At 29.2% G+C, this 72,089-nt stretch overlaps 5 protein-coding genes and 1 long non-coding RNA gene across 11 annotated transcripts in view; 2 read left to right on the plus strand and 4 right to left on the minus strand.

Moving 5' to 3' along the window:
* The first annotated feature begins 21,535 nt into the window (after nucleotides 1–21,535).
* On the plus strand, nucleotides 21,536–23,714 carry LOC114164753. Of its 5 annotated transcripts, none has more exons than XR_003599595.1 (9): nucleotides 21,536–21,719; nucleotides 21,917–21,998; nucleotides 22,174–22,239; nucleotides 22,335–22,445; nucleotides 22,548–22,640; nucleotides 22,737–22,816; nucleotides 23,038–23,124; nucleotides 23,282–23,367; nucleotides 23,441–23,714. It is a non-coding gene; the product is annotated as an uncharacterized LOC114164753 (long non-coding RNA). The 5 variants fall into 5 exon arrangements; XR_003599596.1 differs by having other exon boundaries at nucleotides 22,598–22,640; XR_003599593.1 differs by having other exon boundaries at nucleotides 22,380–22,445.
* A 9,327-nt stretch (nucleotides 23,715–33,041) lies between these two features.
* Nucleotides 33,042–36,439, minus strand: LOC114196306 (beta-galactosidase 7-like). Its single transcript, XM_028086908.1, has 13 exons — nucleotides 36,371–36,439; nucleotides 36,172–36,260; nucleotides 35,992–36,097; nucleotides 35,500–35,587; nucleotides 35,271–35,392; nucleotides 35,019–35,180; nucleotides 34,740–34,933; nucleotides 34,536–34,639; nucleotides 34,326–34,435; nucleotides 33,997–34,230; nucleotides 33,677–33,891; nucleotides 33,235–33,511; nucleotides 33,042–33,149 (listed from the first exon to the last, which is right to left on the minus strand). The coding sequence occupies exons 1-13, from the start codon at nucleotides 36,437–36,439 to the stop codon at nucleotides 33,042–33,044; spliced, it is 1,878 nt and encodes a 625-aa protein (XP_027942709.1).
* On the minus strand, nucleotides 36,440–37,537 carry LOC114162705 (beta-galactosidase 15; the record flags this gene model as incomplete). The annotated part of the gene is given in 6 exon segments (XM_028046664.1): nucleotides 36,440–36,514; nucleotides 36,689–36,757; nucleotides 36,760–36,783; nucleotides 36,884–36,950; nucleotides 37,058–37,266; nucleotides 37,376–37,537. Coding segments are annotated over 6 exon segments (606 nt in total), but the record flags the coding sequence as incomplete, so codon positions are not given.
* Nucleotides 37,538–43,671: 6,134 nt separating this feature from the next.
* On the minus strand, nucleotides 43,672–44,717 carry LOC114196308 (ethylene-responsive transcription factor ERF017). The gene has a single exon (XM_028086909.1). It carries the CDS (start codon nucleotides 44,552–44,554, stop codon nucleotides 43,928–43,930), a length of 627 nt encoding a protein of 208 aa, XP_027942710.1. The 5' UTR covers nucleotides 44,555–44,717; the 3' UTR covers nucleotides 43,672–43,927.
* Nucleotides 44,718–68,123: 23,406 nt separating this feature from the next.
* LOC114164703 (20 kDa chaperonin, chloroplastic-like) lies at nucleotides 68,124–71,029 on the plus strand. Its single transcript, XM_028049448.1, has 6 exons — nucleotides 68,124–68,288; nucleotides 68,383–68,566; nucleotides 69,220–69,399; nucleotides 69,517–69,672; nucleotides 70,471–70,548; nucleotides 70,713–71,029. Exons 2-6 carry the CDS (start codon nucleotides 68,402–68,404, stop codon nucleotides 70,881–70,883), a joined length of 750 nt encoding a protein of 249 aa, XP_027905249.1. The 5' UTR covers nucleotides 68,124–68,288; nucleotides 68,383–68,401; the 3' UTR covers nucleotides 70,884–71,029.
* A 962-nt stretch (nucleotides 71,030–71,991) lies between these two features.
* LOC114162980 (auxin response factor 19-like) overlaps nucleotides 71,992–72,089 on the minus strand; it is a 7,739-nt gene continuing 7,641 nt past the window's right edge. For both annotated transcript variants that reach the window (XM_028047012.1, XM_028047011.1), the window contains exon 14: nucleotides 71,992–72,089. This exon is cut by the window's right edge and continues 665 nt beyond it. The gene's annotated coding sequence lies outside the window, so the exon portion shown is untranslated.

Genomic DNA, 72,089 nt, shown 5'->3' on the forward strand with positions numbered 1-72,089 from the left:
AACTTGTTTCAAAGAACGATGCGTGAAATTTTGAGTCTACTATATGACAAATATGTAGTAAGAGCTATGTGATTTTTCAAAACAAGTTGACTAAGGTAAGATAGTGAGAAATAATGTTGAAATTTATGCTTTTATTGGTAGATTGTAGGCAATACAAATTTTACCTTTATTTATTGTTTATAATAATATGAAATTGCATCATGTAAAAAATGCATTTCTAAATAATCTTATCAAATAAAAAGTTTAAATAGAACAATCTTACGAATTTGAGAGTGTTATTTTTCCAAACCATATTTTCAAATTTAACAAATCTTTTTATGATCTAAAACAAACTCCATGAATTTGGTATAAAGGATTAAGCTCCTTCCTAATATGCAATGACTTTATTAGAAGAAAAGTTGCCATTACATTTTTTTTTTCATAAACACTAATCCTCTTATTTATAATTACAAGCTAATATAGATATAACATAATTGGTGTTCTTAATGTTATGTGGGATGAATTCAAAAAGAGCATGTAGATTGGATATTATATATGTTTAATAATTATTTATCTATTTGCTCATTATTTTTACTGGGAACCCTTTAAATATATTCTAAATGAAAATTGAACACACTGAAAAATATGAGATGAACCAATATTAAATTCTTGTATTTTTATTATTGTTGTAGACTACCAAATATTAATTTTATGAAACTCTCAAATTCTACCCAATTCTCCTCTTCTGATTTCAGTATGCTATTTAATATATTTTCCTGCTGTACTTTACTTTAGATTTAATTACTTGGTTTTAGTTTACTTTAACTTAAATTTAGTTAATTTTTTGAATTATTTATTTTTCAACCATTTTGATTATTACGTTTATGCCTTTTACATTTGTTTTCAATCTCCTTTACATTATTATAAATTTATTTGCATTACATTACAAGTATTTTTCTAGGCTAAGTCACTTTCATTAATCTTTATTATTTCCTATTGTTATTCAAATTCTAAAGTCTTTTGTCATAAAATTTCAAAATAATAAAAGATACGAAGTTTTGATTGCATCTCTATAATTTATGTATAATTTATGTGACGTCCCATTTTAATAGATTACTCTACCAAATAAAGCATCACAAAATTTTGATAACGAGAACCAATCAGATCAACATGAGACGTACGAAAAGTAACTATTGCAGTCATCCATAGGAGTACTTAGAGGAAAACCTGGACATACCACCATGCCATAAGAAAACACAAATCTAAAAGTTTAACAGTCTTGCAAAAGGGTTGCCCTCAAGGCAACTAATACAAAAAGGCCTCATGGCCACGAACTACTCCTAAGACATCCAAGCAAGGAAATCTAGGCCGCACCGCTGCGTCTCCCGGATCCATCTCGAACCTCCCTCTCATCTGCTCCCACCAGAAGGTGATCATCGCAAAAGAGAAAACATAACAGAAACAACACAAAATACAAGGGTAAGCTAGTGCAATTTAATCTTATCATGGTATAAAGGAACCAGTGCGTAAACATTTCCAGACATACAACACAGAGGCACATAATTCATGCTATGACAAACAAGCAAAACACTATGACTCGATTATCCGGATACATATATTAAGATCGGATTCACTGGACGCTTGCACTTGTGGTGGCCTCTACTGCTCTACAGAGCCATTGCCAATGGCTTTCACCCTACCACGCACAAGGTTAACCTTCAAGCATCTAAGGCCATTATCCTGCCAAAGACTAAGGTCTCCCGCCACTCTCACCACTTGGGTCAGATTGCTCTACCTGAGACTCACTGACCCTTTAAAGTTTCGGGATGCGATCCTTACTTGAATCCATTTCTTAATATATACACTACACGCCACCATGAGGTCTCCCCACGAGACCCATGGAATTACGCCTATCACACCAAATTTATGTTTCATACCATAACCACCACCTTTCTCTTGAACATCCAATTCTCATGCAAGTTCTCAACCAACCAACCAAACAAAATCCATGTGTTATTCATGCCAACATACCAACTTTTAGTTCATAAGATTCAAACAACCACATATATATATATATATATATATATATATATATATTCACATGCTTTAGGTTTTGAAAGAAAGGGGTAAATAAATAAATCACACAATTCACCCATCAAACAAAGAGGAAAACAGAATTGGAACCACCCGCTGCAGTAGCCTCGCTCAAGCTAGGAGTCGTCGCCCAGGCGAGAGAAGTTGTCTCGTTCAGGCGACTGACTCTCGCTTAGGCGAGCCTACAACAGTGGGTCACTGGAAGATTCACGATCTCTCGCTCAGGCGACGCTGTCTCGCTTGAGCGAGCTGGCCTGTCGCTCAAAACGCGGTCCCTCGCCTGAGCGAGTGCTCGAGGCAGAACCAGGGTGAGCATTCTGATACTCTCGCCTAGGCGAGACGAGCTCGCTTGGGCGAGAATAGCAGAGTTCACCACTGTCAACCCACATGCAGTGGCGGAAACAGCTCAGATCCACTCCCAAATACACATGCAACTCCATTTCATTCAACAAAAGCACACTATGCATGCATATAAACATAAAAACGACCAAAACAGCCAAGAATAGTTCGAGATCGATGAATCTAGCTTCCCTTACCTTGCTTAGATGATAACAACACGACACTGACTCGCAACAGAAAATACCACAGCTCCAAGGACTATATTAGAGAGCTGAAACAGAAAGATTCGTACAAAACGAAGTTAAGAGACTTAGCCCTAACTTAACCAACGTGCTTAAACAGTGAAAGGAGGGGAAGAAAGTAGACCAAAGGCTCTAGAGTTCGACTTACCAGGGAGTACAAGGTCGATTTTGCTAACTCGGGATGGAAGAAGACTGTGCCCTAGCAGAGCCTTGCTGAAGGATAGAGTGTTTTGAGGGAGGGAACCTGCTTCTGTAAGGGAGACAAGAGCCAAATGAGACAACTGAATGGGTATAGGGTCCTACTGAAGGGCTGGCCTTGGGCCTCCGAAAAGGCCAGACCCAAAACTCTAAAGCACAGAAAAGGGGCTTACAATATCTCCCCAACAATAAAATTTTTCGTCCTCGAAAAATTAGACTTACCAGAACAGATGTGGGTATGAACTCCTCATGTCCTCCTCAAGCTCCCAAGTTGAGTCACCTGTCCTCTGGTCCCAGATGACCTTCACAAGACTAGTGGCTCTTCCCCTGCGTTCCTTCACTTGGCGATCCTCTATAGCCACAGGCTGTACCACTACCTGGAGATTCTCCCTGACTTCCACATCCTCCGCCTCCAACACATGTGATGGGTCAAAAACATACTTCCGTAGCTGTGAGACATGAAAGACTGGGTGTAGATTAGCCAACTGGGGTGGTAATGCGATCTCATAAGCCACGGGCCCTATCCTCCTCAAGATCTGATATTTTTGACCCAGAAACTTAGGAGACAGCTTCCTTGAGCGGATAGCCCTCCCCACACCAGTGGTTCGGATCACCCTCAAGAACACATGTTCCCCAGCCTCAAACTCTAGGGGTCTTCTCCTTCGGTCTGCATAGGCTTTCTGCCGACTCTGAGATGCTCGCAACCTGTCTCTCACTAACTGCACCTTCTCTGTGGTTTGTTGCAACAACTCAGGTCCTACCAAAACTGACTCACCGTCCTGGTACCAACATAAAGGAGTCCTACACCTCCTCCCGTATAAAGCCTCATAAGGCGCCATCCCTATACTCGCTTGGTAACTGTTGTTGTAGGTAAACTCCACCAGCGGTAACACCTCGTCCCAACTGCCAAGATGATCCAAGATACATGTCCTCAACAAGTCCTCCAAGGACTGAATCACCCTCTCCGACCGGCCATCCGTCTGAGGATGATAAGCAGAACTCATCCTCAACCTGCTACCCATAGCCTCCTGCAGTGCCTGCCAGAACCTGGAAGTGAACCGGGGGTCTCTGTCAGACACTATGCTACTAGGCACTCCATGAAGTCTCACTATCTCTCGGATGTAGAGCTGGGCCAACCTGGCCATAGACATTCTGAGATTTACCGCCAAAAAGTGAGCACTCTTCGTCAAACGATCCACCACCACCCATATAGCATCATGTCCTCTCACGGTGCGAGGCAAGTGGGTAACAAAATCCATGGCTATGCTATCCCACTTCCACACCGGAATATCCAAGGGTTGAAGCGTTCCACCGGGTTTCTGATGCTCCACCTTCGCCTTTTGACACGTCAAGCAAGCGGATACAAACTGTGCAACTTCCTTTTTCATGCCCTACCACCAAAAGTTCTCCTTGAGGTCTTGGTACATCTTAGTCATGCCAGGGTGCAGACTAAGACGACTCTTGTGTCCCTCCTCAAGGATCAACTTCCTCAACTCAACATCCTCCGGTACACAAACCCTGCCTCTGAACCTCAACACACCATCACTACCCAAGGCAAACTCCTTGGCCTGATCCGATCCCAGTAACTCTTTTACCTTCTGTAGACTAACATCCCTTGCTTGCCTCTCCCTGATTAAGCCCAAGAAGTCACTAGATATAACCAAGGTACTACACCTAATGAATTCTGACTCCAACTCAAACTGTAGCTTCATGTCTCTGAAGCTCTCTAGCAACTCCATCTCTTTTATCATCAAGTGCGCCACATGCATTGTCTTCCTACTCAATGCGTCTGCCACCACATTCGCTTTCCCTGGATGATAGAGAAGCTCGAAGTCGTAGTCCTTCAAAAACTCTATCCACCGCCTTTGCCTCATATTCAGCTCTTTTTGGTCGAAGAGATACTTCAAGCTCTTGTGGTCACTAAACACACGAAACTGTGCACCATACAAGTAGTGTCTCCATATCTTCAAAGCAAAAACCACCGCTGCTAACTCTAGGTCATGAGTGGGGTAGTTCTTCTCATGAACCTTCAACTGCCTTGAAGCATAAGCCACCACCTTCCTCTCCTGCATCAAGACACACCCAAGGCCCTGATGAGAGGCATCACAGTAAACCTCAAAGGGTTTACTCACATCTGGGATTACCAACACTGGAGCACTCGTCAACCTCTGCTTAAGCTCCCTGAAGCTCTCTTCACATCTATCAGTCCATACAAACGGTTGATCTTTCCTGGTTAGCTGTGTCAAGGGTGCCACTATCTTGGAGAACCCCTCTATAAATCTCCTGTAGTAGCCAGCTAAACCCACGAAGCTCCGAATCTCAGTCACTGACTTGGGACATTCCCATTGTATCACGTCCTCTACCTTAGCTGGATCCACAGCTATACCCTGAGCTGATATCACGTGCCCCAAGAACTGCACCTCTCTCATCCAGAAGTTACACTTTGACAACTTGGCAAACAGTTGTTTCTCCCTCAAGATACTAAGCACTATCCTCAGATGCTCGGCATGCTCCTCATGCGTCCTGGAATAGATGAGAATGTCGTCTATGAAGACTACGACAAACTTATCTAGAAACGGACGGAAGATCCGGTTCATGTAGTCCATGAACAAAGCCGGGGCATTAGTCACACCGAATGGCATGACAACATACTCGTAATGCCCGTATCTGGATCTGAAAGCAGTCTTCTCCACATCTTCTGCTTTTACCAGAATCTGATGATAACCTGACCGGAGATCAATCTTGGAGAACACCGATGCCCCATGTAGCTGATCCATCAAATCATCTATTCTCGGCAAAGGATACTTGTTTTTAATAGTCAGCTTGTTCAGCTGCCTATAATCCACACACAACCTCGAGCCGCCATCCTTCTTCTTTACCAACAAGACAGGCGCTCACCACGGCGAAGCACTCGGCCGTATAAACTGTTTCTCAAGCAATTCCTCTATCTGCTTCTTTAACTCTACCAACTCTGCTGGCGCCATGCGGTAAGGAGCTATTGATACAAGACTGGCCCCTGGTACCAAGTCTATGGAGAACTCCATTTCTCTCCTCGGAGGCAAACCCGGTACCGCTTCAGGGAACACATCCTCAAATTCTCTGACCACTGGTATCACTGTTATCTTTTCCTCTTTCTCAACCTCTGTCCTGGCAAAGATCATATAACACTGTGCGCCGTCCCGGATTTCCTTCATAACCCCATGGGAAGATATTAGCTCAGGCTCCTCCGAGCTGTGGAACAACAACTTCTTCTCCCGACAGTCTATGAGAACATGATTGGCGGAGAGCCAATCCATTACCAAGATCACATCAAGCCCTTGCAGAGGGAGGCATATAAGATTGACTTTGTATACGCGCCCCTCTACCTCAACTGGACATCTAGAACACACTGAAGAAGTCCTAACCAACCCAGACGCCGGAGTCGATACCACTAGATCAAACTGTAGTTCACACACCAGCAGACTTAACTCTCGCACACAAGACTCTGACACAAAAGAGTGTGTCGCTCCAGAATCAAAAAGAACACAACAGGACTTGCCAGATATCAAACAACAACCAATCATAAGGTTACCTGAACCTGCTGCCTCTGACCCGGTCATAGCAAAAACCCTGCCTGTAGCCTGAGGCCTGCTGCCTCCCCTCCTCTGCTGAGTCTGACCCGAAGTCTGGCTCGGAGTCTGCGGTGAAGGTCGCGCTACTGCCCTCCTCAAAGTAGGACAATCCCTACCAAAGTGGCCCTCTCTGCCACAATGGTTGCACCTGCGGAAACCCGATAGCCGTGGGCAGAAACTCTTCACATGCGGTCCTCCACAGTGGTGGCACTGGATCCTGCCGGGTGGGGAAGAAAAACCTCTAGACCCTTGTGACTGTGGGTGAGGTCTAGCATAAGGCTTCCTCTTTTCTTCAACTCGTGGCCTGGACCCAGATGGTCCGCTAACTCTCTGATGTGGCTGCTGCTGAGCTTCCACCTCTACCTTCATTCGCTCCATGACCCTGGCCTTTTCCACTAAGGCCGCAAAGTCCTTGATGGACAGCAGGGCCACCATCAAGCGGATGTCTCCTCTAAGACCATTCTACAACTTCCTGCAGCGCCACTCCTCATCGAGCGGCATGGTGTAGAAACGCCCCAGATGCTTAAACCTCTCAGCGTACTCGGCTACTGACTTGTCCCCCTGCGTCAGTTGGAGGAACTCCACCTCCTTAGCGTACCTCACGCTATCAGGAAAATACTCAGACAAGAACCTCTTCTTGAAGGCTCTCCATGTGATGTCCTCGTGCTTTTCTTCCATCACCAGCTTCATGCTGGCCCACCAATGCTCAGCCTCTCCGGTGAGCATGTAGACAGCGAAGGCAAGCCTGCTCTCATCGGGGCACCTCTTGGCATCAAAGATGCGCTCCATATCCTTCATCCACTGGTCCGCCTGATCGGGACTCGACTTGCCATCAAACTTGGCGGGGCGGTGCTTCAAGAAGTCTTCCAAACTCCATTCAGGGGGTGGAGGTTGGGGATGAGGACCATGCATCTGAGCACCAGCAACATTCTCCCCTAACTAACGGAGAGCATCCACATGCTGCCTCTGAGCGTCCTCAACAGCATGCCTAGCAGCTTCCATCTGCTGCATCATGAAGTTCTGCTGCTCAAGAGAGTCTTCCTGGCGCTGCATCGCCGCCTCATGCTGTTGCATCATGGCATTGCTTTGCTGGGTCAAAGCCGCAGCCATGGCCTCAATCGCCCTAGCCAGATCTTGTCCGTCGTCCTGAGGGGGTGGAGGAGGAGCGATACGCGGGGGTGCCATATTACTGGACACACAGAAAGAACCATCAAAACTTGGTTAGACTTGAAACCCATCTAAACGCGACAAGAAACACACAACGAAAGCTAAGCAAACACATAGCCCACAAACACTTAGGAACGAAGGCTCTGATACCATAAAAGTGTGACGTCCCATTTTAATAGATTACTCTACCAAATAAAGCATCACAAAATTTTGATAACGAGAACCAATCAGATCAACATGAGACGTACGAAAAGTAACTATTGCAGTCATCCATAGGAGTACTTAGAGGAAAACCTGGGCATACCACCATGCCATAAGAAAACACAAATCTAAAAGTTTAACAGTCTTGCAAAAGGGTTGCCCTCAAGGCAACTAATACAAAAAGGCCTCATGGCCACGAACTACTCCTAAGACATCCAAGCAAGAAAATCTAGGTCGCACCGCTGCGTCTCCCGGATCCATCTCGAACCTCCCTCTCATCTGCTCCCACCAGAAGGTGATCATCGCAAAAGAGAAAACATAACAGAAACAACACAAATACAAGGGTAAGCTAGTGCAATTTAATCTTATCATGGTATAAAGGAACCAGTGCGTAAACATTCCCAGACATACAACACAGAGGCACATAATTCATGCTATGACAAGCAAGCAAAACACTATGACTCGATTATCTGGATACATATATTAAGATCGGATTCACTGGAAGCTTGCACTTGTGGTGGCCTCTACTGCTTTGCAGAGCCATTGCCAATGGGTTTCACCCTACCACGCACAAGGTTAACCTTCAAGCATCTAAGGCCATTATCCTGCCAAAGACTAAGGTCTCCCGCCACTCTCACCACTTGGGTCAGATTGCTCTACCTGAGACTCACTGACCCTTTAGAGTTTCGGGATGTGATCCTTACTTGAATCCATATCTTAATATATACACTACACGCCACCATGAGGTCTCCCCACGAGACCCATGGAATTACGCCTATCACACCAAATTTATGTTTCATACCATAACCACCACCTTTCTCTTGAACATCCAATTCTCATGCAAGTTCTCAACCAACCAACCAAACAAAATCCATGTGTTATTCATGCCAACATACCAACTTTTAGTTCATAAGATTCAAACAACCACATATATATATATATATATATATATATATATATTCACATGCTTTAGGTTTTGAAAGAAAGGGGTAAATAAATAAATCACACAATTCACCCATCAAACAAAGAGGAAAACAGAATTGGAACCACCCGCTGCAGTAGCCTCGCTCAAGCTAGGAGTCGTCGCCCAAGCGAGAGAAGTTGTCTCGTTCAGGCGACTGACTCTCGCTTAGGCGAGCCTACAACAGTGGGTCATTGGAAGATTCACGATCTCTCGCTCAGGCGACGCTGTCTCGCTTGAGCGAGCTGGCCTGTCGCTCAAAACGCGGTCCCTCGCCTGAGCGAGTGCTCGAGGCAGAACCAGGGTGAGCATTCTGATACTCTCGCCTAGGCCGCTTGGGCGAGAATAGCAGAGTTCACCACTGTCAACCCACATGCAGTGGCGGAAACAGCTCAGATCCACTCCCAAATACACATGCAACTCCATTTCATTCAACAAAAGCACACTATGCATGCATATAAACATAAAAACGACCAAAACAGCCAAGAATAGTTCGAGATCGATGAATCTAGCTTCCCTTACCTTGCTTAGATGATAACAACACGACACTGACTCGCAACAGAAAATACCACAGCTCCAAGGACTATATTAGAGAGCTGAAACAGAAAGATTCGTACAAAACGAAGTTAAGAGACTTAGCCCTAACTTAACCAACGTGCTTAAACAGTGAAAGGAGGGGAAGAAAGTAGACTAAAGGCTCTAGAGTTCGACTTACCAGGGAGTACAAGGTCGATTTTGCTAACTCGGGATGGAAGAAGACTGTGCCCTAGCAGAGCCTTGCTGAAGGATAGAGTGTTTTGAGGGAGGGAACCTGCTTCTGTAAGGGAGACAAGAGCCAAATGAGACAACTGAATGGGTATAGGGACCTACTGAAGGGCTGGCCTTGGACCTCCGAAAAGGCCAGGCCCAAAACTCTAAAGCACAGAAAAGGGACTTACAATTTAAATGTTGAAATTCTAATAATATATATATATATATATATATATATATATATATATATTACCTATTATATTCATAATTTAATTCCTTATATTATTTATGTTCCTTTAAATTCATAAAATTTAAAATCAAATTATAATCTAAATTGAAAGTTGTAAAACAATATTCTGAATAAAAACTTATGATTATATTTAACTTTTGGTTAAAATATTATATTTTCACCAGAAATGAGTACTAGATAATTTTTTTCTTCAAACAAGAATACCTAACAAATAAAAATGTTGGTTTATAAATTTTTTTTTATAATAGACTTCTAACCAAAGTCTTATAATTTATTCCATGCTTAATTTAAATAAAAATATGAAATACTCAGAATAAAAATAGTCCTAAATTTGCATATTGAGGTTATTTTAAAGGTGTAATATAATAATTAAAATAATTTTAAGAGATAATAATATTGACTAAATATGACATTGCATCATAGAGGCCACTGAATTGAAGGGTTTAGTGTGAAAGTGACGTAGTCGAGTCCCACTCCACAATTATTTGTCGCTACTAAACCAAACTGCAATTATATCTCAAATAATGAATCTCACTCTTTTATTTTAAGAAAAAGACACAAAAAAAACAGCTGTAGCCAAGTTGAGTTTTTGTTCTCTTATCCTTTTATATTTGTTAAATATATTTAATTTACATTCTAATAACAGAATAGAAACAACCTTACATTTGTAATAAGTAGTTACTTGTCTTATCATATTATCATATGACACCATTAAATATTAAAATATCAGGGTTTAATGTTTCAATTTTAATTTTAATGATGCTATTATGAGTATAGAATAAAAATATCATGTTTTTAAATAGTTTATTAAGTTGTAAATTTTAAAAAAATTGAGCATTAATTTTTTTTATTTAATCTTTTTATTGAGTATCTATAATTTAATTAATTGTTTACTATTTTATTTTATCATTAATTGAGACAATATAATTAGTATTTTGTATCAATTATTGTTATATTTTTTAATTGAAATATTTATCATAATTAAAATAATGTGATTATTTAATTATTAAATAATGACATATGATAAAAATTATTAAAGTTTCAAATAAATATGTATCGTCCATGTTTGTACACTCGTTGAAATGAAAATTTGTTTTATAAGAACTTAAAAATATATACATTTATAAAAACTTAAAATTTAATTATAATTAAGTCATTTTTATATTGTGATATAAGTAATAATTCAAAATATTAGTTACATTATTTTAATTAATGAAAGCATTAAAATGTAAAAGAAAACTATTAATTTTTTTTAAATACTCAATAATATTAAAATATTTAATAGGAACTTATTTAAAAATATTAAAATTTATGAAACATTTTAAATTTAATTAAACACTTTTTTATTACAAGTATATCACTTTTAAATTCAACATATGTAAAGGTCAAATATTAAAAAAAAAATCATGTTTAATTGATTTTAAGTTTGTTGATAATTAGTATTCAAGATTTATGTTAATCTTATTTATATTGTTCACTTCTTAAATATTTTTTGAAAAAAAAAATATCAATTATGAATTAAATGATGTGCCATGTTAATTAAGTAACAATTGGTTATATAAATAACCTTAGTTATTCACAATTACTTATTCTTAAAAAATTCATGTATACATTACAACAAAAATATTTTATAGTGATATTTATTTTCTGGCTGTTTAAGAAAATTAACATGATCCTAAATTTACATTATATTTATAGTTAATTTATAACAAACGGTAAATAAATAAAATGAATGAATAATTTATTTTATTTTTCGTTGATACAAAACTTTGTCTTTTTTTCATTGTCTGAGTTCATTTCTTTTCCTATCGCAAACATGCTTTTTTTGAGTATAAGGTTCACACAATTTAAGTTACTCATCTTTTTACTCTAACGCTCACTTTCTGTAACTCATAATTTTTTTTTTACGGTTGAAATAATTCTCTTTACTATAAGAGCCATGATCTCTTCTCGGAAGTGTTTTTCATTTTTACGGTAGTTGTGTTTTTTTCTTCTTATACGCTATTTTTAAGTTTCAGTTTGTTCTAAACCTAACTTCAATTTTTTAACCCTAGCTTTGATTTCTTTGATACAGTGATAAATCATTGCAAGTTGTAAGTGTGCTTATTTTGTTTTTAATTAGCTTTGAACTATTATTTAATAAAGAATTTATTGGTGTGTATGATTCTGTACAAAAGAATTTATATCTATATTTGTACAAAAGTTAGCATTGTTCATGTTATAATTATTTGATAATAATTTTTCATGCATTTTAGACATGGCCCGATGTAATAAAAAGAGCACAGGGTTAAATGTTCTTGAAACATACATGTTTTGGAATGTACATGGTAAATGTTCCTGAAACATACATGTTTTGGAATGTACATGTGATCGTTCGTGGTGAATATTTGTTTTTTATCAACAAATAAATATATTTATTGTGGAGTACTTTTGAAGTACTCTTACATTTTTACAAAGAATTCATATTTAATATTTTACTACATATCTAAACACAGTCAAATAATATAATTTATTAAAATGGTGCTAATCTCTTCGTACATTTTTACAAAAATTCTCTCATACTCTATGAACATAACTAAAATGAATTCATAAAGTTATTATTTCACTCTTGGTTTTCTTTATTGTAGTGAATATAATTTCAGTGGGCCGGAACGATTTAATTAGGGTTATGAAGATTATTCAAGATGAAGATCTTTATATTTAAGGTTATGAAGATTATTTAAGATGAAGATCTTTATATTGGTTTTGGTATTGGTCCTTATATATGTATCAAATGAGATCCTATATCTGTGCCGAATGGGATTATGCCTAATTAATTTGGTTTGAATTCATCATTAATGTATATTTTCATTATATCCAACTCTAAATTATAATTTTACATCTCTCGAATTGATAAAGGTTTTTTTTGTGATAAGATATATTTTCAGTATCACAAGTAATAATATTATTTATATTTGGTTGTATTCTATTTTTTTAAGAATATTTATTTAATGCTTCTATTCAAATTAGTTTTGAGGTAATTTTTCAGTTTTATAAATATTTTGAATAAAAAAATAAGAATATATTTAGTTATTATTTAGATATAGAAAATAAAGATGGAGATATTATAAATATTTAATATTGTGTGACATTTTGTACAAGTTTTATACCTTCAAAATACTTTTTTCTAGTAAGAGAGAATGTATTACTTCATTATTTTTCTATTTTGTAATGTGAATTTCACTTAACTTAGAAGATAATAACATACTTTTCAATAGGAATAATTGAGAATGTAATGTAAATCAATTATAATATAAGAACATTTATTTCATTGTGTCTTTTTTTTTCTTTTAGATTCAAGTACAGTATTTTTGTTTGTTGTTAATATATTGGTACACATATCATTTAACAATATCGTGAGAATTCTTGCAAAAAATATTTCTTCTTGATCGGAGAAAGGTTTATTCCCATGAAATATCATTTTTATCTAGAGTTATCGTCTTTGTCTTCTTTTTCCACAAAGAATCAAAGTTTCATGAAATAAATGTTTCTTTCTTTTTCTGTAATTTGCAGGAAACATAGTCCAACCAAAATGAGGTTACCTCAAATAAGTTGATAGGATTCTGAAATCAACAGAAAATAGTATAACTAATTATTCTCTTTATGCTTTTGCTTCCAAATGAAAATCTGAGTTTTAATTAATTCAAAAACTCTTGTCTTTTCAAAAAACAGTCAAATACATAATAATTAAATTACTTCCATTTAATTACTTAAAATCCATTTTTTTTCAAATGATTGTACACTATAATAGTTTCAAAAAACAAAATTTCTACAATTTATTATTATTATTATTATTTTATGTTTCTCCTGACAAATAATAATGCATGTCCTGAAGAGTGTGACAGGGTATGGTAACCTACTAGTTAGAACAAAGGAATTATTTAACTTGGAGATGCAATTAATGAGCAACTCCTCTTCAAGGAAATACGCTTCTTCTTTCCCTTTCTTTCTTTATCTCTGCCAGCTATCACAAGTAAGCACGTGTAAAGATTTTATGCTGACATTTTCATATTTTCTTTAATTAAAAACTGAATATAAATAAATAATTTTAATTTAAAATACAGTTATGAACACGTGTAAGAATATTTGTACAAGGGAATATGTGCATGTAGCATTACTATTGAGTCATAGTTGAAGATAGATTTGAGGTGATGTCTCGGTGCCACTCATATAGTAACTAGCATTATTGAGAAACAACAGAGATACAACACAAACTATTTATTTATATTTATATAATGTTCAAAATTATATTAATAGATCTTTTACTGTTTTTATATTTATTTTATTATCTTTTATATAAATATAAATAAAGTCAGGCGGTAGAGAAATAAACTTGATTTCTGACATCTGTTGATACTAGGTTGCAAATACAGTATTAAAGTATGTTTTAGTAATGACTTCGGGTAAAACATGATACATGTACACAAATCTTAGTTAAGTAAACAACCATTCATATCAAATTGCAATTTTGTTCGGAACACATAGTATCATTCTTCTTTAATCTAAAACCACACAATTTCTTAATAAGAAACATGGAAAAATAGTTAAAGATATACAAATATAAAGAAAAATTTTACTATCTTAATCCTTGTACAGCTATGCACATATCTATAAAAGCATTAAAATTAAAACTAAAATAACAATTAAAGATATTTATATTTAATTTGGAGTTTTCTGATGTCTATATTACAACATATATCTTTTGAATAACTCAGATATATTATAGGAATATTTATTCATTGTGTCTCTTTTAATAAATTACATTCGTTTATTTAAGTTAATTACTTCCATGAAATTAGTTTTGATGACAAAGAGAATAGGTTATTAAAAACTCCAATATGTATTTTAAACAATAAAAAAATATTGCACATGATGTCACATAAAAATATATCACTAATTTATTTTATATTGAAATGATGAGATTAATGGCTACAAGTGACAATGTAATATTGTAATAGCTTTTCATATGCATATAACTTCCTTTTTTTTCCAATATTACTATAGGACTAACTTTGGCAGTGGAGTCCATATATTACTATTATAGTAAGTTGTTTCTTTAAAATGAATTTGATAAATGCATTTATTTTTATTTTTATCTTCAGTTATCATTTTCGCCTTCCTCTTTCACCAAAAATTTTGGTTGTATTATTTTCTTTATATAATATTAACCAAATCCGAGCTTGTTTTGTTGTTTGTGATAAACATGAATCGGATATGTGAAGAATTGAGAATCTAGATGATTTGGCAAAGGAAGTTTCTATATCTTTGGTATAATAAACATGTCATTCACTCTTAATTTTATCTCTTTCTTTTGCTTATTTATTCAAAAATTGCAATAATATAATTAAGAATATATTGGTAATATTATTTTGAATGTGCTAGTCTACACTTTCAATATCTCTATCTTTTCTTATCATATAAAAATAAGAAAAATATGATAATAAGTATATAGTAAAAATTGTTTGTTTATAATATAAGCAACTCCTCTTTGAAGAAATAGGTTTCTTCTTCGCCTTTCTTTCTCGATGCCAGCAATTTGCAAGTACATGCACGTGTCAATGTATATTAAATTTTGTGCCGACCTTTCACATTTTATTTTTAATTTAAAATTAAATTATAAATAAAGTAAATATAATTTAAAATATGCTAATGAACACGTGTAAGAATATTTGTACAAGGAATATGCGCATGTAGCACTACTGTTGAGTCATATTTCAAGATATATTTGAGGATGTTTCGGTGCCACTCATGATAGCTAGTATCATTGAGAAAGAATAGAGATAGAACACAAATTTTATTCATGTTTATAATGTTGAAAGTTATTTTAATTGATCTTTTATCATTTTTATATTTATATTTATTATGTTTAAAATTATATTTATATTATAATTTTATCTATCTTTTATTTTTAATTAATTTACGAATTATATTTATCATAAATAAAATAAAAATAAAAATAAATAAACAGAAAGTTTTGTAATTATCTTATTATATTTATATTCTTAATAGATAAATATAAAAGTAGGCGGTAGAGTATTAAACTTGATGTTTGCTTATACTCCATTACAGAAAATCTATGTCCGTTAGGAAAGATACATTTGTGTAGAAAAGAAGAAAGGCCAAAATTTGATATATCTTTTGAAAGATTTAAAGCATAAAGTCTTTGTTTAATGGAATCGATTATTCACACTATAATGAAGGTGCAAAACAAATTAACTTAGATGAGGTAATATATGATGGTGTTCAAATTTCAACAATTTATACAACTTTAGAAGCAAAGACCATATTTAAGTATTTAAGTATGTTTTAGTCTACATGTAAACATGTCATGTTAAAAATAGCAAATGTGAGACTGAGATTATTATGATTTGGGGATAAAATAAAATGGCATATGTATACAAGTTTTATTTGAGAAAACAACAATTCATACATATCAATATAAGTTTTTTTAACACATTACCATTATTCTTTAATTTAAAATCACAAAAATATGCATAAACAAAATAGTTAAAGATGTTAAAAGGTAGTTCCTCAAATTATTAAAAAAATATGATTTTTTTTTCTCAAATAAGGTCATGTTAAGTATCATTATGAACTTTGATATCTCTATGCTATTTTGACACTCCAAAGATATTAAAATCACAAAATATATATAAAACAATAGTTAAAGATGTTAAGTTTCTCAAAATATTTAAAAATCATCATTTTTTTTTCAAATAAGGTCATGTTAGGTATTACTATGAACTTTTACATCTCTATTATGTTGACACCTAAAAGCCCATCAATCATTTGTCATCACATGAACATTATAAACGAATACAAAGCATGAGAATCACACCAAACCCATGATAAAAATTACACTTCATGAAACACAGGCAAACAATACCTATTATGAAAAAAATATATATACATATATACATGGAGGTAAAGTATTAAACTGTTAGCATAAGCAGAATATGATCTTAATATTGATTCTAACAATCAATCATAAACAATATCTCATACTCATAAACAGGTTGTAAATAGTAAACGGAAGCGTACCCGAGTTAGCCATAACAATGATGTTCCCTTCTTTAGAGCACTACTGATACAATGATCTTCCTCCTGTAGAGCACCTTTATTTCCTTTTGGTTTTCTCTCTTGATAGGGATAGAGAGAAAGGAACAGAAACTAAAGTATGCTCTCAGAAGGGGACCACGACCATTTATAAACGGTTAATTACTTAAGTTTTAGTATTTCTAATTTGGCCCCTCATCAAATTAGAAATTACTTTAAGGTCTCTACACAATATTTATTTTCATGACATATGCCTTTAACTAAATCTTTAATTTAGTTAGATCACTTTATTATTTGGCTTAATAAATAATGGCCCTAACACATTTAATTATGTGTCATATATATGCATGACCCAAAATTACTAACATAAACCACTTATATAATTCTTTATGAATTAAAGCTAAATTTGCTACTTAACACAATGATTTCCTTCATGAAAAGTACTAAAAACTTTGAATTGCATATGTTTACAAAATTGCAAGCATTGACATCATCTCACTCTAAGTAAACACTTGTTCATCCAAAAAATCATGACACGATAAAGAAGAATTACTCTCCAACTAAAGTATTTAAAAGTCCTCTCTCCAAGCATGTTCCAAACCATAAATGACCGTACAAAATTCAGCATAAATAGAGTTTGTACTCGTAAAAATATTGAAAAATTATCCACATATTCACCTCAACTTTCTCTATTTTCAAGCATGCTCCAAAACATAAATGACTGCAAAAAATTCAGCATAAATAGAGTTTGTACCCGTAAAAATACTGAAAAATCACCCATATATTCACCTTAACTTCCTCTATTAATACTAGCACATGATGTTAAACTATGACAACCTCTAGCTGCATTGCACCATTAATATTCACCCATAAATCAATTGATGGATAGAACTTGTCATATTATTTTCATAAATGAAACTATCATACCTTCCCTGAATTGAATATTAAAAAATTTTAGCACAACAAAAATCAGAGACAATATTATTCATATATTTCTTAAATTTATTTCCAGTCATACGCACTAACTCCTTAATTTGAAAAATAGCAAAAGGAATTGCAATTGGATCGTGAAACCTACTATGATTTCAGATCCTCCAACTCATCCAAATGATTGCAATAATGAGATTTACTTCAATTACTTTAAGCAAAGGACTACAAGGAGACTTCATAAACTGAACAACTAAATTCAAAGAAGAAAACTACAAATTTTGAAAAGTTTCCTTCAACCAATGCCACAACCATATAGCAACAGAAAAATGAAAGAACAAATGACAAAATAATTCAACATTATTACTATACAAAAAAACACGACAAATTTACAAATTTACGTAAAAGAGTCAATTTACTTTTTAATTGACGTAAAAGCTCTATTTTTTAAAATAGTACAAAATTGAATAAAATCGATGCATACTTTTTAACATACATGCAGTGGCGGAACTAGGAGAAAAAATTTAGGGGTGCCAGATTAAATTTGTTATATATAAATATTTTTAGTTAGATTTTTTTTTTCATTTCTTCTGCTTAAAACAAACACGCATAATAGTAGAATTCAAAAAAATATGACTATTAATCGTTATTATATCATGATACTAACCATGAATATCATTTTAGATCAACCCTTTATATCTTATCAATTTGATTTGATGGGTATTGTCAAATTTGAAGACACTTTTTCCGGATCGCGTTCTAATAAATTTTTAAATTCATTATATATAACTCTAGGAACTTTAGAGATTTGATTTTCATTATCTTGAATTCTTGGTTCTCATGAAAAGTTTAGTTAACATATATGCAATTTTTTCATCTTTATCACAAACCTCCTTCTTTAAAAAAGAATCAATTTTTTACTCTTTATCATAATTTTTCTAATATAAATTTATCACATCTCACCTATTTAGAAAAAAATAAAATTTATATTCAGAAGTCACAATTATCACAATGCAAGACATAACAAAATTTATACCACTTTAATTAAATAAGCAATAAGGTATAAATTTAAAACTTAAAAAAAATTACCATAGTCAGCAAAAAACACAAAATCCATAAATTTCATAATTAAGAGTTATAATAATTTAGGAAAAATTATAATTAGGATTCATACCAATTTCATAAAAGAATCCCTAAAATCATAATTAAGTTTATACTAATTTGAGATAAACTTAATTTGGAGAAACATCCTAAAAAGATTCATAAATTCAATGTACATAAATCATAATAAGATACTACACTTGATGTGTGAGAGATCATACGAAAATTACTTCATCTCAATCTATATGTTCCCTAATCTATCTTTTTCAATCTATCTCTTTATACTTATTTCTCCTCACACACTTTCATGATAATTTACACGGTGGAAAAATCCTATAGCCAAACAAAATTCTAATCTCTTTTATAAATCAATGTCTCCATTAAATTATTTATTTTATCTTTTATTATAATTTCCATAATATAAATTTAATATAAATAATATATAAAAATAATTTTAAATATATATATATATATATATATATATATATATATAAAATAAATTCCAAAAAAAATGGGGGAGCCGTGGCTCCCCTCTGTCAATACATAAGTCCGCCACTGCATACATGTCAAAGTTGAGTATGACGATTTCTACTTTTTCTTTCTTAAAAGTCTTCATACCATAAATCTAATACTATATACAATTCTGAACTAACAAATGGCAAGTTCTTCAATTTTTTAATATTTCTGAACTACTTCTATTCAAAAAAAAAATTCTACAACAGGAAACAATGGATATGTGGTAATCTCTCAGAATCTTGAACATTAAAATTTAAATCAAAAATCAAACACTCTCTCACTATTTTTTTCTGATCTAACGTGTCTCATACACAATTCCTCTTTCTCAACCTTTTTCAAACCTCTTCAACTCCTTCTCTCTCCTTCTCACATTCAAACTGTGACGATACAAAAAAATTTATTTATTTATTTATTACAGTATACTTATAAAAATTTAGAGGCAAAAATTTATACACTAATATATAATTATATTTAAAATATTCACATTTATATATATATTTACAATACTATATACTTCTTATATCAACATTGTTTAGTACATTTTATATTTCCTACACTAGAAGAGGAAGAAGGGTTATTTATTTACAGTTTCCCCCTCATATGCGGTTTATCAAACAGATGGAGGGAAAAGGTTATGGATAGGATTCACTTGAACTGTTTGGGGTAAATAAAAGGTAACTCCGATTTGTCCTTCGATGACAATCGGCGCGTTTGGAGCAGAGAGAAAAGTAATGATAGAGTTTCTCGTTCCCTAAAATGTTACAGAATTATTCACTACATTGGTTTGCCATGCATTTCCCAGAAAAACAGCCACAATGTCGACGAAGAAGGATCAGGCGTGTTCGGAGCAGCCATCTATGATAATGTTATAAAATTTTGTTTTTCACACACAATCATAAAATAGGGAAGTGAGACAAATATCACATAAAAAAATACAGCATATCATAATAAAATAAAATGAAATGAAAATTCTCCCAATTCCATAAAACGGGATCTTTATTATACTTTTATAAAGATATTGATTACTTTTGTAGTGACTAGTCAGGGTAAATGAGCTCATGGCCAACAAAGTAACTCAAGAACATCTCATCTTGAGTGATACTAACTCGTTTAAATCCCCAAGGTCATACCTCCAACTACAATAATCAAATCTTTTATTTATCAAAATTTTTATTTCAATATTAAACCATATAATTATATAAATAAATAAATAGATAGGATCAATGAATAATTAAAATAGATATAAATAAATAAAAAGGGTCAATACGTAACTAGAGATAAATATAAATAAATAAATGAGAGTAAATATAAATTGAATAAATAGGACCAGTGCATAACTGGAGATGAATATAAATAAATAAATAGGATTGGGAACTAAATATAAATTAGAATGAGGTTAGGGACACCTCACTTAGGGTAAATATCGAGATAAAATAATTATTAATAGATAAAAAAATAATCAAAGTAAAAAGATAAAGTGATGGATGTCTCATTCCCTTACCTTAGTTATTGTGAAAATTATACCAAGGTTGCACCGAGACTTTGATGATATTTTTTTTTCCTCTTTCTTTCTTCTCTCTTTCTTCTCACATCCACGACTCTCCTTTTCTGTTTTTTTTCTTCTCCTCCCCTGCATTCCCTCATCACCTATTTATACTACTCTAAGCAATGATTAACATTACTTTTATTTGAACTAAATGATCCCTCACACTGTGCCAGTTACGTTACTAAGTAACTATTCATTCTTGATATTTTACTTTGCGATAGACATGCATTTAATGCTATTCGTGACTGTAAGAAAGAAATAATTTTAATTGGAATATAATAATAAGAATATATATTGATTTGTGCTTACGTGACTGTAAGGAAGATATCATATTAATTGGAATATAATAATAAGAATATATATTGATTTGTTATCGAGTCATATTTTTTATTTATTTTTATTTATTTTTTTATTTTATATTTTATTCAGTTTATGACTCTTCAATTTTCCAAGACTTTATATGCGAAATCACAAAACCACTCTATTAAGTTTATATATATAGATGTTCAATTTATAGATGTTACACAAACCTCTTCAGCTTCTTCTCTCTCTTCTCACTCACACACATTCAAATCGCAGTTTCTTCTCTCTCTCTTTCTAACTCACACACATCCAAACCTCTTCATCTTCTTCTTTCTCTTTCTCAGTCGCACGCAACATCATGGTTTCCAGATAATCTTCATCTTCTTTTCACTCACAGATAACACCATGGCGAAGAGTTGATCTTCTTCTCAAGCAAAGAGTTCATCTTTTTCTTATATTTTCTTTTATTTGTGATTTTTGTGTTGATTCTAACTTTTTTTTGTTTAAATGCTTGAAATGAAGAGGTCGAAGACATGCAAGAGTCTTAAAGAAACATTAGACATTTTCTGGGTTCTTTCTTTGTTCTTGATGATTTTCGAGTGTTGTTTTTCTCTAAGATCTACTTATTTTGGTTAGGTGAATGTTTTCAGATCTACTTTTGTTTTGGTTGATTTTTTCCTCTAATATTCTTGAGCACCTTCACGAGACTTAAAAAAAGGTAACAACTTCTCATTTTATTGTTCTTCTACCATGTTCTCAAATCTACGTTTCTTTAGGTACGAGATGTGTTGGATTTAGGTTTCTCTCACAGATCTATTTCTCTTTTGAATGATTTCTTTACTCTTAGATTTTCTTTTCCATGTATATTGTTCGATGAATTTTTTTCTTCTCAGATCTACCTTTATTTTGGTTGATGTTTTGCTCTGAGAACCTTGAGCAACTTGACGAATACAAAAAAGGTAACAAGAATTCTGTTTTTTTTTTTCGTTCTTCTACCATCTTCGACTTTTTCACTCTGATCTATTTCTCTCTTGAATGGTTTCTTTGCTCTCAGATTTTCTTTTACATGTATTATGTTCGATGGATTTTTTCTTCTCAGATCTACCTTTATTTTGGTTGATATTTTGCTTTGAGAACCTTGAGCAACTTGACGAATACAAAAAAAGTAACAAGAATTCTATTTTTTTTTGTTCTTCTACCATCTTCTCAAATCTACTTTATTTTCTATTATTTTTATTTTTGTTTCTCATGGATATTTTTTTCTAAGATCTACTTATTTTTGTTCGGTGAATCAAATATTTGGAAAACACAATAAAGGTTGAATCTTTGAACCTTTCACTCTTTGACTACAACAATAAAGGTACAAAAGTTTTATATTATGTCGAATCCTTTGTTCTTCTATAAGATTTGAATGATTTTTTATTTTTTAAACGGATGAGTGTATATTTTTTGCGAGGTGGATCAAATCAAATATTTGAAGAACATAGTAAAGGTTGAATCTTTCAACCTTTCACTCTTTGACGACAACAATAAAAGGTACGTAAGTTTTATACTTTGGTAAGTTTTATACTTTGACTAATATTCTATTCTTCTCTAAGATCTAATTTTTTATTTTATTTTTTAAGTTTTTATTCTTGAGTTTTGATTTAAATTTTAGATTCCTAACATATTTTTAAATCTGGTAGATCATTCATCTCTTTGAGACAACAAAGATACAATTTTTTCGTCTTCTCTTTGATGTTTTCTACTTCTATCAGATTTAAGTACTTCTGCATGTCTTTTTTTGCTGTGATGAATGAAGTTTTTATTCGAGATCGATGACATGTTTGAAGAAGACAACATAGGTACAACATTTTTTTTCTTTTCTCGGATCTTTTCTGCTTCTACCATTTTTATGTACTTTGTTATGTATTTTTTCTCTAATGAATGAATGTTTTCTTCGTCTGTAGATTTTTTTTTTTTTGCGTATAGAACATTATAGTAATGAAGGTTTTCTTTCAGATCAATGAATTGCTCGAAGAAGACAACAAAGGTACAATTTTTTCGTCTTCCATACAAAGGTAGGATCTTTGAAGAACACCAGAAAGGTACAAGCTTTTTATCTTTCAACTTCTGTCGAGTATTTTCTTCTTCTACTAAATATAATTCCTTTGTTTTTAGATGAATGATTTGTTTGAAGAATACAGGTTGGTTTTTTCGCAATAAAAAAGACTTAGTGAGGTATTTTCGCAACAGTGGACTTTCAACTATTGTGTTCCATGGACCACTAGACCAAGTCCAATGCAATTTTGTGATAACAACAACGTCTGTGAAGATAGGTCGCGGCTAGATAAAGTTTTGTGCCTTTCACTCACTAAAGGAGAATGTTTATGTATTTTCGAAGTTGAGAGTGAAAAAACAAACATGCATGTAAAAGTTTTTTATAATCTACCATTGTTTTAATATATGTAGTTTACTATCTTCTCAAAAATATTAAGTAACCTGTCATTTTTTGTTATTTTATATTTTATGTACTTTCAGAAGAGTCATTAGTTAAATTGTTAAGAACTTTAATGAAAGTAATGGACAAAAATAAATAGTAAGAACTTTTTAAAATATTGTTCAACTTTTAAAGATATTATGTTAATATGATTTTTTGTATCACAATATATTCTTTAATAATGAAATTAATGGATAAAATTAATTATTACAAATTAAATAAATTAATTTAAATTAAATAAATTGAATTGAATTAAATTAAAAAAATATTAGAAATTAAATGTTTTACCGTCATTAATACTTTTCATATTCCAAGATTACAATTACGTTCAATGTAAACGTATTCCAAGATAATCTGACCTTTCACACTGCTCAAAAAACATTTGCAAAATCTCTTTGTATTATGAAATCTTTTCTAATTCTAACTCATGAAATCTCTTTCTATTTAAAATTTGAGAAGTAATTACTTTTGAAATAGCACTTAATAATATTTGTAATTTAACTGATGTAATTAATGCCACATAAAACCGTCATATAATTGACAGTAGACTTTTTTTGCATTTCAAAATTTTTTAAATATAATTTAAAAAATAATGAAGAAATTTAATTTGTAGCAATGATAAATTGTTTTGTATTACAATATATATGATAATTTACATTGCTCAATAATTTTTTTTCCATCTTCCAACACGTTTTGTAAGTAATTAATGTCACACCTAAGCCAGAAATCATTAACATTTCGTATCAAATAAATTTAAATATTTATAAATTTATTTTTATAACATATTTTCTTTTTATCTTTACAGTTTTCGCAAAAACATGATAATATGAATTGTTCAGGTCTAGATCTAAACTAAAAAATTTGTATTTAAAAGTGTATGCTAATGACTTCTTTAATAGGTTAAAACGTTTCATTTGTATACCTTTAGTCTATCTTTTCTTTTATGTAAACTAAAAAGCATGTGAAAGAAGGTTTATACTTCTAATGACTTAGAAGAAGATTTTCATATTGAATTTGAGTGTGATGATGTTAGATATAATAAAAATATTGAAGTTTTATGTGTTTAAGTACTATGTCACTTTTAAGTGTTATTTTTACTTTAGTAATGTTAATATTAATATATTAATTCCATTTTCTACACATTATTTCATTTTATTCACATTATCTAAAGTTATTCACATTATCTATCAAAATTTTTTATAATTTGTAATTTGGATAATAAATAATGAACTTTAAAATTTAAGTTTAGTTATCTTTATTATATAAAATATTTATCACTCACATAAAAAATGTATTACATGAAATACCAACCTAACATAAGAATTTGTTTTTTAAAAGTTTAATGTAGATTTCTTCAAGAAGCTTTTTCATCTTCCAAGAAAATAATTAATATTAACAACAATCAAAATTAACTTTTCATTTTTCCAAAGTTACTTCAAGTATCCATCATTACTTATTAAAGAAATAATGTTTATTGGACTCCATGCAATGATAACTTATGGTTCACAAAATTTAAGAAAGTTTTCTCTCTTCCAAGACATCTTTCTCATTAATTATGGCATATTAAGAAAGTAATTATTTTTTGTGTCTCAATACAATGCCATATATCTATATGCATTTCAACCCAAAGTCTGAAAACACTAATTATGAATAACTTTTTACTTTGCATATTCCCACCAAATAAATTGGTGTTGGAAAGAATATCAAGAATTTTGCTGAATATGAATAATAGTTATACTAATAACCGCAAATCAAACACTTCTCACTTTCTTAAGAATTAGTTTACCTATTCCAAGACGTTTGCATTAATAATTATTAAAACTTTAAATATCAAGTTAATACCTATTCCAAGACGTTTGCTATGTATGTTATTAAGTTTTAAATTTATGAAAAAAATAATTTTTTTTCATAAAATATAAAACATCTAAATTTGTTGGTTCTTTTACAAAAATGGATTGTTTTGACCCATTTATTACAAAAATAGGTCAGTTTACTAATTAATTACATGACAAGGTCAGTTTATCAATGATTTGACTACTTTTTTCTAAAAAAATGGGTCGTTTTGACATATTTATTACAAAAATGGGTCAGTTTTTAAATTAATTACATCGCATAGACAGTTTACTAAAGATTTGACTTCTCTATCTTTTTAACTTTTATAATAATTTCTAAAGTTTTATATACTTTTTTTTAAAATAATTTTTAACAATTTGATTAAAAAAAATTTAAATAAAATTTTATAATAAAATTTAAAATATCAAAATTTGAATTAAATTTTATTTAAAATATTTTTAATCAAATTTTATTATTGTAAATTTTATAATAAAATGTAATAATAAAATTTAAAATATTAAGTTTTAAAATATCAAAATTTTAATAAAATTTTATTTAAAATATTTTTAACCAAAATTATAATATTGTAAATTTTATAATAAAATTTAACATATTAAGTTTTGAAATATGAAAATTTTAATAAAATTTTATTTAAAATACTTTTAATCAATTTATTAAAAATTTATTTTAAAAAAGTATATAAAACTTTAAAAAATGTATAAAAGTTAAAATTAAATAAAAAAATCAAACATATCATATAATTAATTAGTAAATTGACCTATTTTTATAAAAAAATAAGTCAAAATACCCATTTTTGTAAAAAATCCAAATTTGTTATATATTTATAAAATTGTAATTAATATTTTTTATTTCTATTGTAATTATTACTTTTTATTTAAATTAATTTTAAAATATTATTTGTAATGTTTTTTATTTTAAATTATAATTTTTTATTTGATTTTCATTTTAGAATATTATTTGAAAATGTTTTTAAACATTATTTTTAATACTAATATTAATATCGAATGACATGTAATCTTATATTTTATTAATTTTTCCTTGGAAATTCACTCAATTATTATTTCTTTATTATGTTAGTGTATTAATTAATTTGACATACTAATTTTTTTTAATCTGTTTAATGAAATAAAACCAAATACCTTCTGTGAAGTTTTTACTCACTTATTTGCAAACGTATCTCTTGAAAGAAATTTACCTTTAGATTTTTCAAAGCATCTTTACAAAAGTAAACTAAAAATGTTGTTTTTCATAGATCATTTAGCTCAATAAAATGCAAATAGTTGTTAATAAATTGTCCAACAATATAATATATACAGTACAAAATAGATACAAATAATTTATAGTATATAATATATATTTTTCAAAATGATTTGGGAATATTAAAGTTTTTGAATTTATAAATAAATATATAATAGATGACTTGATTGCATACTTTTATTAATAAATCTACTCTCATTAAATGGGTACACGTTGTCTCATGCATTAATTTTGATACAAACATTAAATGAATATTGAATCTTTCATCACACATTCTTCCACTTCTGCCAGCTATAAATGTTTTGTATGAACATTTTTACAAATGTCTTAGACACAACTTTACATCTTCTAACAAATGTTTTTGGGCTCCCTCATTATTCTCATACACCCACCTTTTTCATCCTTCCAAAAAATTTTGTAGATGTGTTATGTGTAGATGCTATATAACCATATCAACACTATCATACCACCAACGTCCTTTTTTTGTTTTTTTTCTTCTCAACATCATTGGAAAAATAAATTTAAAAAAGGTATGAATGAAAAACTAAAAGTCTTTTTAATTACCAAAACATCTTATAGCATACAAGACATTAAAAAATCTTAACTAATGATGATGATAGGTACACAAAGTTATAACTAGAAACTTATTGTGTCATCCAACTTTTATATTTTTAAATAGTCTTATCAATAATTTTTATATTGTTCATCATTTTTTTCTATTTTTGGAAATCTAATATTTAAGTTTTTCTACATTGTCAAATCAATATTTTATTTAAAACTAAACTTTATTTCTTAATTTTGATTAATTCAGTATATTATTTAAAATAATTATATAACATATTTTGCTGAAAAAAATATAAATAACATAAATAATTTTTTATATTAAAAAAATTAAGATATTATTATTTAATTTTATAAAATAAATTATTTATATTAAATTTAATTATAGGTGTATAATTTTTAAAATTATATATGGGTACAAATAATTATATACAATACATTTTATTAAAAATATATGTAGATAACTTAAATATATTTTAATCATAAAACAAAGTAAAAAATTATTATTTATTATTATAAATATAATATTTATATCAAATTTAACTATACTTAAAATTTAAAATTAATTCATTAAATATATTACAATTTTTAAAACCCGTGCGTTGCACCGTAGAAATACTAGTATTTATATATATTAAGTAGATTACTGAGTATCCTAATCCTTGTAAAACTGTTCACACTGCAATAAAAATAAAATTAAAATAACTATTAAATAGCACACGTATTTCATTTATTTAATTTGGAGTTTTATGATATTATATATTACAACATTTACCTTTTTGATAATTTTTTCAATAACTTTGGTCCCATGCAGAGTTTAAACTTAACTCTTACATAGTTATGATAAATATTCAACATTTCAGTATATTTTTCTAGAGGATGCCATCTAGGTCTTATCAGATACATGGTTTCTAGCTACAGTTGACCACCACAAATTATATTTGCATCCACTCACTATTTTTTACTTTCCATATGCATAATATAGTCGCAAACCACAAGATTTTATAATTATTTGTTAAACACACTCTGCCCTTATCTATGTTAATATAAATTAATATACATGTGTTTAAGTTGTATTAGAGAGAACAATGTTGATAGTCACCTATTCATAATATTGTTTTCAAATTCAATCTAACACCCTGCAATTGAACAGACAATGGAATGAAGTTTCAGGTTCATCCTTGTAGATCATTTTTTTCTAAAGTTTTCTGAAGGATATTTCTCTTTTTAAAAGTTGATTTCTGTTAAGTAATCAATTTCAAAGGATCTTTCTTATAACCATCTTTCATTAACCAAAATAGATATTGTATTTGATCGTTGTTAGATATCTTAGACCGACAAGAGGTAAGATTGAGTTTAAAATATATAAAATAGATACAAATTTTAGTACTGTAAAGTTGAGTTAGTAGGCTTAAAGTCTAATTCTTAACATGGTATTAGAATTATAAGTTTGAGTCTGTCTTGACGAGATATTTTTGTTTGTTGGACCTATTGTATCTCTCGTTATCAAACCATTATAGAATCATTCATTAATATTTTGTCTCACGCTCTTCATATATATGTCTCGGCGTGAAATGAGTGTTTTGGACATTTCATAACAATTAGAGATAAAATAAATTTAAGTACATAAAATGAATGTAGACCTAATCTTATAAACCGATTTTATAAAATTGAATTAAAGTTAAAATTCATTTCTTAAACTCCGAAAATCACATTTTAAACCATTATAAACCTTCTTATGACCGACTTTAAACATTATGCATTATTTCCTCTTACACCTGACTTCTTCCACCACTTCATTTGCAATCATTCAAGTAATAAGTTTCTCCCATACAAAAGTTTGAATTTGGTCAATCAAATTTGGTAAACTACTTTCAACCTCTTAGTGAGGATTTTGGATATGACCTTGTAAACTACACTCTTCTACCACACCAGAAACCCCAATCATTTTTCTCAATCCCCATGAACGTTTTGCTTCTTCCACCCCAATTTTAATCATCGCACAAACAAAAAATATTGCAAAAATAAATAAAAATGTTCCTTCTCTTTCTCGTATCCATTTCACATAACACGGGAGATATTTCCAACTTCTATTTTTTCTTTTCCTCCCATGCTCTTAAAATTGTAATTTGCTTATTGGGCCTTGTACAGCAACATTACTTATTTTTTAGGCCCACTTAGTCCCATGTGGACTTACTTTCATCACCCAATCTATATTTATTTTATTCTATAATATAGATTAATAAAATATAGGTTAAAATATTTTTTTGTCCCACTTTTCGTCAAGTTTTTTCAAATAAGTTTTAATTTTAAATAGGTCTCAATTTTCGTCAATTTTGTTTAATTGGGTCCTTTTTTACTAACACCGTTTAAATCATTAACGATCATGAACAGTGACTGCCACGTGTCACTTCGTGATTTTTTTGAAATTTTTTTATTTTTATTTTTTTTAATTTTTTAAAATTTTTAATTTTTTTTAAATGTACACTGTCAACTCAGGAGTGTGCCACGTGTCACTTTGTGGTTTTTTTGATTTTTTTTTTGAATTTTTTTTGAATTTTTTTTAAATGTCCACGTGTCAACCCAGTAGCGTGTCACGTGTCAAAGTCAATGTTCTAAATTCAATTTGGTCCCTATATTTGTCATTTTTGTTCAATTAGGTCCCAAATTTTGTTAACATTAACTAATTTGGTCTCTTTCCAAATTAAAACCAAATTTAATTTTTATATTAAAATTCACATTTTTTATTAAATATTTTTATATAATATATTAAAATTCACATCATTATAACTTTGATATAAAAATTAAATTTGATCACATCTTCGATAGGGACCAAATTGGTTAATGTTAACAAAAATTGGGACCTAATTGAACAAAAATAACAAATATAAAGACCAAATTGAATATAGAATATTGACTTTGACACGTGACACACTATTGGTTGACATGTGGACATTTAAAAAAAATTCAAAAAAATTCAAAAAAAATAAAATAAAAAATCCAAAAAAAACGCGAAGTGACACGTGGCACGCTCCTGGATTGACATGTGTACATTTAAAAAAATAAGTAAAAATAAAATAAAAATAAAAAAATTCAAAAAAACCACGAAGTGACACGTGACAGTCACTGTTCATGACCGTTAATGATTTAAACGGTGTTAACAGAAAAAAACCTAATTGAATAAAATTGACAAAAATTGGGACCTATTTGAACACAAAACCAAAATTAGAACTTATTTTAAGAAAACTTGACGAAAATTGGGACCAAAAAGGTATTTTAACCTAAAATATAACATGTCATTTTGATCTTATTTATATATTAATATTTGTATTTTAAATTTATGCATTTATTTAGTATATAATTATTTTATTTCATAAGTTATAAATTTTATGAAATAAAATTAAAAATATTAAATATAAGAAAACTTTTCTAACTTATAAATATTTATAATTAGATTTAAAAACCTACAACTCATCCCACAATGATATATAATAGATATTGGTCTAAATAAAGTTACTTGCACGGATATATTTTACACACGTCCCTATCTTTGTGCTGCAAAATGATTCAACGCGTCGAAACATTTCATATATAAGAAAAAAGTAATAGTTTTTTAAACATATTCTTTATTCCCATAAAACAATATGTTTTAAATTTGATTCTTATAACTTTTTGTACTTCTTAGTCTTTGAAGTTTTAAAATCACATCTTTAACAAGAACAAAAAATTGTTAACATCCAAACTTATTAATTTGAAATCACTTTTGTTTCACTAACTAACTTCAAAACATGAGTGAGTGAGGATAACAAAAAGGTTATGATGCATCTTTTTTTTTTTCTAAGTCAAAACCAGTATGACTACTTATTTTATGTTTTCTAAAAGATATAATAATTAATTAATAGAAATAATGGAATTTTAGTTTTAATTAATAATACTATAAGTAAGAAGATTAATAGAATGTATTTCAAATAATTAAAACAATAGAATTGCAAATTTATTAAAGAAAAGGAAATTAAAAGTCTACAACTATTCACTTCTTAATACAAACTATGCATACACAAACATATTTGGATAATTAAATTTAATTATTATTTTTCATAAATTTTAATTTTGAAATACATGTTTCTGAAATTAAATTTTATTTTAAAAAAATAATTAGTTTATCCAAAAATCTAAATAAACTATTTAAAGAATAAAAATAATTTAAATATTATATAGGGTTAAGTATGTTTTTAGTCTCCGAACTTTGACAAAAAATTGGAATTCGTCCCTGTCTGAAACTTTGATATATTTTGGTCCCTAAACTTTAGAAATGAATAAATATAGTCCTTTTAATCCAATTATGTTAACTTTTGTTGACGTTTCAAACGCTTTTTATATTAGTAATGGAGTTTTTTATACTGTTTGACACATTCTTGGTTCAATATCTATTGAAAAATATGTTTAACCTCAGAAAAAATTAACGTAATTGAGTTAAAATAATTATATTCATTAATTTTTGAAGTTTAGGGACCAAAATATATTGAAGTTTCAGATAGGGATGAATTTCAATTTTAAATCAAAGTTTAGAGACTAAAAACATACTTAACCCTATTATATATTTCCATTTTTAAAAAAAAAATATATTAAAATCTCTCACCAAAATGCAATGTAAAGCACTTTATGGGATACAATAACAAAAATAACCAGATTTTTTCTTAAAACAATTGAAGTTTTAAACTCGTTTACAAAAATAGGTAGTGGATTATTAAGTTATTGTGAACTCTATTATACCAAATACCATTTTTTTATCTAAAATAGTGGAAATACATATACTATGTGTATGTGTATAGTTTTTATTTATTTTATAAGTATAACTTTCAAAAATAGTTAAATATAAAAAAATGGTTAAACAAAAAAAAATGATTAAATTTAAAACATAGTTATTTAAAAGGAAAAATTGGTAAAATAATTATTTTAATTTAAAAACAGTTACTTAAAAGATTAACTTAAAAAAATGCTTACAAAAAAATTTCTTCACATAATAATATAAATAAAAAAAATAATTACTTAAAGAATCCTTTATATATGGATATGTATTCGTCGACCTATAAAGAGATTGGAGGCAAAATTTGTCCTTTGACAAAATAAACCACCATTTCAACTAATTAATTCTCTGAATATTTTTAAAACAAAATTTGGATTTAGGATATTATTAATTAAAATTAACTACTAATATTATATAGGAATTAAAAGGAAGTAATTCAATTATTTTATTGATATTAAGTGCTGATTATTTTTTTTCAAAAGATAACAAGCTTTTGGATTATTTAAAACTTAAAAAATTTAACTTAACATCATTCATAAAAAAATAAAAATTAAATCCATAAAGTTTTTCTTATGCAATACTTTTTTAGAAAATGTCTTTAACCATCATTATTTTTCATGATGCGTAACAATAATTTGGAATCAACAATTACCATACTAAAAAAAAGAGTAAATTTTAGCAAAGGTGGATATTATTAATATTAATCAAATTTAAAATAAAAACTTAAACAAGAAAATAAACTAAATTGCACCTAAACTAAGTCACCCTAGTCTATTTAACCATTAATGTTCAAAACAAAAATACTAACAAACTGCCTCAACCGCGAGCCTCTTCACCATATCTCCACAACTTGTTGGTCCAAAAGTTTTTTCTGAAACATCAATGATGCACGATTCCTTGCCCACACATGCCTATAAAATTCCAGAACAAGTTAATCAATCATTTCATGCACACCATAATCAGAAAGAAACAAATGAAAATGAATGAAAAACTTACATTTTGTACAATGGACAAAACATCATTTTTGCTTTCACAACTTCCATGTTTAAATGCTCCACATTCACCTTCTGGATTGCCAAAACTTGTAAACTTTATATCTGAAATGGAACGTCCATAACAAGACAATTCCAAACTCTTCTTCTCATCAGTCTTTCCACAAACAGACCCAACAACAACTGTTTGAAAATTCACCAGAGATGGATTGCCACCAATTTCCTCAAACAAAACCAATGTGTTTACATCATCTTGGATAAAGGATCGAGGGACATGGTACCTACATTAATTCAAACAATGAATCAAATTTATAACAAATAACAAATAAATATATATATTGTCAGAATTTACATGTATACAAGTATGGACAAGACATAATTGAAGGTTGTCTTGTCCATACTTTTGTACACGTAGTTATCTCATTGTGTGTATATATATAACTAACCATCTTTGTGTGGGCTTGCCACAATTGGTAACACATTTTTTGTCGGTATATTCACCACGGTAGTCGCAAGGATCATCACTGCAACCATCCTCACTTGCATCATAACTAGGCCATGTGCGACCAATATTATGGCCATTCACCCAAGCAAACCCTTTCCCCATTCCTTGCAAATCCACAACCACAGGATCTGACCCAAGAGGAGCTTTAAAAGTAGTCTTAACAATTGTAAAAAACAAAACATTAAATATCATTACTTTATTAGTTTAATCAAAGAGGGTGCCAATTTTATTTTATTTTATACAACAGAAAAAACAACTTACCTTGTACCATGTCAACATTCTGTTTGTGGTTAAGTACTCAGATTCCCATTTGGAATCAGAAGCATAAGGAGAGTCCTCACTGAAAAATTTGTTGTCCCAACCATGCAACCCAACCTTGTAAAACCATTTGTTTGAGGATAGATCTTTGACCACAGTTTCATCATCTTTTTTGCCGATTACACTAATGGGCCCGACAAGACCGGTGCTCCATTTATCATAGTTTGGTCCATAGTTCTGTTGCACACATTGTCATACATTAAATAATTTAAAATTAAAATTTTATGCATGACTGAATCATATGGAATATATATTATTATTAACAACAATACCTGTAGTCCAACAGTGACACTGAGGAGGCTGATAATGTTCTTTCCTTGCTTCAACTTAATCTTAGGCTCAAATTCATCACTGTGGATACCATATGTAGCCCAATGGGAGCCTAAAACCATCACCCAAATATAAACCACGTTATTCAATTAAATTAAATCGTGACAAAACTATGGTTAACAAAAATCAATATTGATTATAATTAACATTACCGATATGTTCTCCATTAACGAATGCATGAATTACATGGCCACTGCCATTAATCCTAAGAGACATATTACCCGACAAAACTGGATCACTTTGATCGAGATCAAGTCTAACATTGGAAGTAAAAATTGTTAGGAATTTTTGAATAGAAAAAAAAAGGAGAGATGAAATTACATTAAGAGTATATGGCATGATTAGTGATTAATTACCTTGTCATGTACCAAAGATAATCACTGGTATCAGAAGCAACTATTTTTTGATCAATAAGCCCGTTTGTAGAGAAATTTCCTTTGCCATGGAGAGAATCATCAACATTCTCAGCTCTCCACACCCAATTCAAAGTCGTTGGTTCATCTTCTGCTTTGTTTTTACTTTTTATCATGATGGATGTTTGAACATTCACCTACTCATGACAAAATACATAAATATTTATGATAAATAATTATTGGTTAATATTATGAAAATAAAATAGGTTATGATATATATACCTTGGCTGTGTTATACTCTTCAGTTTGACAATCAGGAAGAAGACTAACCGACCAAGCAGGAACATTATATTTGTTTCCTCTAAATGTTACTATGGCATCGGTGGTTGTGTTGGTGTTGGTCAAGAAGCAACTTGATGAATCATTTGCGACATATACAGTAGCCTACAAGTTGAAATTTTTTACCATAATAAGAGCTTAACAAGAATATCATATAGCAGTATTTATTTCTGAAGTGCTTTTGTATTAATTTACCTTAACAGAGTCACCCAAGTCAACTTCAGATACGTTTAAATAATTGGTTAGACTATTCTCCATTGATTTCAGAACCTTGTGAAGTTCTTTGAGGTGACCCCATTTTGGTTGGGCTATGTTTCCTACAAATTATATATATATAAAAAAAGTTTATTTTCATGAAACTTTGATGTTTGGTGAGACAAAAAAGATAAAAATGATAACAGAATATAAAAATAAATGTAATTACCGAATTCATCAAGAGGAGCATCGTAATCATATGTAGTAGTAATGTATGGACCTCCGGCTGTTCTACCAAAGTTAGTCCCACCATGATACTGGAGAAAAAAAAAAGTTATATACATATATAGCTTATTCTAAATATCTTATTACTTTGTCCTTTAAATTACTAACAAAATTATATTTAACTATTTTTCAAATCAAGAAAATACATTCCACAATAATTCACTCAATATTGATAAATAAACAAATGTACTTGGATAACAAAAATACAATGAAATAAATGTTCCTATAGTACAATTGATTTACCGTGTGTAAGATTTTTTTATATCAATTAGAAATCGAGAAAAATTCACATTACAAAAGATTCAAGTAAAACTTTTTATTTATTTTTTTAATAGAAAAAGTATTTTTAAGGTATAAATCAAATATAAATTGAATACCAAAAACTCTTATCAATTGAAGAGATGAAAATTTATAATTTAGGGTTTGATATACTTACCATATAGTAATTTTGGAATGTGCCACCTGTTTGAAAAAACCTAGTCACAGAATAGGCAACATCTTCGGCAGTTCTATGTGGATCTTTACCACCCCAATTCTTGAACCTGAAAATTGAAAAATCAATTTAACAACAATTTACTAATAATATTTTTTAGCAGAAAAATATGTTTAAACCTACCAGCCAACCCAATTTTCAGTCCACATCTTAGGACTGTTAGGGTTATTGGGCTTGAAGTCGTGACAATACCAACCATTGCAAGTATTGATCTAACATTCAATTATAAGAAAAATAAATAAAAATATTAGCTTCAACCTTTAAAAATAAAATAAAAATAAGAACCGTATAAGTAAAAAAGATATATATATTAAAAAAATACCATTGGTTGAGGGGCATCAGATTGTTGGCACATGATCCATGGAACATCAATGTTGAAGGACTGAGCCATATTTGCACACCAATCTATATAAGCTTTTCCAGCATCCCCATAACTCGACATCACATTCCCATATTCATTCTCAATCTTTTATATATATATATATATATATATATATATATATATATATATATATATATATATATATATATATATATATATATCATTCAAAATTAATTAGTAAATGTATAATATAAAATAATATGACAAAAATAGAGAGTACAATGTATATTAAAAAACATAAATAAATGAATAAGCTACCTGAGAAATAATTATAGGACCTCCTTGAGAGGCGAATAGTTTCTCTTTTCTGACCATGTCCACGATGAGAAAATAGTGAAATTTTTCATTTCATTCTATCAATTCAAAATTAATTAAAAAAATTAAGATATATATACATGATAAATTGTAAGAAAAACTACCAAAAATATTATATTTTAAAAAAATAAACAGTACCATGTATACTTGATTTGACGTCCGAATCTCTACACCAGGCAGATTATAAACCCACACAGGAATCCCTCTGATCGAATGAAATTGTATAATTAATTAAAAATGTTATTATGTAACTAAGGGTGAATTAGTGATATTATATACGTAATAATAACAAATTTAAAGCAAATTAATTACCCATAATCCCATTCGGCACAGACATAAGGACCAATACGAAGAACAGCATAAAGACCTTCGTCATGAATTGTTTTCAAAAACCTAATTAGATCGTTTCTGCCATTGAAATCATATTCACGACGAACAGCTTCATGTGCATTCCAAAACACGTATGTTTCAATAGCATCTAACCCTCCTTCTTTTGCTTTCTTTATCAAATCAGGCCACATCTAAAATGCATCAAAAAAATAAAAAAAAATGTTAGTAAATAATTATCATATGAATTAATAATTCTAACTTTATAGAAAAATAGAAAATAATTTTGAAGTGTTGAACAACCCCTGGTGTGCTTCTAGGGTAGTGAATTGATCCAGATATCAACACCCTCCTTTTCCCATCGATTTTTATGGCTCTTCCATCATGACTCACTTCAACACCATTAATGATGTAAAACAACAAACTTAGAAAACAAGTGAACACAAAAACTTTCAGAGGAGCCATGGCCAGATGAGTAGAATTTCAATTTCAATTTCAATTTCAATTTGGTTGTGAATTTTAGAGAGAGTGCCTCTCTTTATATAAAACAATTCTTATGGTGAAATTTAAATGTTTACTTAACTCTTTATCTTTATCTTATTAGTGGTTACATAATCTTAACTATAATATCTATGTTAAATATCGTTATATGGGTTTTGACATGAAAAAATAGGAAGGTCCATATCCTACACTTTTAGTTCTTATCTTTACTTTGTTTTAAAGTTAGTTAATGAATAAATAATGATTTCAAATTAGAGAGTTTGGATGTTGACAAGTTTCTGTTATCGTTGAAAGAATTATTTTAAAACTTAAATAAAAGGTTAAGTACAGAAATTTATAACTTTTTTTTTTTGAGAATAAATAATATGTTTAACAAATTATTATTCATTCGTTTATATATGAAGTGCTTCAATGTGTTAAACAATTAAGAATTAAGAATGATATACATTTTGAATGATTTCTAAATCAAATTTTCAAATTATAATAACAATAAATGAAAATAAGTTTAAATAACAGATAAATTAAATTTTGATTCGAAGTAGCAAAATTGGTAAGAAAATAAATAAATAATTAAATTTTAAACTATTAATAGCAACAAATAAAATATTGTAACAGTTTAAAAAAAATTAAACCCATAAAATTAAACATTTATTTATAGGCACACCAACAAAACATTATTAAAAATCTAAATTCTTTAACAATGTACAAAAATTCAAAATATATGCCTAACGATTTAAAATTTAATGCATATAATTTCAAAATAAATGTCAATTTTAAAATAAAATAAAATATAGTTGTGATAGGATTTGAAACAAACTATTATAACATTATATAATTTTCAAATAAAAAGAATTATAGTGTGATATCTATATTTATTTTAATATGAGACGAATCACAACATTATTATACGCCAGTTGAAATACATGTAAAGTGTATCCACTTTTATTTTATGATTATAAAAGAATAAAAAATTAATTATTTTAATTATTATTAAATTTATGAAAAAATATATTCTTGAAAAGTAATTATGAAAAATAAATTTAAAATATAAAATATAATATAAATAAAATAATTTATCTTAATAAGGATAATGGTAATAGAATGTGTATAGTTAAAATGGTTACCAAATTATCAAAAATAATCTTAGGTATAGGTATATTGTATCATATATTGTATTGTATGCATACTTTATCCATAGATCACTGAATTAGAATAATATCCTACGTAATGTTAACCACATATAACAAATTAATTAATTATATTAAGTAATCTAAAAGATGAGCCTTTTAATCTAGAAACTAGGTATTAGTTGACACTCAATTTAGATACCAAAATTTGTGTTTCTATATGATAGGATTAGAGACTAAAACTTCAATCTTGTAATGATCGATTTACTTTAAACACCAAAGACTTGGTTTACTTATTTAATTACAAATAATTCAATTTCAATTTTTTTTATAAATATTGAAGTACTTTATGTTTTATGGGTTACAATAACAAAAATAACCATAGTTTTTCTAAGAAAAAAAATGAAGATTTTACAGAAAGTGCTGCATTCTTAAGTTATTGTGAACTCTATTATAAGAAAGGCCGTTTTTTATTCATATACAAGTCATTCAGGAGAGCAAACTTGTCCTTTGACTTATGTAAAAATAAATCACCACTTCAACTACTTAATTCTATGAATATTTCTAAAAGAAAATTTTAATTTTCTAAATTTTTTAAATTTTTTTATCAAAACAACTATTTTATTTAAATATAAATTAATTACTATTTTAAATTATTTTATTCAAACATACTATCATATCAAGAACGTGAGTGTTGACCATGAGATATAAAGAGAAGGTAAAATGATCTTGAAGGAAAGATAATCTTCTAAAGAAATATTCGTTTGGCAGTCTCTAAGTTTTTTTTTTCCTATTACCAAACTCATTATATATCTATATACAAAGTATTTGGAGCACTCAAAGGTATATGAATGGTATTTATAACAGAAAAAGTTATAGATTTGTCTTAAATGATTGTTCCTCCCAATTCCGCACCAAACACCTTGGTCGATGTCCATGTGTATAAAATTACCGTTAGAAAAGACTGATCCTAGCACTCTCATTCTGTCCAACCAGGAGCTACAGCGTGTCACAATCATCCACTTTTAAATCTGGCCAACCAATAGGTGTCACATGTCATAATAATCCACTATCAAATTTGAACAACCAAAAGCTGCTAGGTAATCTCTTTCTTCCTCAAGTAGATCTGCAACATAGCCAACATTCTTCACTACACAACCACCACCGACCCTCCATGCAGTCACCACAAGAAGAAAACTAGCATCCTTTGTTAGAAACCACACCTCCATTGCACTGCCACAACACCACAACACAACACCCACCACCGACGAAGCATCGCGCGAGCCATGAAAAACGATGATCTTGAGCCCCACCCTCACCAAGTAGATCCAACGTTATCAAACACTCCAGTTGCACACAACAACCTAAATCCATGAGTTACACTACACAAACAACTATAGCATATTTGTAAATCGTAAAGCACTTTTTACACGAATATGTCGCAAACTGCGACTCACACATATCATATCTCTCATTGTACATCGCTCACAGGGCCACGTGAGCATCAACTACTACCTCCCACATGCGAACTCCACTACATATCCAACATGTCTCACTGTCTTCGCACATCCAAGAACCCGACTGCAAATTCATTGCGCCAACACGACGCTAACAATGATCCTTTCATCAAGGATGATTCTTCAACAATAAGGAATTAATCTTTTCTGATGTAAAAGATCATACTAAGCTACAACCATAATAAAGCATACTAAGAAAAATATCCTATTGAACCATAGCTCTTACTACCACTTGTTGGAAAAAAACTCAACATCAACTATTGTGTTTTTTGTGAGAGGATCATCGAAGAGATACAATACCAATGAGACATGAGCCAAACCCACACATAAGGGATTGACACTACTCTTAAATCAAAATCTTAAGACAATGGGTTTATGAATGGCCATCCTTATATGATGTTCAACTTTCTCATTTTTACTCAATATGAGACTTAAACTCACACTTTAATCTCTAACAACCAATACGTTGCCTTGATCAATATATTGATACCTCGAAATTTAAATTTCATTCTTGGTACAAACCATTCTTTTTAGGTTTTTCTTACTTTTCAATTAAGAGATAAAGTGTTTCAAAGAATTGTGATTGTTTAACTTATGGAAAATTACTTTTGATTTGGAATTTTGAGACAATTCTTTCTAACACGTTATTTTCTATTTATTTTGAGTGATTAAGTGAACCATTACCATTTTAGGATTTTTTGTATGAAATTTAGTGACAATTCTAAACATTTTTTAAGTGGAAACACTTAGAGAAAGTGATTAGGATCATTTTTCTACAAACTCTTTTGTGAGTAGTTTGCTTCATCCCTTATCATATATATATATATATATATATATATATATATATATATATATATATATATATATATATATATATATATATATATATATCGAATACATTTTTAGGTTTGAGCTCAATGAAAAATAAATTGAGCACCTAATAATGTGTTTTCACACGCTAAGAAATAAGATCATTCCTTTCATTATGAGGTAACATCGAGATTATACCATTTCAAGCATATATTTTTTTTTCATATTTTTCTTGGGAGTTTGAAGAAAATAATAATAAATATGATTTTTCGAATCCTTCTTGAAAGTAAAATGTGAAATTGTTTTGTAGTATTATTTGTTAGGATTTTTTGAACTTCCACCTAACTTCTTAATTTAAAATTTGCAATGTGGTACAAAGTTCTTTGAAGAACACATGACTAAAAGATAAAGTTGTTGAAGTTGGCAGAAAGGTATATTACGATGGGGGACAAGGTGCATCCCCAAATTGGTTTTAAAGAGAGTTGGCAAAAGAAAAACATATCATTCTGGGAGGACCCATGACTGAAAATGGTTATATCCTTAAACACATGTTTCCATAACTACATGTCAAAATAAGAAAGTTATAGTGCTTCAACTACGAAATTATGGGTGTCACCATGGAAGTGGAGAAGACAACTATTTTAATACTATGATAATCTTTGGAGATTATGTAACTCTTCCATTTTTTTTTAATCTGAAAAAGGATCAAATGACGTGCTCAGAATGTTAAAAATTAAAATGAGAATGGAACAAAGTTGCTGGTAGATTCCATTATTAATTACACACTTAGATTCAAAACCCTAATAAATAGTATGATATATTTTATTTGCTTGTTAAGCGAGGACAAAAGGATTTAATTGATATTTGATGTTTTCGATAGAGATAATGCGATTTCTTTTACCTTAGCTTAAGACCTTTTAAATATCCATTTAAGCCATGATGCTCAAGGAATACACTAGAGTGACTAGAAGTTGTTAAATTTCACACAATCAAATATAATTTAAAAGTATTAAGCAACTAATACATTATAGAATTGTGATAAAAAAAAAATAAAACTAAGCATTCAACAAATTATTCATTATTTTTTTAATTGTTATCATTATATTTTATATTAACTTTTTACATATATATATATTACATATTATTACAAAAAGAAAAATCCTCCATTAGAAACCAATTTTAGAAGGCAAAAATAGTTAGTCACTATAATGATCAATAATTTTTATACCAATTTAAGAAATTAAAAATTATTAATTACTAAAATAATCACCGTTATTATGAATAAAAAATTATAATTGGTCACTAATTAATTAGTTACTAATTTAGAAACTAAATTATTTGGTAGCCACAACCTTTGGTAGCTAATTTTGAGTAACCAATTTTCCTTTAGTAGCCAAGACCTTGGTACCTAATTTGAAAGACTAATTTAGTTACCAATTATAATGTTTTATTCATAACAGTAATTATTTTAGTAACTAATAATTTTTAGTTTTGTAGATCAGTAAATAAATTTGTCGGTATAATTACTAATAATTATTTATTACTATAATTGATTACTATTTGTCAGTGTATATTATGCTATTCTTCTTTATTGATTGGTATTAAATAAAAAAAAATATTTCTTTAATTACCGAACATCATTTTATTTGCAACAAATTTTTATTTCTGAAAAAAAAATGTTAGAATAATATTGTTGATTTTATTTTTCATATTTGTAAGTTTATCTGAATATTTATAAACCAATAATTATGCTAAATAAAACAAAAGGGATCCCAGATCTTCGGAGGATATACTTCGTCCACCTATTTTGAAGGAAGAAATAGTAAATTGACCAACATAGATAGTGAATCTTCGAGAGAGAAAAAAACAAAAAACAAGTCTTTTAACATAAACCCATGAAATGAGAAAAAGAAAAGTACCTCTATCTCGTTCAATTTCTCATTTTCTTTTTTCTTTCTATTTCAACAAACGAGTGACGCCACGATATTCTCCAATGCCATGTTTATCATGTTTTATTCATATATACACACTTGGGTGGATATGTACGTTACTCCCTTCTTATCAGAATCAACTGAAAACTTCAATGCTATGTTGGTTTTCCTAAAAAAGTGAAATATAAGTGGTGATGAGAGTCACAGTTTTTCCACTTCAAGAATTTTTGTTTTTAAGTTATTAGAAAGTAATATTTTCTTTTATAGAAAGCCTTTTCCTTACACGTAATTGTCACTTTTCCAAGAACAACTTGCTTTTTAAAAGCCCCCGCGGAGTTTGCATCAACCCAAAACGTTTTATCCCTTTTCTTTTATAGCGCGTCACATGCATATATATTGATTTATTTATTTAATAATTTTCAAAGTACACAATTTTTGAGTTTTCTTTATCATTCTCATGTTCCCTCTTATTCTTAGCTCTACTTATTGTCTTGCAATCTTATCACAAACTGCTTATGACAGAACACTCCATTTTTTAATAACGAAACCTTCACAATTTAGTTGTTAACAAAAAGTTACTCAAAACACTATGAATAAATGCTTCATTTAATTGTTTTCACTTATTGTTTTCATATTACGATAAATAAAAACCTTCCTATTTACTATTAATTAATATAATGGGTCCGCTACCACCTGACCATACACGCAGGATATTATCCTTAAAAATTCAATAAATGTCCCAGAAGTTACATTATGAGCAGACAACTTTACAATTAATTCGTGACAACTAACTGAATTATGTTCCCATCTCTAAAATTCGAACCCTTGACTACTTGGTAAATAATTAAAGAAATCATTTTCATGAGTAACTACCAACACATAGGGCTTGGCCTAACAAAAATTGACCAACCCAAACCCGATTCTGGTCCCGGAATTGGATATAATAAAATTATCCAAACCCTGACCCTCTTAGAAGTTCCACAACGGGCCCTGAACTATCATCCCGTCCACGTTCTCTTCTCCGTCATCGAAACTCGGAAGCCCCGGCATGAAGAAATCGCGGCTGAAATCGTCATAACACGGAAAATCGGAGAACTCGGGGGCGAAACTGCTCGACCCGAGATCCGAAAACGGATCGGGAAATGACCCGTTTTGGAATATGGGGTCGTTCTGAACCGACACGTCGGAGAGAGGAGGAGACGACGACGACTCCAACCTGAACGACGCCGTTTCCTCGTCCGAAGCTAAAGACTCCACGTGTTGCTGACCCGAACACTCTTTCTGGGGCTCCGAATTGGCGAAACGAGCCGCGGCTATCTGAATCTGAGGGCGGGTCATGGTCCTCCCCCCGGCGATGTTGGGCGGGTCATTCGGGAAGTTAAATTTGGCGCCGCTGCCACGTAAGCAGAACATGGCCGCGTCGAAAGCGCGCGCCGCCTTCTCGGCGCTGTCGTAGGAACCCAACCAAATCCTTTGACGGCTGTTGGGAAGCCTAATTTCCGACACGTATTTTCCCCACTTCCTCTTCCGTACTCCCCTGTACGACGTATTGGTTCGCTCCTCCGTAGCTTTTTCCACGCCACCAGGCTTCACCATTTCTTTACACTCACTCTTTAAATAGCCAACCAAAAATGTTTCACCCTGACGATGTTTTTTTTTTTTCCTTTTTTTTTTTGTGATTTTAGAATTGGAAGCTTTGTCGTTGGCTTGTGCCGAGAATCTGTGTCGTTTGCGTTTTCTGAGGGTGGAGTTTGTTTGCGGCTCTTTATATATGTGCCGAAGCGAGTGAAGATGTTTGACTCACTGTGATGTAAGACTTCAAAGGCGCGTGTGGGGCTTAGAAAGTGCATGCTGTTGTACACGTGGACAGTTGTGACGAGGGCAGTGATGTTTTGCACTACGCGTCGATGACAGTCCCTGGAGGAAACAAAAGTGGACCACCACGTTTGTTTTTGTTCCACGTGAGTTTAGAACCACAGTGTTTGTGTCTTCTGTAATGTCAAAAAAATAATAGTGGGTACCGTACCATAATCTCACTTCTCACTTCTTTAGCCTTTGAAAACTACTCATTTGCAGCTAGATTAGCAGCACGCTGAATTTAATAATACTATATTTAGATTGGGATGTTCAAGTTCAAACTTTTGAACTCAAAAAAGTGGTGGTGAATAGAAACTACTGAATAACACTCCCCCAAGTCCCACCTCCAAATCATTGTATGAGGGAAACTTCCATTCGCTTTGCATTTTTAACAAGTCAAAATTAACAGTGAAACCATGAGATAAATAATAATAATTGACTATAGTTGTAATGGAACGTGAAAGAAAACACATAATTATGCATGGACCGGACCTATTAAAAATTATTTTATTTATTCCTATCCCGACAATAAGGATTAAGAAATTAATATATATATATATATATATAGTCTTTCAGTCTTAAAATTGTTATCTTACTGTCAGATCTTTAGTTAACCAATCTACCCACTTCTTCATTATTCTCTCCTGAAATCTCGCATGGGATGGTTATTCCTAAAATCCAGGGATATTTGCTCATCACCTCGGTCACCTAGATCTAAATGCTTGTCACCTCGGCCACCTCGGCCTAAATGCTCATCATCTCGGCTCAAATGCTCGTCACCTCAGCCACCTCGGCCCAAATCCTCATCACCTCGGCCACCTCGGCCCAAATGATCATCACCTGTGCCTGTGACTGAAACTCGTTGTTTTATGATAAATATTTATCGAGTTGGAATCCAAATGAGCATGTTGAGATCGGCCATTCCTTGGACGGTATATATATAATGGAATAGTAAAATATTAATAATATGGAAAACAAAATATTGTTATTTCTTAATAAATAGATAATCAACAAGTCAACCATTTCATAAAATACCACATCTAAGTAGGTCTAAGACTAGGAGATGAAGCAAATGTTGCATAATATAATCATGGAGATCAAACAAACTTAAATGACTTGTTTTTTGAGATAATATGAAGAACTTCACTTTTTTTTTCTTGAGTTAGTTTCTTAATATCTCTAAACTACCTTCGAGTCTATATTTATACATTAGAATATAAATAGATTAATCCTCATCTTCTTATTTTTAATGTAATTTTTATTATTTATTTCGAAAGAATACTTTTTTATATATTCTTTAAGTCAAACTTCGTCTCTAATATAAATTTAAGAAGCTAATACTTATAACACTAATATATATATATATAGTTATATTTTCTTGATTTTATTAATTATACTTAGATTCATTTGACTTGTTATGTTATATATTTACACCTTGATAAGATATGTCGCATATAATAACACGTTGAGGAAAATAGTTTTGACAATAAAAACAATATATTATGTTTGTTATATTACAGCATCATCCCTTACACCGTGCATGCGTGAGCTTTAATCAGACAAGGATTACTCCTTTCAAAGCCAACACGTTGGGAGTGGTCGCTGTTAACTAAATGCAGACAAAATATACACATTAAATACACAAAATCTCCACACGAGTTACTTTTCAAAAAAAAAAAGTTAAGGATAAAATTAACTCATGTAAAAATTAATTTATAAATTTTGTTTAATTTTTTATATATTAATTTATTTTAATTGATACTATCATACTTTTATCTTCTATTTGTTCTTTTTTTCTGGAAAACATGTTCATTGTATGTCCATGATAATTCTTTGTTCCAAACCAAGGTCAAAATTATGACTTTTCGTTGTCGTGTCAACTGGGGCTACCCTTTCTTTTTTACGTTTTCATATTCTTGTTTTATTGTTTTGAAGTGTACGTATCAGTTATCATTATAGGCACACTTAACCATATACATTATTTTGTAGCTACATACTGTGCATGCTATTTATTAATATAAGGATATGAGACCTATGAAGAGAATGAATTGAATTTAAGGATAAATTGCAATAACAAATAAAAAAAATTATAACAATTAAAGGGTTTTAAAACAAAAGGTAAAGTTATGCGTATTTATTTATAGATAAAAAGTAATTTTTAACTAATGATACGTTTGTTGAAATGAAATTGAGTACTATTTTGTTTTATGAATAGACAGAATGTACTTAACAGAGGCATCTTACCAATTCAAATAATTAAATAAAAATAATAATACGATGATTTTTTTTAATTAACAAATAATTGTTTTTAATTTTATTAAATGTTAAATTTTAGGTGGGGTAGGATTCTTAAACATATTCACGTGTGAAATTAAAATAGAGAAATTATTGCAGTGTGGTAGTTGGTACTTAGCAATTATGATTCCCACCAATTTCTGCAAGGGTAGTGACAATTTGATTTTAAGAAATTGTCTATAATAATAATAATAATAATAATAATAATAATAATAAGATATTCTATATTACAAATATTTTGTGGTCTATAGATGATCTCTATATAAAATATCTTTTACTCATAATTACAAATCTTCCTATATTTTATGTCAAACTCTAAAAAATAAAAAAAAAATCACATCAATTAGTTTTTTTATCAGCAGCGGTTAGTAATTACATAAATTCAGTTATATGCAGTTATAAAAAAAAGTAAGGAGAATATTTCCCTTGCATTTTAACATGTAACGACAAAATAAAGAATATGACAGGAAAATGAGATTGGTCAACGTATCATTTAACTTTTTTTTTTTTCACATTGTTTACAGAAATAATTAATTATAGAAACAATGATAGTTAGATATATAATATTTGTATATGCACATAACAGTTAGATATATAATTATTGATTATTTCACAATATCGCTACAGTTTTTGAATCTGTAGGGTTGGCTTTGTAAGTAAATTAAAAAGAATGGCACATAGAATGATTTATATTATTAGTATTTCCAGCATCATGTCATGATCCATATATTGTCAACCTTGGTTTTAGATGGAAATCTCTTCTCTTATTCTTATATCTTTCATAAAAAATATTATATGAAAAATATATAGTTTTAGTTAAATTTTAAATTTTTATTAAAATAAATTATTCTGATGAATGCTTAAAAAATTATATTTTTTAATTAAATTTTTAATAATGAATTTTGCTTATCTGCTAAGATGATATAGTCTTATCTTATCTTATCATTATTATGTATCTGAACATAAAAAATAAAAATGATAGAATTAAATTTTAAATTTCTTATATATTTAAATATTTTTTTATATTCATTTTTGTTAATAAATATTCAAATATTGTCTACTTTTGTATTAAAAATTTGTTATTTGATTTTTTTCGCCTAAAAAAAAATAACATGATTAAATTTTAAGTTATTAATAAAATTAAATAGTTTTAATTAAATTTCTATTAAAAATATTTTATTGAATATCCAAAATATTTTATATATTTTTATTAATGAATAAAACTATCCAAATTTATTATATATTTAAAACTAAAATATAGTATTTTTTTTTGTTTTTCATATGAAAACAAGAAACAAATACAAATTAAAAGTCATGTCATATCAGAAAGAAAAATTAAATGACAGTAATTTAATTAAAAACTAAATATAAATATTTAATAATAACTTAATTAAAATACCTAAATTTTAAAGAAAAATCAAATTTAATTAATTCAATTATATGTCATTGAAATAGAAGAGTGTACCTGAAAACAAAGAGTCTCAAATTGGTTACTCTGTTGTATGCTGACTTTGGAAAGAATTAAAAAGGTAACTCTCATTGACCCAACAATCAAGAAATCTCAACGCGTTTGCTTTATATTCAATAAACCTTATTTCATCATTGGACATTAACCGCACGTGAATATCTCAAATAAAGGTTAAATTATTTATTTAACAGTTTCTAACTAATAAATCAAACTTGTGTTTGACCATTTCTTTTTTTAGTTTTTCACCCTAAGAAAAAATTAGGTCAAATACTTTTTGTATAAAAATATTTAAATAATAAGAAGTTTACATTTTTTGCATAAAAATAATTCAAAAAGAATATCTACAAACAAGATAAATATTTATTTGCCACTCTAAAACAGCAATTCACCAAAATAGTAACCTATATCTAAAACAAAGATTTTTTGTTTAACTTCCTCAATTTCTTTCTGTTTGCCTATTTAGTTACATGTATTTAATGTTTTTCTTTATTGCTTAAACACCTTTATATATATATATATATATATATATATATATATATATATATATATATATATATATATATATATATTTGACATTTTATTAATTTATTTAATATTTTTGACATACTTAATCAGACAAGAAGACGATACAATATGTTACGTAAAATTTGCTGGTTAATGGTTACTGATAATTTATATCTGAGTCAAATGATTGATTAGACTATTTTAATGTAATTTAATATTATTTAGTTTCAACGAATGTTTTTAGTTATTTTAAAAAGTTATTGATGTATATATAAACTTCAGTATTGTATCAGTTTTAATTAAAATTTAAATTTCTTTATAATTGATATTATATATATTTCTTAAAGAATAATCATTAAAATTAAATTTTTACATTAGAAAAACAGGTATTTGTACTTCAACTTCTTTTTCATTGAGAAAATTTTATATAAATTAGTTTTAAAAAATATTTTTATTTATTAAATACAATTTTTTTCATTGGATTTTTAATAAAACATAGAAATTTTTAAAAAATTATCAGTCAACTTTTAGTTTAGAAAAACTTTTAAGCTAAAAGAAAAACAAAATTAAAAACAACTTCAACTTATCTTTTTAAAGTTTTTTTTTTTACTTTTTCTAAGTAAAAAAATTGACCCAAGCCTAAAGTCTTTCAACCGCTTTTAATTGGTTTTTGATGTATTATAACCTCGACATGTTATATTGAGTATTTTCTTTTATTCTTCAAGTTAAAAATTTTATTTCTCCAACAATTATTAGGTTTTAAACCAAATTATAAATTTAATATTATCACTTTAATAAATCCAGTTAATCCAAGTTTTTTTTCATAGTTTTCTCAATAACTCATTCCAGGACATAATTTTGTTTCAAACTCGTAGAACTGAGTCAAACTGTAATATCTCATTTAACCATCTAAATCATCAAACAAAATATTCTATATATGATAATTCACAGCGTATAGCCTAAGCATATAAACATTATATTACAATTATCCCACAAAAGTAGATAAACTACTATACAATTTATGTACTAAACTGCAACAAGAGTTTCCAAAAAGAAAACACAAGTCTATACACAAATATCTAGATCTTTATGTCTCTACTCAGCAACATTCCCTCTTCCTCCTTGTATTGATGCAACTGTAGAATCATCAATTGTTCACACCGATCAGGTGATCATTGCAAAAGGAAAACAGAATCAAAGAACACAAAAAAGACAATATAAAAGTAAGCTAATGACTTTTTAAAGAAGTATCTCAATCCATAAAATATTGACATAAATCAACTACAAACAAGTAGATATGCACATACAAATATATATATATATATATATATATATATATATATATATATATATATATATATTTATGACTCAACTAATTTGGATACATGCATTGAGATTAGATCCAGGCAGTTTTACACTTGTAATGGCATCTCATGCTTTGTAGAGGGACAACAGATTAAGAGTGAAACTCTACCAACATACAAAGTTAGTTTGTTAACACCTTTGGTTAAGGAAAAAACCATAGGTTAAGACCTTCTGCTCCTCTCACCACATATTTTATTCCTCTCTAATTAAGAACTTGAATGGTTATTAGAGTGTCGGGATAACTGCCAAGACAATCTCTACTTCAATGCATACACTACCACAATTCACATTTAATTCTCCTTGAATTAGTGCTAAAATATTTAAATGCTAATCAATCAAACATAATTATAAAAATATCAACATCAAAGTCAAACAATATCCAATAGATACTGATATTCTCACTCAGATTCCATAATATCTCGCTTAAGCGACAAGTACATGCTCGCCTAGCGACTAACTCCTTAGAGCTCCAGAGGAAAATTAATCACTTAAATCGCCCAGCGAGTAAAGACTCGCCCAATGACATAAGTTGCTCAAGCGAGACATTCTCGCCTAGGTGAGAATTCAATCAAAAATGATTTTCTTGCTATTTTTTGCTTAAGCAAGATCCACTCGCTTGGGCGAAAATAGTAGATTCTCACCTGCTCACAACATATAATTCCAGAAAGCTAAAGCAACACCAACCAACATTCAATTCAAGCCAATACACTCATCAATTCAGTGAAGATTACATAGAATCGAACCAAAACAAGCAATACATTTTCAAATCTTAAAAAAAAACAGTCTAGATTCCCTTACATGTGAAACAGTGCAGAAGACTAAGCTCGAGTATCAACCCCCTCTAAACTTAGCAGAGATCACAATTCAATCTACAAACAACAATAACATGATTAGGGTATATGAATCACTGATTAATAAAGAATCATAAGGACAACTCAGATGACTCATGCAAGAGAAAAATTCTCACATGCAAAAGGATTTCCATTAGACAATAGTTAAGAGCAGAAAATCAACTTACTATGTTGGAGAAGTTGATCGAACAGAAGTTGAGGGATTACCTAGTGGTCTCTAATTATTAGATAAATGAATACATAAGTCGGAATTTTAGAGAGAAGGTAGAGATAACTTAAGAAACAATTTCTAGATAGATAAAGTCTTTATAACTAATGAAAAAATCGTTTTTAGATTTTCTATTTATATTTAAGTATTTTAATAATAAAATAATTGAGTTCCATTATTTTAAACACTTTCTCATTCTAAACTACTATTTTCTAGGTTCTCACACAAATAATTATTATTTTTTCATAAAAAACAATTAAATAGAAAAATCTAATTAAAAAAATATGAATTCAAACACCTACTTAAAATATTTACAAAATATTATCAAATGATTAATTTACATGCGAATTAACCTTAAATAAACTATTCATATTATTTCTAAATAAATTCAAATTTGACATAATTATGAACTTTGACATCTCAACTATAATAATATTTTAAAGTTCATTAATTAATTTATTACAAAATAAAAAATATAGATAAAGCACGAGGATACCAAATAACTCATTATAAAAATTATATTTCACAAAACATAAACAAATTATATTTATTATGAAAAAAAATATAAATAAATACATAAAACATTAAACCATTTATATTATTATATAAAAGCTAAATTAACTAATAAAGTAATATATCAACAATAATGGATTATCTTGGTGGACTAAGCTAACTTCAAAAGATCTTTCAAAGTAAATTATCATTCCATTCATAAAAAACATGTGTGATATGATATCCGATTGGTGTTTTGAAATTAAGAAAATTTAAAATAAATATTCGAAATTGTTCTGTTTGCATATAATCTCTTAAATATTCTAAATATTCCAAAGCTACAATGTGAAATTATAGTAAATTTTACTATACTATCTGACTTTTAAGCTATGATGCACAAAAACTTCAAATTGGATCACATATCCATATCCGACACGTATCTGTATACGATACTTTAGGATACCTTATCGATACTTATCAGTGAAAAATATCTAATTTGTAAAGTTGTAGTACAGTACAAGAAAATCTTTGAATAATGATCAATTTTAGTAACAAAAATAATTAGCCACTATATAGTGACCAATTTAAGTATCAATTTAAAAACTAAAAATTATTGGCAACTAAAATAGTTCTAAAAAATTATAATTAGTCTCTAAATTGATAATTAAAATGATTTTTATTATGAATTGATTTCTAAATTGGTCACTAATATTAGTTACCAAGATTTTGACTACCAAAATAATTGGTCACTAACATTAGCTACCAAGGTTTTGACTACCAAAATAATTAGTCTATAAATTGGTCTCTAACATATTTTTTGTTACTAAAATTGGTCATTATTTAAGAATTTACCTACCTTGATACTTTTATGATGAGAATAATTTATATTTTTTATGTTGATAATTTTAGTACATATAGTTTTAATTTGGATTAATACAATAACAATCATATATTTATTATGTTTTTAAGAATTATTGTACCCATTTTTAATATTCATATATCACGTATCGTATCCTACTATTTTCAAAATAAATATATTGACGTATTAAATACGTCTCGTGTCTGATATACGTATCGTATCCATGCACCATAGTTTTTAAGCAATTCACATCATATTTTTATAATGTATTATTATAATAATAAGATCTCGCCTCAATCCCCTTTTTTTTCACTAGTTTTACAATAATTCACTCTATTTATATTTTTTACTTCAATTTTTAATTAATTTAATTATTTAAATATTACTATTATCTGTTATATGATCCATCTAAAAATTTGTTACGTTTCTTGTGTTGTATATTCACAGGTGTTTACGAATATATTCACTTCCAAAAATACTCTCGAAATATCGTATATTCACAGTTATTATAAATACTCATTGATATTTTTTATTTTAAAAGAATTAACTAAGGTTATTTAAATTATAAAATAAAATGAAACAATTATTTTAAATTATAATTCAAATAGAATTATAATATAAAATATTATATAAAAAAAATTATTTTTTTCTAAAATGAAAATTCAATAAGTTACACTGCAAAATACATATTTAAATAAATCAATCTCTTTAAAACTGATTTTAACTTTATAAGTTTAAATAAAATATCATAAGTTTATAAAATTAAAATTATAAATAATTCTTCCGCTGATCAATATTTTTCTTACTAATAAATTTACTTTAATAAAATGATTTTAAAATACAAATTTAAATATCAATTTTGACCAAATATAGTCATTCTCGTTCATTCTATAAGATGCATGATATTCATTCTCGTTTTATTAGTAAAAAAAAAAACAATTAAAATAAATGTACCCATTATCTAAACATATACACGGATAATGATATTCGTTACAAATATCCGCTGTATTACTTTGTTTTTGTCATCCTTTGAATAAGGATGCCCTGGTGGAAGTTTTTTATTTATTAAATTTTAGAATCTATTTAAAACCTCTCCTCAATTGGACCAGTATAAAATTAAAAAAAAAAGTCATTAGATCATCATCATAATCATAATAATAATAAAATTAACATATATTTAAGGATTAAAATGATGATAACAAGTTAAATATAAAGATTGAGAGAGAAAATAGATTAAAATGATTTTTTGTTTGTTTGAAAGAGCAACGTTATACTGATCGAAAAATCAGAAAACCATAAAGAAAGTAGGACAAAGTTTGAGAAAAAACAAGGCTATGATGGGTTAGCTGAAAATCAACAATAGACAGTGATGAAGAAAGGTTGAAGAAGATATATAGGAGAAAAAAAAAAAGCACGCGTGGAAGAAAAATGGAAAAGGTGGCAAGGCTTGTTGAAACTCTGATACGTACAAATGGCGACAAGACATGGACAGAGAACATTCGCGGTGGCTCTGACTATCATTAACCATTCTTCCAATACTTGTTATCGATTTTGATTTTGAGCTGTCATTCAATTGTTTTCTTAATTATCATAATAATTTCTACTTATTGAATACTTTCTTTTGTTTCTTCCTTCATAATGCACACGTGTTGTTGTAAAATAAGTTGACTTGAGTAAAATGGTTGTAGTATGAAGGCTTCGCTTATATTCAAACGCGCTTTTCCTCTTCAGGCAGTAGGTGGTGAGAGTGATTGGATCGCTTCACGTCATTAATCATAATCATAATCATAATTATAATTATAATTTATTAATCATTATCAATAATTATTCTATATTTAATGTTTTAATGGATTTAATTAAATGATTACTTTTGGGTTGGATAATTTCAGTTACATTTATATTTATAAATTGGATATGTTTTTTTTTAATGAAAAGTTTTTAAATAAATCATCTTAATATATTTTATCATGCTCTCTTATGTATTTTATACTTATATTTTCGTAACATGCTATTAATGAAGAACTTGTATTTTTCCAAATTTATGTTTAAGGTTAGTTGTGATTTTATTTTCAATTGTTTTCCATTTTTGGTGTTATTTTATTTAGATTGATGACTTCATTTATCATTTGTCTAATGGCACAAAAGGAGGAACCGAACCATATATGTATTTTTTTACTAAAAGGTTAAATTATGTCATTAGTTTTTATTTTTATAAGAAAATTTCAAATTAGTCTTTTCTTTTTATGTATTTTAGTTTAACTCTTTTTTTTTAATTTGGTCTTATTTTATAAAAAAAATGACGCAATTAGGTATTAGTCATGGACTAACGTGTCATGTAAATTTATTTTATTTTTTAATTTTTCTTTAAACCAATTTAAACATTTGTATAGAACCAGTACATTTTTTTAAACTAATTTAAACATTTGTGATTCAGAAATAAATATAAATAAATAAATGAGAATAAATATAAATTAAATATATAGGACCAGTACACAACTTAAAATAAATATAAATAAAAAAATTAAATAAGAAAAGGTACTAAATATAACTTGAAATAAGGTTAGGGACACTTCATTAAAATGATAGATGTCTCTCCCACTTATCTTATCTTAGTTGTGATGGAAAATACTTCAAGGTTGTATTAAGACTTTGATGATATATAGAATTTTCCTCTTTGTTGTTACTATGTATTAGGGGTGGGCATAGATCGGATTTTTAATGATCCAATCCACATCGTTTTAGATCCAAATAATTAGATTATATTTTCAACTCAAATCCATTTTTTTAGTAAAATTAGTTTGGATTTTTTTAAAATTCAGATCCAAATATTTGAATCAAGATTTAAATCCAATCCAAATATATGGATCAAGTTCAAAATTTAGAATTCATTTTTTATAAAAGAAATTTAAATTGAATTTTCTAAAATTTGTGTCCTTAAGGCCAACATGACTCAGTACGTACAGGTCGTCAGGCATGACTCGTCTGAGTCGTCAGGCCGACCCATCCTAGTCCATCTGAGTCTTCGAGCCCACCGTGCCCGTTTAGGTCATCGGGCCCGCCGTGCTCATTCGGGTCATCAGGCCTACCTAGCATGTTCGGTTCTTTGGGTCTGCTTGGCCTGTTCAGTTCTTTGGGCCCATTTGGCCCTTCGGGTCTTCAGGCACGCCTAGCTCGTTCGGGTCTTTGGGCCCATCTAGCCCGTTAGGATCTTCGGGCCTGTCTGAACTGTTCGGGTCATTGGGCCTGCCTGGCCCGTTTGGGTCATCGGGCTTACCCGAATTTTCCTTGTCGTTGGGCCCGTTCGGGTCATCGGGCTCTCCCAAATTCTCCAGGTCGTTGGGCCCGATCGACTCGTCCGGTTTGTCGGGCCCTCCTAGCCCTTTCATATCTTTAGGCCTGCCCAACCTCTTATGGTCGTCGGGTCTGCTCGGTCCGTACAAGTCATCGACCAAGGCCCGTCTGAGTCTAAATTTAGCCTAGTACATCTCAACCTTTAGCTTAACCCAACTAAAAATCTAAACTTAAAATTTGGATTGGATTTTTTGGATTATCCATATTTGAAAATCTTGATTTATAGAATGGATGCCCAATCCATAAAATATATAAGATGTAGATTAGATTGAAATCCAAATCCATTAAATGAATTTTAAATGGATTGAATTTTTAATAAAATGAATTTTAAATAGATTGGATCAAAACAAGAGTGGATTGGATCAAGAAAATTAGATTTTTTTCCCACCCTATGTATCTAATTCTCTCTTGCTTTATCAATTCTTCTCTATTTTATTTTACCTCCTCCACATGCCTTCACCATTCGTCCTATTTATACTACTAGAAAAGTAATGATTACAATTAGTTTTTTTTAACCAAATTCTTTCCAACATTTTGCTAATTACATTGATAACTAAAACCTCGTTCTCAGATTTTTTTTTTCAAATTGACGTTCATTTATTATTGTACTTCGCATGGTTACATGATTTTACTAATATATATATATATATATATATATATATATATATATATATATATATTATACTAATTATTTTATTTATTTTTTACTTTTAGATAAACTTTGGACTGTAACCGTATTTTTAAAAAAATGTGGTCACTAAATATAATTCAATCATTTACCACAAATATTTGTTTTAGATTCATATTTTTTGTTTCTTCTATTATTATATTAAAAATGATTCTTTTCCATTACATATATCTACATATAAATTCTAAAATATTTAATATATTTTCTTATAAAATATTCAATTATTTGTTTATTCTAGATATTTATAATCTTTATATTTATATATTCATGATTTATTATATCATAATTTATTATATCAGATGCAACATACATGAAGAATAATATATTATAAAATTTTAGATGTTAACATAATTAAAATATGATGCTATAAATTTGGAGATGTTAATATATTATCTTTGGATCTATACACTAAAAAAAATTAATTAAATAACAATCAATTTTAATATTTAAATATTATTAGTCATTATATCGACTAACTTACATACTATTTTATAGAAGGCTTAAATATACATTTGGTCCATATTTTTGTTGATTTTATTCAATTTGGTCCCTATTTTCGTTTTATGTTCAATTAGATCCTCATTTTCGTCAAATTGTGGTCAATTTGGTCCTTTTCACTAACGGTGTTTAAATAGTTAACGTTTTTGAACAGTACATGCCACGTGTCAGCTCCTGGTTTTTTTGATTTTTTTTATTTTTTTTTAATTTTTTTTTAAACTTTTTTTTAATTTTTTTTAATTTCAAAAAAATGGTCCACGTGTCAAGTCACAATTGTGCCACGTGTCAGTTTGTGGTAGTATTATTTTTTTTGTTCAATTTAGTCTCTATATTCGTTATTTTTGTTCAATTTAGTCCCTATATTCGTTATTTTTGTTCAATTTAGTCTGACACTAAATTTAATATCTTTTATACAAATTATATTAATATCTTTTCTAAAATTGATCTTTAAATTTATTATTTTTTAAATTCAATTATAAATTATTAAATTTAATTATAAATTGAATAAATTCTTATATTTAATTTCTAAATAGAATATAATTATTTAAAATATTATGAAAATATAATTATTAATTTTTTTGCTAATATTTATATTCTAAAATATTTTTAAAATTGATATATAAAAATATTTTAGAAAAATAAACTAATATTTGTAAAATTAACATTTACATATAAAATATTTTAGATTTTAATATCTAAAATGCAATAAAAATATTAAATATTTTAAATTTAAATGTAAATTTTACAAATTTTAATATATATTTTTAAAATTTTAATAATTATATTTTAATAATATTTAAATAATTATATTATATTTAACAATTGAATCTAAGAATTATATTCAATTAATAATTAAATATTATAATTTATAATTAAATTTAAAAAATAAGTAATAATAATGTCAATTTTAAAAATTAAATGGTTCTATTTTCACAAAATTTGGGACTAAATTAAACAAAAATAACGAATATAGGAACTGAATTGAACAAAAATAACGAATATAGGGACTAAATTGAACAAAAAAAAAATACTATCAGAAATTGACACGTGGCACTAGCATTGACACGTGAACACTTTTTTTGAAATTAAAAAAATTTTAAAAAATTTTTAAAAAAATCAAAAAAAATCAAAAAAAAATAAAAAAAAAAACAGGAGCTGACACGTGGCATGTACTGTTCAAAAATGTTAACTATTTAAACACCGTTAGTGAAAATGACCAAATTGACCACAATTTGACGAAAATGAGGACCTAATTGAACATAAAACGAAAATAGGGACCAAATTGAATAAAATCAACAAAAATAGGGACCAAATGTATATTTAAGCCTACTTTTCGAATAGCTAAACAGTAAACCTTCGTTCTCGATCTAAAACCTTCGTGTAAGAAGTTTTCTGTATATAAATATTTTTATTCATATATTAATATTTTTTATTTTTGTCATACAAGAAACCTCAGTATATACTCCAATAATTATTAGACTTTTAGATGTAAATATCTAGACTTCAATAGAAATATGAGAACTTCTTTATTTAATTTTTTTAATATAAATTTAATTAAGTGTAAAATTAATTCATTCTATATAGATTATATGTAATCAATTACCTACTTTGTTTGAAATTGACTAGTTGTAAAAATATAAAATTATATTTAAAACAAATTTATAATCAATAAATTATTGCAACTCATTCAAACTTACAATATGAATAAGATAATGCATAAATTGGTTTTCGTCATTATTATTATCTTTTTATTTGGGTAACAGAATTATTGAGCAACTCATCGGTAGAATTTAATAAGAGTTAGGGTAGTCTTGGTCTCCCAATCTACTCATCGTTTCGTTTTCGGACATTTTTTTTTTCTGAGAGAAAATTCAAAGGTTGATCTTACTAATGATCAAGGACGACACAATTATTTTATATTATTTATTTGCATGTAAGATAAGGGTGATATAGTATACATGTAGAAAGAAGAAAAGATCGTAAACATTACTTTGCAATATACAAAAAATGTTGTCACATATACATTAAAATTTCGGTTAATTTGATTATATTATTTTCGCATCTCAAAATTATTAATTAAATTATACATAGTGAATGAAGTAATTGTTGTATAAATAATGTTAACTGAACATTTTATTATTATAATGGAAAGGCTTGTTCAGTTACTATCAAAGTATGCATTATTTGAAGATTAGGTTGGCTCTCTTCTACTTGGAATGTATAATTCTAGAACTAAAATGATGTTTTGGCTTTTTGTTATTTGTTAGTTACCATGGAAAAACTTAGCTATCTAATTTAATTTTTCTTTTTGAATATACAATTTGAAAGCGATCACCCTCACATAATTTTATTGAATATACCACAAGTATAACAAACCTATTTTGGATTAAAAAAAAAAACAAACAAAGCTTTGTGAGTTTTTCGGTTGAAATCGATAAAACCTATTCGGATACAAAGTTATAGAAGCTTTTGGAGTTTCTCTATTAAAAAAACTTCGAGGTTTTTTATTTTGACATTTTTTTTCGTAAAATAACATTAAGTTTATACATAAACTAATTTGTGAAATTATCTTATATAGTTTTTAAAAATGCTTACTTTTTTCATGAAAAAATAATTTTAATTTATAAGATATTTTATCCTTCCAAATATTTATAGACAAATACTATGAAAATACTTTTAATGTGTAGGTAAATAATTCTAAGAGCAAGAAAACGCTACTAAATGACTAAGTTATTTTTTTCTAAGCATAAGACACCGGATACTGATAGAAAAATATTTATTATTACATTTTTTTTTTGTAAAAATATGTGTAATTTTTTTTTCATTAAAAATAATTATGATTTTTTAAGTATTATTTTCTGAAAAAAAAAAACACCGGAGTTTCTTACAAAAGATTATTTACAAAATATTTATACTAGTTGCATCGATAGTAATATTATATGTTTATTTTTTATAAATAAAAATCTGTGTAAAATTTCCAGAAATCGTTAATTTCTCTTTGAAAAACAATTTATAAATAAAAGTATTTAATAAATGAGAGAAAAATAGGCTGATAATATTTTTCTACAAATGTTTTTACAAATTTTTTTAAGAAAAGTAAAATAAAATATAATTTTTTTTAAGGACCTAAAAAATAGTTTAATTTTTGTAATGGTTTTAATAATGACAGTCAATTATTTTAATCATATAAAGTTTAACTATAAATAAATTTAATCGAATTTATTTTATAAAAATTATTATTACTCTAGTTTTTTTTATTAGAACTTCCTTTCTCTTGTCTTTTAACTTTATTTTTTTTTGTTTATTTCTCATCGTTTGACAATCAAAGATCACAGGTGGATTCACCTACAATTAAAAAAAGAGTTAAATATATTTTTGTCCCTTAACTTTCAGTAAATTTTGGAATTAGTTTATTTTGAAACTTTGGACCAATTTAGTCCTTTATCTTTCGAAATACGTGGATTTAGTCCTTTTAATTAAATTTTGTTAGGTTTATTTGATGTTTTATACACATTTCAGTATTGTATTTGAGTTGTTTATACTTTTTGACACATTTTTATTTTAATGTTAAGTCAAATACTATTATGAAACGTGCTTGAAATGTCAAATAAACTTAACAAAATTTGATTAAAAGGACTAAATTCACGTATTTCAAAAAATGAAAGACTAAATTGGTCAAAAGTTTCGAAATGGACTAATTTCAAAATTCACTGAAAGTTAAGAGACCAAAAACATATTTAACCCTTCAAAAAATTCATATTTTCTGTTAATTATGTTTTGATTTTTTTATTTGTAGAAAATATTTACAAATTTTGTTATGAAAAAAAATTGCAGGAAATTGCTGTCATTTTTTTTGCAAAATATTTTGTATAAAACATTTTTCGCAACAAATTTTGTAGAAAATACTTACGAATTTTATAATTTTGTAGGAAATAATTACACATGAAGGAATTATCTGCCAATTAAAATTCTTAAAAGAAATAGCAGAAAAAAATCTTTTCTTACAAATTCTTTTAAGAAATTTGCAACAAAAATTTCATGTAATGAGAATTTGTAGTGGTGACGATAGAGAGGTACACACTTATAACCTATCAGAATCTCAAATTAAGTTCCTTTTTTATTCTATTTTTAAGTTATTTTAGCATTTTGAGTTATTTGTTTAGTTGTGATTGTCATAATAGGATTCATGCATATAACTCAAAATAAGTCAAAGTGAATTTGTTTAGTTGTGATCGTTACGATATACTTATATATGTGATATGATATTTGTGTAAGTGTATTGTGAAAACTAGAGCTATAGAAACAACCTTGAGTCAGGGATATTTTTTACCGGCGGATCTTGAACAAATATTTTAGAGGTACAAAAATGAGTATAGTAAAATTTTAGAGATATAAAATGTATAAAATATACTAAAAAAATAAAAAAATATTTATACATTATTTACACTAGCGAACACACAAGCTTTGTCGCGCTTGTGTATTCACATTTTTCAAAATAGTTGTTAAATATAAAATTATAAAAAAATAAAATATGTAAAAAGAAAATTTAAATGATGATTTAAGACAAAAGAAATTTGTAGAAAAATGATTAAAAGTAAATTATTTATAAAATAATTAATTTTTAAAATAACTAAAGGTAAAACGGGTATTATGAAATGTGGACACAAAAAGAGAAATTCTTTTTATTGTTATAGATAGATAGATATAGATATTGCAAAACAAAACAAAAAAAGTATGGAGAGACACTAACCTTTGCCCGTGGTATTTTCTACTTCAAGTAAGTGAAGCTTTTGTATTTATAGTAACTTCCAATTAGTAATTTGTGAATTTAATTTTAATATGCCCAAGTTAAGTTAATGTGTATGTGATGGATTAGTAACTACTACTATTATTACTTCTATTAAAATATTATATTTATTTATTTAATCGATTTCTTATATTATATATATATATATATATATATCGTGAAACAATAATATAACTCTAGTATATTTTATAAAGAAAAATTATTGTACTATAAAATTTAGGTGTTGTAATTGACCAATACCAAATTGTGAAACATGTTGGACTGATGACTTATGAGATTGTCTTACTTCCTTAGTTAGCAAACTTCATCGAGTATTTCATGTCTCTTAGTTGAGAAAATATATATCTGATCCTTCTCATGTGCTACAAGTGGAAGATGTTTAGATCATAGAAAATCTCTCAATGGAGGTGCAACTTGTTGGCATAGAGGATCGCTAGACAAAGCAATTTAGAGAGAAATTTATCAGTCTAGTGAAAGTGATATAGATAGGAGAATAGGTGATTCTACTTGAGAGTTAGAAGATGATATTTTTTTTTTGGGAGGAGAATATGATGAAGTCTTACCCTCATTTGTTTTTTGGTAAGTCTAATTTTTGAGATCGAAAAATTTTTTGTTAAGGAGATTGTAAGAATTAATAAAATGGTCTTTTAGAACCGATGGTGATTTTAAAATAGTGAGATTCAATTATTTTAAGATTAAAATGTTTAAGTATAAATAGAAAGTTGATAAACGAGTTTGATTTTTAAAACACATTATCTCTCTAAAAATAACTTTTCCATTTTTTATGTTCTCTCCGCCCTCTCTCACTCTTTATTCGTCTGTTTGAAGATTAGAGACCGCTCTTGTGATCCTTGCGGCAAAGCTTTTGAGTCTAATCGATCAATTATTTTATTCGAGTAAGTTGATTTTTTTAGCTTTCCTTGGGTCAAATTTGTTACCTTCTTGCATGTGTTATCTTTTTGGATCGCATGTGCTCTATTAGTCCTCTATGTGGTTCTCTACTATCAGAGATCATAATGATGTGATCTAATCATGTTTGTGATGTTTCTATATATATAAATAGAGCATAATGTGAGCTTGGAGGTGTGTGTGATGTTTCTATATACCAAGTAAGGGAAGCAATTTTGTTGTTGTGATTATTCTTATATGTTGATATTTACACTACATGTGGATGGTGTGACAAATCTAATGTATAAATTATTGTTGAATTTTGTGTTAATTGTTGTAGAGATTATGATTTGTATTGAATAAGTGTTGTGGTATGTGTTTATGAATATAATGAACTTGGTTTGACATGGAAATTGAAAGAGAAGATTTTAAATTGAGAATTTTTCCTTATTGGTATCAACTAAAAACTGGTTTATAACTGTTTGAATTAAAGAAAGAAAAGTAGGTACCAATTAGAGTCAATTGGTCAAGCTAGATCCTTCCCATTCATTTTTCTAATTTTTGATATGATGTTAAGCGGAAACAGAAGGGCACCAACTTCAAAATTTCAAGGTTTGGAACCCTTTTACTATAGTTGTCAAAACAGGTCACCCAGCTCGGTCCGATCCACCACATGTTTGGCCACTTAGTAAGTCAACCCAACCCGACTCACTTATTAGTGAGTCCAAAAAATTTGAACTCGATCAGCCTAACTCAGGTTGGTGGGTTAAAGGGGTTGAATCACATAATTAAAAAAAGGTTAAAATACTCCCTTTGTGACATCCCATTTAAATAGATTAATCTATCAAATAAAACATCACATATTTATAACAGTAAAGAGCACAAACTCACAGATAAACCATAACCTAGAAAGGCACTATTACAGTCATCCACGGAAGTACTTGCAAGGGAAAAATTAGGCATACAACCATGCCATAACCAAAACATAATCCAAAAGTTCACAAAATACCAAAGCAAGACTCTTAGAACTAGGAATAACAAAAGACTACTGCCATTTAAACACTGCTCTCAAAAGTCAAAGGGGACAGGGCCTTCTACTCCGCACCACCGTTACCGTCAGGTCCACCTTCCACATGCTTCCCATCTGCTCCCACCGACAAGGTGATCATTGCAAAAGAGAAACAGACAAGCACAACACGAAGATAAAAGGGTAAGCTAGAGTGAAAATATGGGTTACAATTTATAGAGCACGTACAAGGCAAGGCAAGTCATTACATTTAATAAAAGACACTCAAATCATGCAAGAACAAACCAATGCAGTTACTATGACTCGATATCTGGATCATACACTTGATATAGGATTCTAAAGGAAGTATGCGCCTGTGCTGGTTTCTAGACTCTGCAGAGTTTAGACGCAAGGGGTTATCACCCAACCACACACAAGGTTAATCCTCTATTGTCTCGGGCCCAAACTGTCCCAAGACAAGGACCTCCTGCCACTCTCACCACATAATCCATTCTGCTCTACGTGAGCGTGAATGCTTATTAGAGTTCAGGATACCCTCCTTTATCTAGACATCTCCTATATCAAGATATACACTAGGCATGCATATATATATATATATATATATATATATATATATATATATACATATCACTAGGGGTTTCCCATGAAACTCCCTCACCAACTCTGTTCACATGCCTATCCATCACCCAATTGTCATGAAGTTTCACCAACAAATATATCATGTTTCTCATTTCATACTTATCACATGCATACCAACATTCAATCCAACAAAATCATAACTTATCACCTAATCAACACTTTCATTTAAAACCCATTCAGGCATACACACCAAGCATGGCCACATACTATGAGCAAAGAATTAATTAACACACATATAAAGTCACATCATCCAACACAGTAGTCCCTGTCGCAATATCTCGCCCAAGCTAAAGGTCCTCGCCCAGGCGAAAGGGTTCCTTTCGCTCAGGCGACCCCTCCTCGCATAGGCGAGAGCGCGACAGTGGCCACTACAAGATTCTAGCGAGTTCTCGCTCAGGCGACAGCGTCTCGCCTAAGTAAGACTGCGCCTCGCTTAAAAATAAAAACTAGTCGCCTAGGCGACAACACGAGCTGGAACCCAGGGTGAGTTCTTGCTATTCTCGCTTAGGCGAGGTCACTCGCTCGGGCGAGATTAGTAGGTTCTGCACCTGTTGATACATGCATTACCATTTCAACCAAGCATACACACGAGTTTAGAATAGATTCACACCACCACAGACATCAGCCAAGCACTAGACTCACAAAACAGACCATAAATGAGCAAAAATAACCTAAGAGCACAAAGTTTTTAGCTTCCCTTACCTTTTTGGGGTACTAACACAGAAAATGGGAACCCAAGCAAGACCAAACGAGTTCTGGAGCAACCTACATAACTGAAAACGACCACTCACGAAGATGAGAATGGGTATTAGGGGAAACCTACAACAAAACCGAAGTTTTTAACTGGAAAAGAGGAAGGATGAAGTTAAAGCTCAACTTACCTGAGAGCATTAAACAGAGAAGGTAGTTGGAACAACCGGACCTATGCCCTAGCAGAGCTCTACTGGAATTTGAGAGGTGTTTGAGGGAGGGAGACAGTCTCTGAAAAAAATTGGCACAAGAGAGGGAGTGAGCTGCAAGAGTGACAAGGGCTCCCTACAAGGCTGGCCTTGGGCCTGCGAAAGGTCAGGCCCAAACACAAGGAGTTGAAAAGAAATGGGGCTTACACCCTTGGTCCATGTTTTTGTTGAAAAATCTCAAATAGGTCCTAAGATTTTTTTTAGTCTCAATTAGGTCCATATTTTTGAAAATGTGTAACAATTAGGTCCATTCCGTTAGTATGGTGTTAACGGTGTTAAGGATATGTCACGTGTCAGCTTCTCATTTTTTTTAAATTTTTAAATTTTTTTTAAATTTTTTTAAATTTTTTAATTTTTTTTTGAAAATTATTCATGCCATGTGTCACATCAATATTGTGCCACGTGTCAAGTCAGTAAGGTGACACGTGTCAAGTCATTGTTTGAATCTCAATCATATATTTGTTATTTTAATTATATTTCAGTCCATTTTTTTTTAATTTTCAATTTCATCCTTTCCAAATTGAGATCAAATTTAACTTTTATATAAATTTTATAATGATATTTTTATTAAACATTTTAATAATATTAAGTTTATTTTATATTTTGTTTTAAAATTTTAAAATATTTATTTTAACTTGTTACAAAATTGTTTTGAATAATCTATATACAAATGTTAGAGTTGGTTTAAAATTAACAATTTTATAAATTTAAATATAAAATTTTAAAATAATTTTGTAAAAAGTTAAAATAAATATATTTAAAAAAAATTTTAAAAATGGACTAAAATGTAATAAAAATAACAAATATATGGACAAAATTGAGATTCAGACAATGATTTGCCACGTGTCACCTTACTGACTTGACACGTGGCACAATACTGACATGACACGTGGTATGAATAATTTTCAATTCTTTTTTAAATTATAAAAAAAATTTAAAAAAATTTAAAAAAATGTGGAGTTGATACGTGGCACATCTTTAACACCGTTAACTCTATACTAACGGAATGAGCCTAATTGTTACACATTTTCAAAAATATGGACCTAATTGAGACTAAAAAAAAATCTTAGGACCTATTTGAGATTTTCAACAAAAACATAGATCAAGAGAGTATTTTAACCTTAAAAAAAGTATTTCAAATTTGTTTTTCTTCAATAAAAAAAATTACAACATTTTTCTACAAATCGTGAATGCAAGTCCAATATACATTAATTAGCATTTCTTGACTATCCAAAATTTACTTATCTCATTCATAAATATGAAACACCATATATAGAAGGCTTATAATTCATTCACTACTAAATGAACTCTAATTAAACGAAAAATAAAAGCCCCAACAAACCAATACACCATCTAAAATCCACTAAAAAGTCATTAGGGTTTCTTTTTGTAATATAATTTAATATTAAGAATTTATGAGTGGGTTGGTGAGTCAACCCGACTCACCACAGGTTTAATCTAGATGAGTCGGGTTTTAAGTGGGTCGGGTCCATTTTTGGTCTGTATCAAAATTTGTAATTTTTTTAACCCAACCCGGCTTGAACTCGTAATGGATTGAGTTGACTGACGAGTTTTAACCATTTTAACAATCCTAAATTTTGCTCCTGGTGCAAAATGGTTTCGTTGAGTGACACTTTGACAATGGTTTTTGAACTTGGTTTTTGCTAGGCAAGTCTATGCTCCGCTAGGGAAAGCAAAGTCAATGAGCTTATTAACTTTGTACCGCAGGGTGCCACCATGTGCCACTAAGCATCGTCATGTATCATTAAACGTCTATCTTCTATATATATATATATAATAATAATAATAATAATAATAATAATAATAATTTATAGATATGATATTTTTTATTCAAATTTATATATTAAAATTTTTAATTTTAATAAAATTATAAATAAATAAAATATATAGATGAATAATATATAAAAAATTAAATTAAAATCCTATTGATATCATTTTATATTTTAATTTCTATAAACTAACTTAATTTTAAAATGGATAAATTAATTTTATGATTTTAAAAAGAAAAACTAATTTATTAAATAATATATTACTAAATTTATAAAACTTATTTGATGTCAAATAAAATATTTGATTAATTATTCTTAGAACATGTACAATTATTAGTCATTTTAAATTTTTTATTTAGTTGACTCAATTATCACTTGTTATTTTTGAAACAATTTTATAATAAAATGCATTCTACCAAAAAAATATATATATATATATATATATATATATATATATATATATATATAAAAGTTAGATATATTTTTACAAAAAAAAATAAGAAATATTATAATTTATTTTTATAAAATAGAATCTTTATATTAAATTTTAATTATAGTCATAAATTTATCTTATTTTTTTCAAAAACTGGTTATGAACAAGGTTAGGTCCGAACAGACTCGCATTATCCTATGCTCACGAGTGCAGACTCACACTAGTTGGTTCTAGAAGGGTCCATTATCATCAGATAAAACCCCTATCTCTATTTAGGGTTTTATTATCTTCATTTCAGCTTTTGACGCCCCTTCTTCCTCATCCAAACCTCTCTTCTTCGCATCTACTAAGGTAGATAATTCCATTCTTTTCTCGCAATTACTATTCTTTGCTCGTCTAAACTTAAAATTGTTTGCGTTTTCACTGATGAATTTGGTTTGTGCAGTGTAAGCAAGTTCCAATCAATGGCCAGCACTCAGCTCACAGCAATAGCGTCATCAGTGTCGACGACGTCGTTTGAAAGGCTTCGGCCTTCGGCATTTCAGATGGGCCGTGTGAGGATTGGGAATCTTCCCCAGAGGTCCTTCAGGGGGTTGGTTGTCAAAGCTGCTACTGTTGTGGCCCCAAAGGTGTGTGTGTATGTGTATATATTCTTTTAACTCTTACTTTTGTATATGAAAAAAGATGAATTATTTATAGCTTCTTTTATGTGCTGAATTTCTAATGGTGAAACGAGAGTTCTAGAGTAGGTTTCTGAATTCTTTATTGTGAGTGTATACTTAATATAGATGAATGAGAGATTATTAATGTATGTTTAGTTAGGTTTATGTATCCACATCCAGAAAAGAGAAAAAATGTTAGCTAGAAATACAAGTAACTCTTCTGAAAGTTAAGATTAGTTTATTCATAAAATAATATGTATTATTAAGAGGAACTAGTATGAAACAAACTTATTTGATTTCTATATTTGTTTTGTTCTTCTAATAATTCTTGTATAATTAATTAATTTTAGTAATCTTCTTTAATTAGAGAATATTAATTCAAAATGAAAATTCCTCATTTTTTTGTTCCACACAGTTGGACAATGATGTACCAAATATTTAGTATTTTCTCTTGGCTTTTATTTTATTCTGGATTTTCTTGTAATTTAGTTATGCAACCAAATGTTATATAATTGATGATTTTGAAGCACAGAGCGTATTGCTACAATTTTGGTTTATTGAATGAAAAGTTTGTGCTTTGATAATCCAATGCTTCATGGAGCTGTTGGTTTATTGTGCAGTACACCGCAATTAAGCCTCTGGGTGACAGAGTACTGATAAAAATTAAGGAAGCAGAGGAGAAAACTCAAGGTGGGATTTTGCTTCCCTCAACCGCTCAAACTAAGCCTCAAGGGGGTGAGGTGGTTGCTGTTGGTGAAGGAAAGACAGTTGGGAAGTCAAAAGTAGATGTTAGTGTGAAGGTAATGCTGCTGCTACGTTGGAGTCTTTAAACCTTTAGTGTCTGTGTTTAATTTTCTGGGGAAGGAGTGAGGTTGGCTCTCATTGATGCTTTGATGTGTTGGGTTGTCTTTATACAGACTGGAGCGCAAGTTGTGTATTCTAAATACGCTGGTACTGAGGTAGAATTCAATGGTACAAAGCATCTTATTTTGAAGGATGATGACATTGTTGGTATCCTTGAAACTGATGAGATCAAGGATCTTAAACCCTTGAATGATAGAGTCCTCATAAAGGTATTTCCTTTGCTTATTCCAGTGTTTGGATCTTTAGGTAGAGAGTGATATTAGATCACTTGACAACCATGTTCTTAATTATATAATATAATTCTCTTGATGTATTTAGGTTCTGCTCAGATGGTATGTTTTGTTAATCTTTTTATAAGCAGCATCTAAAGGCGCTGTGGTCCCTTGGGAGGCATGTTTTTGCATTTTTTTCATACATCTGTTTCTGATATTTATCCAAACCTTTAGACAAAAGGTTATGAAACATCTAATATAGCCAACATTGTTCTAAATTGGGGTAGGGTTTCGTTGTGATATTTGACACTGGGAAAACAGGATTGTTGCCGCTGCAATTACTGTTGCTATGCATATATTGTGAATAGCCATCACGGTAATGGATCGCAATTCAAAACCGTGAAACCGTGATAGCCAAATGAAACACTGAAGTATGTATAAGATAGAAATGTTTTAGTTCCAGATATAGTAGTTGTCTTCTATATGAATGATGCTCAAGAAGGGATTATTAATTTTAGTTCCACTTGCAGGCAATATGTAGCCGTTTATGTTGGTAATGCCTATGCAATTCTTATTATTGGTTTAGTGATGCTGTAGAAGTATCTTTTTAATTTGAATTTTCAGAATAGCTGTTATATTGGTTGTATGTTTTTTTGAATTAGCATATCTAAATATGTAGCCTACATGCAACCTCCTGAAATCAAATGTATATCTAATATATTTTTAGTATTGAATTGCTGCATGAAATGCATATCAAATTTATGTATCCTCTGATTGATTAAATATTGAATGCAGGTTGCTGAAGCCGAGGAAAAAACTGCTGGTGGTTTGTTACTTACTGAGGCAACCAAGGAGAAACCTTCTATTGGAACAGTATGCACTCTTATAATATCCTATTAGTCTTCTTCTGTCTGAAAAGATATTCTAGCATGTCACTGATTAACTGGATTATGTTTAGGTCCAATTTAACTATACTTTGTTTTGGATTAACAATTGTAAAAGTGAGTAATGTTTTTGTAATACTTGTTATGTTACAGGTGATAGCAGTTGGTCCAGGGCTTTTGGACGATGAAGGCAACAGAAAACCATTGTCCGTGACTCCGGGGAACACGGTTTTGTACTCCAAATATGCTGGAAATGATTTCAAGGGCAAAGACGGTGAATATATTACCTTGAGGGTCTCAGATGTCATGGCCGTCCTCTCCTAGGAACAATATGTCTGGTTTTTGTAACTTCAAATTTTCGTGTCCATCTCGAGGATAGTGGATTTTTTTTATTGTAATGACGATTGAAAAATATAGTTGATTTCTATCTATTCCTTAGACAATATGCCACATCATTGGATTTTGAATCATCTTCTGCAATATCTTGGAACATTTTGTTAATTAATGTGAAGATAAAGTAATGGATTTATGAGGATTAATTAAAATGGGTTAATTTGTAGGGTACTTGTCAGCATCTGTGTTTTAAGGGACACATTGAACATATTTAACAGGTTTTTTATTGAACATTATAACATTAATATTATGATGTTAATTGATATTTTAATTTAATGGATTTTAAAATAAACGCATCTATTTTGAATTGATAAAATTTCAATTTCAACCGTTTTAGTTTACTAACTATTATGCTCTCACTAAACTGGAGTCAGAAATTGGTTATTACAGTTATCTCAAATCATATTAGATCAGAAGTGAAATAGATTGTTAAAGGGAAAGATAAAAAGAAATAAGGTAGAATAAAATAAAAAATAAAGTAATATTTTACGAAAATACATTATAAAGAAATGCTCTAGAGACTACGCTGGTGTAGATTGGTTAAGATCACCGTCATAAAGGAGTAAGAAACAGAATACACTTGTTAAATCTGGTGCGGCAACCACAAGTGAAATTAAAATAGGTTGCGACAACTCTTTACTAACTGCAATTATTAGAGAATATCAAGTACATTAAGCTTGTTTACAATAATCAATTCTCTCTTTATATTGCGTCAAATTCAATCTTCCGTTAATGAACTAAACACCTATAAATTGTGAGAGTAAATGTTTAGTTATGGGTGATTATTGAAGATATAATCTTATCATGCAGTAAATAGAGATTTTGTAATGTTGAAGATATGATTTGATTATTGAAAATATACGACATATTTAGCATATATGTAGAAATTTTATTTGACTTTGTTACCATATTTATCAAGTACACAAGATTGTGCCTATAAAGATTGTTACCATAAACAGTCATTGTGCCAATAGCACAATTCCTGGAAATCCACACAAGCTAAAGCACATTATACCAAAAAGTGCAAATAAGTGAATAATTGACTTTTCTTGATCATAAACAAACTTCATAATTTCCATCATGAAAACAACGTAGGCACTTGTACAAAAAAACTAGCATTGACAATTTGGCATGTAT

This window comes from Vigna unguiculata, chromosome 9 (genome assembly GCF_004118075.2).
Source record: "Vigna unguiculata cultivar IT97K-499-35 chromosome 9, ASM411807v1, whole genome shotgun sequence".
Lineage (NCBI taxonomy): Eukaryota > Viridiplantae > Streptophyta > Magnoliopsida > Fabales > Fabaceae > Vigna > Vigna unguiculata.

Bases quoted from the DNA above. Each gene is read 5' to 3' on its own strand.
- LOC114196306 (XM_028086908.1), bottom strand. From the start codon at position 36,439: ATGGCTCAGTCCTTCAACATTGATGTTCCATGGATCATGTGCCAACAA. The intron at 36,261-36,370 runs GTATTTTTTTAA...ATTGAATGTTAG, and splicing joins CTGATGCCCCTCAACCAATG to ATCAATACTTGCAATGGTTG. The intron at 34,934-35,018 runs GTATATATATCA...TGTCATGAGTAG, and splicing joins AAGAGTATAACACAGCCAAG to GTGAATGTTCAAACATCCAT.
- LOC114196308 (XM_028086909.1), bottom strand. From the start codon at position 44,554: ATGGTGAAGCCTGGTGGCGTGGAAAAAGCTACGGAGGAGCGAACCAAT.
- LOC114164703 (XM_028049448.1), top strand. From the start codon at position 68,402: ATGGCCAGCACTCAGCTCACAGCAATAGCGTCATCAGTGTCGACGACG. The intron at 68,567-69,219 runs GTGTGTGTGTAT...TTTATTGTGCAG, and splicing joins CTACTGTTGTGGCCCCAAAG to TACACCGCAATTAAGCCTCT. The intron at 69,673-70,470 runs GTATTTCCTTTG...TATTGAATGCAG, and splicing joins ATGATAGAGTCCTCATAAAG to GTTGCTGAAGCCGAGGAAAA.